At 44.3% G+C, this 61,150-nt stretch overlaps 5 protein-coding genes and 1 long non-coding RNA gene across 12 annotated transcripts; 4 read left to right on the forward strand and 2 right to left on the reverse strand.

The window, feature by feature from the left end:
• Positions 1-4,942: 4,942 nt before the first annotated feature.
• On the forward strand, positions 4,943-33,656 carry LOC308196569 (uncharacterized protein). The gene is made up of 5 exons (XM_080595706.1): positions 4,943-6,078; positions 9,285-9,627; positions 27,305-29,235; positions 32,524-32,593; positions 33,521-33,656. The coding sequence occupies exons 1-3, from the start codon at positions 5,114-5,116 to the stop codon at positions 28,322-28,324; spliced, it is 2,328 nt and encodes a 775-aa protein (XP_080451832.1). The 5' UTR covers positions 4,943-5,113; the 3' UTR covers positions 28,325-29,235; positions 32,524-32,593; positions 33,521-33,656.
• LOC308195999 (olfactory receptor 5J3-like) lies at positions 18,829-25,386 on the forward strand. 2 transcript variants are annotated; one of them, XR_013952009.1, is made up of 3 exons: positions 18,829-19,677; positions 20,568-20,749; positions 25,366-25,386. XR_013952009.1 is itself a non-coding variant. In XM_080594353.1 (2 exons), exon 2 carries the CDS (start codon positions 21,219-21,221, stop codon positions 22,170-22,172), a length of 954 nt encoding a protein of 317 aa, XP_080450479.1. In that variant the 5' UTR covers positions 18,829-19,677; positions 20,568-21,218; the 3' UTR covers positions 22,173-23,103. The 2 variants fall into 2 exon arrangements, 1 of the variants encoding a protein (XP_080450479.1); XM_080594353.1 differs by lacking the exon at positions 25,366-25,386 and having other exon boundaries at positions 20,568-23,103.
• On the forward strand, positions 29,578-47,408 carry DNAJC17 (DnaJ heat shock protein family (Hsp40) member C17). Its single transcript, XM_080594354.1, has 11 exons — positions 29,578-30,525; positions 32,524-32,593; positions 33,612-33,670; positions 35,230-35,317; positions 35,693-35,775; positions 36,222-36,318; positions 37,816-37,865; positions 38,379-38,456; positions 39,143-39,223; positions 39,975-40,103; positions 47,196-47,408. Exons 1-11 carry the CDS (start codon positions 30,448-30,450, stop codon positions 47,316-47,318), a joined length of 936 nt encoding a protein of 311 aa, XP_080450480.1. The 5' UTR covers positions 29,578-30,447; the 3' UTR covers positions 47,319-47,408.
• LOC308196001 (uncharacterized protein C15orf62, mitochondrial) lies at positions 33,679-47,189 on the reverse strand. 2 transcript variants are annotated; one of them, XM_080594356.1, is made up of 3 exons: positions 45,397-47,189; positions 44,311-44,967; positions 33,679-34,479 (listed from the first exon to the last, which is right to left on the reverse strand). In XM_080594356.1, the coding sequence occupies exon 2, from the start codon at positions 44,841-44,843 to the stop codon at positions 44,313-44,315; it is 531 nt and encodes a 176-aa protein (XP_080450482.1). In that variant the 5' UTR covers positions 44,844-44,967; positions 45,397-47,189; the 3' UTR covers positions 33,679-34,479; positions 44,311-44,312. The 2 variants fall into 2 exon arrangements, with proteins under 2 accessions (XP_080450482.1, XP_080450481.1); XM_080594355.1 differs by lacking the exon at positions 33,679-34,479 and having other exon boundaries at positions 43,584-44,967; positions 45,397-47,187.
• Positions 47,409-47,673: 265 nt separating the features above from the next.
• GCHFR (GTP cyclohydrolase I feedback regulator) lies at positions 47,674-56,311 on the reverse strand. Its single transcript, XM_080594357.1, has 3 exons — positions 56,176-56,311; positions 53,197-53,291; positions 47,674-48,579 (listed from the first exon to the last, which is right to left on the reverse strand). The coding sequence occupies exons 1-3, from the start codon at positions 56,209-56,211 to the stop codon at positions 48,456-48,458; spliced, it is 255 nt and encodes an 84-aa protein (XP_080450483.1). The 5' UTR covers positions 56,212-56,311; the 3' UTR covers positions 47,674-48,455.
• On the forward strand, positions 48,587-57,510 carry LOC308196003. 5 transcript variants are annotated; one of them, XR_013952012.1, is made up of 5 exons: positions 48,587-50,428; positions 50,778-50,884; positions 51,844-51,974; positions 52,094-52,156; positions 57,244-57,510. It is a non-coding gene; the product is annotated as an uncharacterized lncRNA (long non-coding RNA). The 5 variants fall into 5 exon arrangements; XR_013952010.1 differs by having other exon boundaries at positions 48,587-50,884; positions 51,844-51,998; XR_013952011.1 differs by having other exon boundaries at positions 48,587-50,884.
• Positions 57,511-61,150: the final 3,640 nt, after the last annotated feature.

A 61,150-nucleotide genomic window follows, 5' to 3' on the forward strand; every position in this document is an offset into this window, starting at 1 on the left:
TCTTAAAGTCACCTTTAAAACTTTAAACTCTTAAAAGTCACTCAGAGATTCTATTTCACTACAACCGTGCACAACGGGCAAACCCTAACCAACCATGCCCCTTGGCCTAAGTGAGTGGTGTGGGGACAAAAATGCCCTGCAGCATTTCTACCCCATCCAGTGGTTTGAGCTGAAACAACTGCTGGCAGCAAAAGCTCAGGCATCAACCTGCAACTCTGCAGTCCCTGAAACCCAAATTCCCCCAGAGGGACAGTGCAGCTGCTGCTTTAACCACTGGGCAAGGACATGGTGAAACCTGGGACTGAATTAAGGAGCAAGTTTCAGCCCACCACCAGTGCCGATGGGCTTGGGTGCACCTGGCATCCAGAGACCAAAGTCAGCAGCCAGCACCTTGTTTGTGCCGAAAAGTGGGGTTCAGTGGGGTACCTGCTTCTCCAGGCAAATTCTCCCTGAAAATAACTGAGAGAAAGCAAAGCAAAGGGAATAACATGGTTTGGGCTGAGGAGTACTGAGAGGTCAAGAGCTGAGGTCGGGATCTGAGAAGCACTTCCAGTCCTTGCCTGGTCCAGAGGTGCACAATGGGATCTGAGGGCACCCAGAGGAACACCCAGGGTTCTACTACAAACCACCCATGAAGGTTTCTGAGACACCTCCAAAGGCATGTGGAGAGGCCTGGGGCAGCACCAAGGGCTCCCCAAGGGACCTGTACAGCATGCGATGGTTCACAGATGAGCTCAGGGAGCAGAAGAAGGGACATGGAGCTGAGGAACAAAGAAGGCTCTGCAGAGGTTCCTGGGGACCTCTGAAAGGCTCATGGAGGACTCTGGGATGCTCACGGAGGACCCTGGGATGACCGTCTGCAGGTAGTTTTCCTTGTAGGTCAACTCCGGTGAGGGTAATTTCTGCAGCCCCAAAAGGGGTTGTTTTTAGTTTGTTGCTTTAATGTTTTTGGCCTTGTCAAATCCAGCTTCACAGTAAATCAATAAATACAGACTTGAAAAACTCATACTTGAAAGAACAGCCTAGAAAAAGCATGTGTTTTTGTTGATTATTGGACTTTCATTAGGAACAAGGGGGGGTTGTATGACATCTATCAATTATGGTTCACTTGACTTTTATGGGTTTTCGTGTCTTTCAGCTCCATCAATATCTTGTTCTCTTACTTCAGAAGAGATGGTATCACATCTCATCAGGTGTGTTTCATTTCTCTGTTTACAAAAGGGAAATGCTACATGTAGTATCCTCAGAAAGATTTCTCTTTCTCTTGCAGACCAGCACTCTGCCCTCTTTTCTTGAGATGGTAACCACACTTTTTTCATATTTTTTTCCCTTCCAATATCAGTATTTCACATGCACATGCTCTTCTAGCAGTTGCTTCTTTCCTAAATGTGTCCACATTAATGTTACCATTCCCCCTTTCTGTCTCACATTCAAGATCCGCTGTCAAATGTCTGTCTTCATTCTGTTCTCTTCCATCTGTAACAAGGACACGTTTTGGTCATTACGAGGCAGGGCTCAATTTGCCCAGCTTTAGGTTTTTCCATTAGTTGCAACAAGTGATTTCTGAGGATGGATTGCTCTCACTTGAATTCAGGGGGCTATGGTTTGGTATCCTGGCTGCCTTTTAAGTCAGTAAGCAGAAAAGAGTACCTTTCAAAATCAGAAACAAGCATCTTCGGAGAGCCTTCTCCCACATGGGCATAATAAATATCCCACTAATCATGCCCCATGGACTACAGAAAGAGTATAAACAGCTACATAAGACTTAGACGAGTAACTTGGACGCGGATGAATAGTATCTCTGGTTTAATAGTATCTCTGGTTAATTCTACCCGGGTGACAATTTCAGTTGTGTCATTAAAGTTATAACAAGACAAAACCCCTTCAAACCTAGGAATTCATGGGGGAAAACCTTCATATAGATCATCTGTGGCTCACAAATGAGAAGACAATTAAAATTCCTCCTAAATACAAACCCAAACCATTCAAAACTCAGTTTCAAGCAGCTGGACTTCCACATTATGACTGTCACCCTTTTCACCAAAATCAGGAACAGCTGTGCAGTAAATTGCACTGTACAGATGTCAGTTCAGTGCCCAAGAAAGGAGAAAATAGCAGCAGCTTAGCTGTCCTTTCTCCATGAGGTAATCCAGCTGAAGATGTAACAGGGACCATGTCCCTGGTGCCTCACTGGTGCTGTGATAAATCCTTACCATCGCCTACAAAACCAGCTTTTGTGTGAGGAGGTCCTCATACCATCCACAGGTAGGTCTGATTTGGGGCTGGTGTTAAACGGGGAAGAACAAATATCAGTGTTTGACTGGTTCATCACTTCAGCCTTCTGTGGCTGGTTCCTTCGGCTACTGGCAAAAATAGCAATTATTGCCAATTCTGAATACCATTAAGGTCCCTTTCCATGAAAAATCTTAGTATATTTTGCAGAGTGTAGGTGAAGTTTCCATTACATTTCTGTTCAAATGACTAACCAAGATGATGCTACAGGTGGTGGAAAAGGGGATGGAGAAGAGGACCACACACTTCTCCTGACTCGTGACCTCCCTTTTTCCTCTTCTTCCTCCAGCCAAAACTGGAACTGAGAGAGTATTTCCTTTGCTAAGAGCTGCTAATTATTATTTCTGATATGGTGCTGGTTGTTCTTATTATTGCTCCTAAAAAATCTCACCAAAGACTCAGGAAAGCGTGGGGTTAGAGACTTGTAGGTGTACACTCTTTGCTGAGTGTTTAACGTGATGGAAGTGACAATATTAACAGCCAGGAAACAGAGTGCTTTTCAATAGTATATCTCAAATCCCTGTACAGAGCTGGCGTATCACTCTCTGTATTTGAATGGTTGGACAAAAGAAGAATGAAATTTCCTGTGCTGAATGTGAAAGAAGCAGGCAACTGTCTGAGGTAGGCTGGATGAACTGGTGTCTAGGAATGCCTCTTTTCCCTGACTTTGGGTGATGAGGTGGACCCAGGGTTGTAGCATGGCCAGCGTGTTACTCACCAGTGGCAGATGCTGGGAAGAGAACCTCCTGCAGAAATGACTGGTACCACAGGCATGCTGGTAGAAGACTTCCAAAGAAAGTGACTATTTATTTCCTGTATATTTTAAAAGGTTTGTTTTGAGGTGAAGCAGTATGAAAAGATTCAACCCATCAAGGGCTGTGAATAAAAACCCCACGTTCTCACATATCCAGTGTAGCTGAATGAACCGTATTTCACGCACAGACAGCCTCAAGGGAGGTAAGATGTGAACGACACGTCTGTAAATTGTCACATTTGGAAAAAAAAAATGGGACTATTGCTGCGGTCCCCTCAACATCCTTGTTTTGTACCATCCATCCAGCAAGGCTGGCAACTAAGTCTGTTTCATTTTAAGGCGAAGGCTGCCTGGCTCGTGAAAGGGATTACACACTGTGGTTAGCCATAAGGCATGAGGATAGTGCTTATTTGTTCCTTGCTCTCTAGGTTTTTGCTTTGGGGAAATAATCTCTGCTTTCTTTCAGCATTTTTAACCTCTTCTAAAACTCCAGGGATGGCTGTGTGTCACCCCTCATCAGGACCAGAAATCAGAAGTGTAAATGACAACCTTAGACGCTCTAGATCCTTACAAAATGAAGGGAGACACAAGTGCAGAAGGTGATTCAGATGCTAGATAAGACGATTCAGAGGTAACTTTTAATTTGTCCTCTTTCCCCTGACAGTAGAAGAGTCTTGGAAGAGGAGATCCCACTGACATGCTCAGGGTGAGATTCAGCTTACTCTGGTTTGCTTATCAGAAAGCCTAGCAATGAATTTGTGCTGGTCACCCAGGCTTCCTTCCTTGGCAGTAAACCAAGGAAAAAAAAGTGATTATAAATGATCTCGTGATTACACACAGACTTGAGATGACTCAAACTGACATTTAGGCAGCTAAAGGGGTGTGCAAATTCTTCCATCTGCAGGATCTGGAAATGCAATTGGGAAGAGAATCTGCTTTTCTGTATGCCCCCATTAAGCCTAACTTATTGCCTAATTTATTTACTATATATAGTAAAAGATTTATTTTTGAAGTGCATTTGGTTGCTTATCCTGAAGGGTTCATAGATTTTTCTTGTTGTTGTTTTGGTTTTGGGGTTTTTGGAGGGATGTTGACATTTCTGTTTTCATTGTATTTTTTTTGTCTGCACAGCATTGAAATCTGCAGTTATTTCAGTGACTTATGCCAGTGTGTTTTTTATTACATCTCCTTTTGTAAGTAAAAATGTGAACAAAAAAAATCTATCCTTACTTAAGTTTACGTTGATAGAAGCAGAAATCAGTCTTTACGTTTGCATAGTAAAGTTAAACTTACCATTTCTATTCCAAAGGTGAAACTGGCACCCAAACCTGATTATTTGGAGAATGTATTTGGAGGAATGTGTTCTGAGGGATGCCTTTGACAGTATAATTTAAATTCAGTTTATAGCTTCAACAACAACATTAACAACAACATCAAAGTATGTGAGATTTTTTTTTAAAAGGTTCCATATTTAAAATATATATTTTTTTTTTCTGATGACTTAATGTAGTTCTAAATTTGACCTATGTCAAAGAAGAGGCTCCGTCCCCCAAACCCCTTATTTATGTTAAGCATTTAAGAAGAAAGAAAAGATGAGGAACAACATGTATCAGGAAAGCAAAAGTGACCATTACTAACCCTAAATTGTGCCTGAACCCTATGCTTCACTCACCTCAATATCTAATGCTTATTTCATGGGAAGTAATGTGTGTTTTTTTCAGCAATGCAACATATAAAACACTCATTGATATACTACTTTGGCTTTAAATATTTCAAAATATCTGTCTAAGAACCTATGTCATGCACATGTCATTAAATCTATCTGCTATATGAGGAAGAACTCATGGAATTAATGTTTCCTAATTTCTCTTTCAATGTCCTCCTCAGCTTTTACATCTGAGTATGCTTTACATCACCACTTTCTCCTTTGTGTGTAAAATAATTGTGTTACCTTTAAGTCTCTTGAGAAGACAGGGACGAACCCTGCTTGATTGCGGCTCAACCGTTAGGACCAACCAATGGTCCCTTGGACAACGCTTACCGAAAATGCAAATATGAAGAAAGGAAATGCCTGAAAAAAACCACACTGCAGTGACCGAGTTCATTCTCTTGGGTTTCACTGACCGTCCGGAGGTGGAGTTACCTTTGTTTGGGCTCTTCCTGCTCATCTATATCACCACGCTGGTGGGCAACGCTGGCATCATTGTGCTTGTCTGGCTCAACACCTGCCTTCATAGCCCCATGTACTATTTCCTAAGCAATTTATCTTTCTTAGACCTCAGCTATTCATCTGCCATTGCTCCCAAGATGCTGTTGAATCTGTTAGCACAACGGAAGACCATTTCTGTCTTTGGTTGTGCAACACAGATGTTTCTCTTCGCTGCCCTTGCTGATGCTGAGTGCCTCATTTTGGCTGTGATGGCCTACGACCGCTACGTGGCCATATGTCGTCCTCTTCTCTACGCTGTCACCATGTCCCACCGGGTCTGTGCCTTATTGGTAGCCGGGGCTTATCTCAGTGGGGTTCTGACCTCACTGGTCCACACGAGTTTCGTGTTCACCCTGTCGTTCTGTGGCTCCAACACCATCAACCACTTTTTCTGTGACATTCCCCCGCTGCTGGAGCTCTCCTGCTCCAAAACACAGGTCAACGAGGTCCTCCTCTTCACCTTGTGTGGCTTTATACAAACCAGCACCTTCCTGATCATCGTCGTCTCCTATGCCTGCATCCTTGGCACCATCCTTCAGTTTCATGCCGCAGAGAGCAGGCACAAGGCCTTCTCCACCTGCACCTCCCACCTGGTGGCTGTTGGCTTATTCTACGGCTCCCTCCTCTTCACCTATTTACGGCCTAGCTCTAGCTACTCACCAGACACAGACAAAATAATTGCTGTATTTTACACTGTGGTCTTTCCCATGCTGAACCCCATGATCTACAGCCTGAGGAACAAGGAGGTTATGGAAGCCCTAAGAAGATCAATAGAGAGGAAAGTGTTTTCTCAGACACTTAGCAGGAGAAAAGGCAATGAATAGGCTGTAGGGTAGGACTGGTGCAGTACAGCACAAAAACATTCAACCTGTCTTTCTAAATGCAGATATCCTTGTTTACTAACATCTCCATCAAAAACTAGTTTCCCCAGTTTCACTTTGTTGTTAATGAAGAAAAATGGGTTTTGGTGCTTGCATTTAGTGAGCTTACCCTCAAGAAGCAAATTTTATAGAAGAGACCACTTCATACACCTAAGAGAGATTTGCTGGTTTTTAAAAATTGAGTATTGTTATCCTGGAGAAATCTTTCATTCATGTAGTAAGCAGCTTTCCTGTACGTTTTGCAGGATTGTTTTCTGGCACTGGGTCAGAAGCATGAGTGACATGTCTCATCTCTTTTTCATTAGGCTGTGTTACTGATTATACACTGTAATAGATGTGTGCACAAGTTAGCCCTTCAACAAGTGCTGATGAGGGCCAACGGAACATGTCCTGTTAGGGACTAGCCCACAGGGAAGACCTTCTGGAATATGAATGATGTATATTTTTGACTGCGCATGTCTAACGTAAATAAAATTAATGTAAACTTGCAGGCTATGGTTTTCTTTCTCTGATTGAATGAGTGCCTTCTGTTTCTTTATTTGTTTGTTTCAGAGTCTGAAGAGTGAAGCCTGTTTTTTTTGTAGCTTGTGATGGAGCATGTGGTAAAACACCTGTGGGGGTCTCTCTTGTGCTAACACTAAATGAAAAGGCTTTGTTTTGAGATGATTGCTCCTTATCATTGCTTACAGCTTTCCAATACGAATCAGCACAAATGTTTGGGATTATATCAAGATTCAGTGATGATATTATTGTGTGGTTATTTGAGACAATGCATCTTGCACTGTTCTACAAATGGAAGTAGCATGGAACTCCAAAACAAGGAGGTGAAGTATATGCAAGGCAGGTGAAAGACACATACATTAAAGTCCATAATCATGACAGAAGCATTGCCTAACTTTATTTAGCAGTCTGTGATTTGTCTTGCTTAAACCTAGCAAAGTTTTCACTGACAAATGGGAAATCTAAACAGCAGACATCTACACGTGAAATGATTTTCTAAGGGTACCTTTAAAGACAGTGGAGAAAAATCTTTTTTTTTTTAGGGTTGCGACACATCTCTACCTGGTATGGGCACATAGTACCTACATATATTACCCTTTAAAGTGCTTATTTTTCTCCATCACCTCAAAAGATCGTGTAGGCAGATAGCAATATCATAGACCTATAATGAGACATTTAAAATTAGGTAATGACTCTGAAAGAGCCTCATAGTCTCTCTGTGTCAGTACAGATCTATAGGTGTCTGAGAAGCTTTCGCTGAATCATCTCTGAAAATGGTCTTCATCAATTAGGCAGTTGGAATAACGAATCTATGCCATTTGGGTAGTGATAGGCAAGGTGGGACCTTAGACTGCTATACACCAGTGAAGAATCCTAGTAGAAGAATCCTAGTAGAATTTAGGCAGTGAGATTTAGGTGCTAATTACACATTAAACCCTCTTAGAGTAAGAGGCTTTAAAAGAATACTTCTTGTTTCTTTTTCTCTCCAGATATATCTGCCTGTCCTGGCTTTATAGGGTAGAGATAAGTGGATGGTTAAAGCTATCCTTTATTTCAGTGGGACCAAGATTTTCCCTTTGAATCTCCATAAAAAGCCTTTATGCTTTTTATTGTTTTCATGCAAAGACCTCCTTAAATGTCTGAAAAGAACATGTTCTTTGATGGTGATGTGTCCCAGGCAAAGGACAGTGACCTCAGGCAGACTCATGCGGACTAAAGGAGAAAGGAGACATGATGCTTGCATACACTGCTTGTCTCAATTATTTAAAGGCACCAAGTTCTCCGTTCATAGTAGAAAAGTGGGACTAGTAGTTTAAAGTGTCCCTGACTTATGTGATTTGGGCATGGCAGTGGTACTACCTCTCCTTTATAAATAGAGAGCTGAGGGAGAATAAAGCTAACTTTGACCTCCATAGAATACTTATGTAAATTATTTCTACAGAGCTCTCAGAATCCTGTTGAAGTTACTGAATTTTGCAAGCAATAATCATTGCACTGAGCATAGTGTCCAGCACTCACCTATCTCAAACACAGACAACCAACTTTGATCTCACCTAACAAATTGTTGCATAGACCACTTCAAAATAGAAACCCAAGAGAGATTTGAGTTAATGGACCTCTGCCATTATGCTTTTCTCTTCAAAATATTGATGTTATCTAAACTAGCATCCGTTACTAAGACTAAAGAACAATATCACAGATGATCTTCATTTAATCAAATCTGCTTTCCGCAGGTAGCTATCATTTATGGCACCAACTCCATCAGCTAGATGTACAGAACAGGGAAAACCTTAAAACATCTGAGATATTGCTTATCTTCTCAAGATGATGTTGTGATGTGATTATCTCCTGTCCCTCAGGAGACATAAAGTATGGTATAATTGCCATGCTAGTGCGGTCTGCTTGTCAAAGATATAATTGCTTCAATTTTTTTCTGAGTGTATAAAAATACAGCTTCATATAAAAAGCCTGCCTCCTGGAAGTAAGAAGTAAAAATGAGGTAAAGTTGACGAGGCATAAAGAAGCTGGATAATGCTTGTCAGTTCTTGTAAAAATTAGTTCTTATTCTTGAATGTTCACTTTGAAAAGTAAGTGTATGCTGAAAGTTGCATGTTGACTGTTTGATTCTGCAAAGCTATCATATCTGTGCCTGAATTAAGTCTTAGTTACAAAGGTATGCCTCTGCACTAAGTGGGCAAAGACAGTGTAGAAGAGAATAAAGGGGATTTGTCTGATTTTATTTTTTACATATTTTTTGTCTGTAACTGTGGACCTTCTGCTTTGTATTTTTTTCATTTCCAGCTTGGATTTCTTGAATGCTTCTCGTGTGCAGCTATGAGGAATAAGCAAAGCACAGCTACTGAAAAGCATGTTTGCACTAAGATTTAGGATTTATCTCTCCTGTCTTAGGTTGGGGTTCATAGCCAACTATTTTAGGTTTAAGGCCTTTTGTTTATGCATACGACCGGTATGTGGCCATTTGTAAACCTCTGCTCTATACCATCATCATGTCCAAGACAGTCTGCTGGAATCTGGTGAAAGCTTCATACTTCTGGGGGTTCCTGAACTCTGTGATACACACCAGTGGCTTGCTAAGACTAAACTTTTGTTCTTCAAATGTGGTAAACCATTTTTTTTGTGATAACAGCCCGCTCTTCCAGATTTCTTCCTCCAATACTGCTGTCAATGAGCTGCTGGTTTTTGCTTTAGGAAGCTTGGTTGAGATAAGCAGCATCACCACCACCTTCATCTCATATATTTTAATTATTCAGGCAGTGCTGAGGAGCCGTTCCAAGGAAAGAAAGTACAAAGCCTACTCCACTTGTGCCTCTCACCTGATGACTGTCATCTTGTTCCATGGAACAATAATCTTCATGTATTTCCGACCAGCCACCAGCTACTCACTCAACACAGACAAAATCGCATCTTTGTTCTACACTGTGGCGATCCCTATGCTGAACCCCATCATTTACAGCTGGAGGAACAAGGAGGTAAAGGATGCCTTACGGAGAACTATAGCCACCAAAGTTTTGCATCACTGACCCTTTGGCTGTCCAGAGAGATCCCAAACTGAATTTTAAGGGATGACCCACAAATAAGTCCAAAAAAGAAAACACTTAAGCACATGTTTAGTCTTAAATTTCCATTGCTTTTGCATATTAAATATGTTTCCTGTGTATTTAAGCACGATTTTGAACAGAACCTGACATGAAATTTATTGCAGATGGAGCAGCATTCTTCTTGCTGAACCTGTGCCACATTATGAAGGCAATTTCAGCGTACATTGGAAGAGGGTCTGTGAAATGTTACCAATGTTTAAATGATGCCTAAAAGTTCTGAGAAGAATGCAGGAAAGTCATGCTGCAATCAGGGATAAGCATCAGAAAGACACAACTGATTATGTCAAAAGAAAATATAGGTTTTCTGTTCTTCATTTTTAGTAAGATGCCTGGTCATTTATTTCAAAGATGAAAATATGATGGGTTGATCAATTTTGTGTCATGCTGGTAGAAAAGTAAATGCAAAGAGCGAAGGAGCTGGGATTTCAGTTCTGTTGCTGTACTTGCTGTACTTCTAGCATTAGCAGAGATGCTTTTTTTTTTTTTCAATCTTTGCATTTTTTCCCATGTAGTAAATGCAGTAATTATAAATAAATGAATTAAGAAAACAACAACACAGTTTAGCTATTTATTTAATGTTGAGTTGGGAAACAGTGCTTGCCAGTTTGCCCAGGTAGATCTTAGACTTGCAATGACTTTTAATTCTGAAACCACATCCTCAGAACAAATAGCTATTGGAACAAAAGCTTTTGCAGCCTTTTACATATATTTCCAAAGATACGGACTAATAGGGATGGTGAAAGATACCTCAGATGCCAACTTTTACCAAATCAAGTGATTTAATTGGCAGGAATAAAAGCAGACAGTTGAAGAATGAACATCTGCCTGACTTAGGGGGAAAAAAACAATCATCTCAGGACCACATGAACAATCCTGCAAGCAGTCTCATTTGGGCTGATTCCATCACATGGGACTTCAGAGGCATTGCAAACACTTTCCTTTTGCAGAAGCATGAAATAATAGGAAAACAATAAAAGTCTGTTTTGAAAAGAAGAAGAAAGAATGTTCTAAGCCATGTATAAGCCAGGGATTTCCAGCCAGAATGACTAAATTATAAATGCTTTAGAGTTTTGAAATCTTAAGGTATTTCTTACCAGAGCTTTTCCACACCTCTGTGTTTGCTTTTGTCCATGCACTTACACTCAAACTAGATGAATATCACAGCCCTACATAAGATTGCCTTGAAGATCAGCCAGGAGCTTTATCTATCATGAAATGAATATTCCTCACCATCATACCATGCTTGCCTTCAGACACAACTTGAGGCATTCTTTTTATTTTAAAGGTTCAGGTTGACTGTTATCTTAAACAGGTAGAAGAGCATGTGCCCACCTCTCTGCTGGAGTACCAGGTAACAATTTTCTGCTACCAGTTCCCTACTTTGTCCAAAGTAAATAAGTGTTGGTGGAGATACTCTTATTGGTGAGTCCACTTTCCTGCTTAATGCAACACAAATAAAAACAGACTCTACCCTTTGTACATCCCTAGTGCGAAGACAATTAGGGGCAGTCGGGTCTGAAACAAATATCTCAGCACAGCATTGCAGAAGAGAGGTGAGTATATTCACAAAACCAAAACAAAAAATAGCTTGTCTGTAATTATAGATGAGAAGTGGAGATGTCATGCTTGAGATACAGAGCAAAGCAAGAAAAGAAGGGGAATAGACTTGCATAGATGTCATATTAATATATTTCTGCTAAAATGGTGTTGCACTTGCAATGCCAGGATATCAGACTAGATGCCTGTTCAGGATACAGTCATGCCTTTTGTTGTGACTCAGCTCACAGAATAAAGAGGGATTTAGAGAGGGATATATAGAGATATATAGGGATATATCATTTAGAGAGGGATATATAGGTGTCTATACGTAACCAGGATGTATAGGATCTCAGTGTACTCACTAGACACCTAGCCAGCATAATGATGGTAGCTCATATGTGAGTGGTATCAATCTCTGAGTGGCTTTGGCTGCATTGATTAGTTCCAGCCTGTAGAAAGAGACTCTTAAGTCACTTGATAATAATGGAAGCAGTTGTAAACATAATTTGCTTTTCTCATGGGACAATTCAACTGAGAGCAATTACTCTACACTGAAAGCTTGTTTTAAAATAGTAGTGTTCATTTGTACTGGCCAGTTGTTCCAGGTATCTGGATGGAAAAATATAAATGCAGGTATGAGTTCATTTCCATCTCAACAATTTTTTCATCTGAGGGATTCTCTACATGCACAATGGGGCTGGTTCCTTTCTCACAGGAGGAAGGTATTACAGCAGTAAGTATAAATTGCACATGACCATGGAATTAAGTAATTTGGAGTTTACTGATACTCCTTAGCCTGAACTGGAGTGAAGAGAAGCAAGAGGTGTTATCTTTGCAAAATCAAAATAAGCATCAAACTTCAACTCTATCAGTCATTTCTCTCTCCCTGTCTCTCAAAATTGTTTTCTTCCTATTCATGCTGAGTGTCTCCAGAGAAAAATTACACCAAACTCTTCTAATACGCGTAATTATTCCAAAGAACTTTTCTCTAACACAGATACAGAACCAGTCCTAGAATGAAATGAAACAGGTATAAGAAAATACAATTATTTTCTGTGTTGTTTCTTTTTTCTGCAACAATATGCCAATGTTGGTTTCTAACATGAAATACGTTTACCTTACAGGATATTTTGTTTTAAGAAAAGCATTTGAAAGATCAATCTTCTCTTGAACCTTTAGTGAGAGGAACAGAGGGGTAAGCCTTCCTTAGGAAATTATAAAATATTTTGTGGTCTTCTTTCTGTTTTCCATCAGGTAAGACTGGTAACATGGCAGATAATGACATAATGAATCAAAGGCAGGAAGTGAAAGGTTCTCAGGACTGAATTTGTCAATATCCAAATGATGAAAATGCACCACATGGTAAATGCATCTCAATGGTAAATCACACCATGATTCTTTCAACATAAACACTGGTACTTTTCAGATATGCAAATAAAATATTTAAGATCTACTCTTTATTAATAATGCTAATTACGGATGTCTAGATGGTGTCATAAACTCCCAATGTAAGATTATTTTTCCTACGCATGAATCTAGCTCAATGGATGGAAGAACATCTTAGTCTTCCAGGTGCATAAAGTGAGGTCTGTATCTCCTAACATTTAATGATCTAAGCTAATCTGGCTGGGCACTCTCCCTTTGCCTTGGTCTCCTCTACTCTGCTACAGTGGTACTCCATGAGAAGAAATGATCGTCTTCAAGTTTGTTTCATGTCACCTGTCCTAGGCAACTATCTTACAACAGAAGTAACCATCGTATCCTAATCCAGAAAAGAGCTGACACTAGAAGCTTTCCTTTGAGACAGCTGCAGTCAGGAGAGAGGCATCTCACCCACATGTAAGTATCTTCCCAAACTGGAATCTCTCAGAACAGCATTACCAATTTGGAAATGACTGCTTAAGGAGTAAAGCATAAACAACATGAATGAGGTTTCTTATCTGTTGCTTTGGAAATAAGAAAAAATATGACTCTATAGCTTTTAAGAACATTTTTAAAAGATATTATGACTTATTAAGATTTTTAAAAGATGTTTTGACTTAGATAATGATGTCTCAAAAGTACTGAGCAAACATGAAAGAGACTTAATGGATTTAAAGCTGTGGATTTTGCCCTGCAAAGTTTTGGATGTCCCATCCCTGGAGGTGTTCAAGACCAGGTTGGATGAGGCTGTGGGCAACCTGATCTAGTGGGTGGCATCCCTGCCCATGGCAGGGGATTGGAACTAAGTGGTCTTTAAGGCTCTTTCCAAACCAAGCCATTCTATGATTGTATAAAAGCTATGTTGCCAGCTTACAGCCTTATTTATTGATGAATGCTTGGTTTTGGCTCTTTATGAGGACAGTATTCTCCACCCTGAGCCTTATAAGAAGTACCTAGGAGTTTTCACTGTCTCTCAGAGTTTTTTCTGCTTTACTAGTGAAAATGGTTTAGGTCTTACTGCTTGTTTTAATCTTCTTTTCCCATACGTTTGCTCCTGGGTGTATGCTACTGCAGCTTATACAAATGAGATAGAGTCACATATGTTAAATGTTTGTGATGAAAACAGTGTGCTTGCAAGCCCCTAATTTGGGACCATTTCTTCAAAGTTATTCCAAGAAATGGGCAACAGTGAGTGGTTGATGCCTTCTAAAATTTAGTCCTCCAATAGACTGTTAGTTATTTCACAAACTGGTAAAATCACCTCAAAATATCAACCACTTTAGAAAATGTTAGTCATTATATTTTGAAATACTCATTCAAAAGTGCATTAGGGGAAAAGGCATGAAAGAAGCTGTGAATTCTCCATTGGTATGGGGCATCAAGGACTGCTTCAAATTCAGGAATACCACTGGCATAGTGGAACTCTGCCATGGAGTGTGGAGGTAGGCTAGATAATTTCTTGAGCTCCCTTCACTTCCTCCAAAATTCAGCTCCATGGATTCTGATGGGTCTGCTCTCTATGTCTTCTTGAATGGCAGGGATTGTTCCATCTTATATCAGAGAAAGGTAATTATGGAAAATAAAAGAGAAGAAAGGGGACCAATGGAACCTGGAAAGAAATTAAATAACTGGTTATCATTTTAGGTGTAAAAGCCAAAACTGGAGGGGGTGAGTGGCATAGGGACTGTGGTGAGGGACACTGACAATCCATCCCATGCTCTGATATGTGGCTTTCCTTCTCTACTCCAGCAGGCAACAATTAAATGAAAATGATGGTGCAAGAGAATCATACCACTGTGGCTAGCTTCATTTTCACAGGATTAACTGATAGACCAGACCTGCAGCTTCCACTGTTTGCTGTCTTTTCTTTGATTTATGGGATGACCTTGCTGGGTAATCTAGGAATGATACTGATCATTAGGTTTGACCCATACCTGCATACTCCTATGTACTTTTTCCTCAGCAACTTGTCCTTCTTAGATGTCTGTTATTCTTCCACTATTACTCCCAATATGCTGCTCAACTTTTTAACAGTGTCAAGGGGAGTGTCATATAGTGGATGCCTTATACAGTACGGCTTCTTTGCACTTTTTGCCACCACAGAAATGTTTCTCTTGGCTGCAATGGCATATGACCGCTATATGGCCATTTGTAACCCACTGCTCTACACTGTCATTGTAACCAAAAAGGTTTGTTTACTGTTAATAGCTGGATCCTATTTTGGGGGTATTGTAAATTCACTGATACACACCCATGGCTTGCTAAAATTGTCCTTTTGCGGCTCAAATGTCATTGATCACTTTTTCTGTGACCTCCTCCCTCTCCTAAAACTCTCCTGCAGTGACACCCATCTCAACAAGGTCCTTGTTACCGTATTTGGCTCCTTGTTTGAGGCAACCACTTTTACAATCACCATCATTTCTTACTTTTTCATCGTTGTCACAGTGCTGAAGATCCGTTCTGCCAAGGGCAGGCAAAAAACTTTCTCCACAGGTGCCTCCCACCTTACAGCTGTTTTCACATTTCATGGCACAATCCTGTTCATGTATTTCTTCCCCAGCTCCAGCCACTTGCTGAGCACTGATAAAACTGTTTCTGTGTTCTACACCGTAGTTATTCCTCTGCTCAACCCCTTAATATACAGCTTGAGAAATAATGATGTGAAATGTGCTGCAAGGAAACTGCTGAAGAGGAAAGTCTTTATGTGCTGAAAGCCTTTCACAGTGGCATCTGGGGTGAATCTGTACAAAACCCCATTGTTTTGGATGTGGATTATGAGGTCACAGTTGACTGGAGGCTAGCAAATGTGACACTCATCTGCAAGAAGGGCCAGAAGAAGGACCCAAGGAACTACAGGCCTGTCAGTCTGACTTTGGTGCCGGGGAAGGTTATGGAGCATAGTGTCATCTTCTTAAGTGCCACCATGCAACATATACAGGACATCTAGGTGATCAGGCCCACTTAGCATGGGTTTATGAAAGGTAGGTCCTGCCTGACTAACCTGATCACCTTCTATGTCAAGGTGATGCACTTAGTGTAATGAAGCAAAGGCTGTGGATGTTGTCTGCCTAGACTTTGGTAAAGCTTTTGACACTGTTTCCCACAGCCCTCTCCTGGAGAAACTGTCTGCTCATGGTTTGGACAGGTGTACGCTTTGCTGGGTAAAAAACTGGCTGAGTGGCCAGGCTCAAAGAGTTGTGGTGTTAAATCCAGATTTAACGGAGCTAAATCCAGTTGGAGGCCAGTCACATCAAGGTGCTGGAGTGTGTCCGAAGAAAGACAACAAGGCTGGTGAAGGGTCTAGAGAACAAGTCCTATGAGGAGCAGCTGAGGGGAGCGGGGTAATTTAACCCAGAGAAAAGGAGGCTCAGGGGAGACCTTATTGCTCTCTACAACTACCTCAGAGGAGATTGTAGTGAGGTGGGGGTTGGTCTCCTCTCCCAAACTATCTATCGCTTCTTGTGATAGAACAAGAGAAAATGGCCTCAAGTTGTGCCAAGGGAGGGTTAGGTTGGATGTTAGGAAAAATTTCTTTACTGAAAGTATTGTAAAGCACTGGAAAAAGCTGCCCAGGAAAGTGGTTGAGTCACCATCCCTGGAAGTATTTAAAAGAGGTGTAGATGTGGTGCTTAGGGACACGGTTTAGTGGACTTGGCAGTGCTAGGTTAATGGTTGGACTTGGTGATTTTAGAGGTCTTTTCCAATCTAAATGATTCTATGATTCTAAGATTCCTAACTGAAAGATGTGCAATATGGAAAGACAGATATAAATCCTCTTACTAAAGCCTTATTTCATCAAATTCCAAGTCAGTATAACACACAGGCTCTGCATTACAGAGGTTTTAAGTGCCGCCTTTTCACCTGCCAGTTTTTTGAAGTCTTTGGATACCAATGTTGTTTGTGCCTCTGTGAGAGCAGTTTTAAGAAAGGGAAAAAAACTGCTGTGCAACAGCAGCTGGGAGAGCAAGGAGTGAGAACCAGCCCTGCAGCCCCCAAGGCGAGTGCAGCAGGAGGGCAGGAGGGGCTCCAGTCATGCAGCAGCAGTTCCCCTGCGGCCTGTGGAGAGTCCCCTGGTGGAGCAGGCTGTCCCCCTGCAGCCCACGAGTCCCACGGCAGAGCACATCTCCGCGCTGCACCCCGTGGAGGAGCCCTCGGTGGAGCAGGTGGATGCTGGCCTGGAGGAGGCTGCAGGAGCAGGCCCTGGGCCAGACCTGTGGCCCATGGAGAGGAGCCCACACAGGAGCAGGAGGCCTGGGGGGAGCTGCCGCCCATAGGGGACCTGTGTTGGTGCAGTTTGCTCCTGACGCATGGACCCTGTGGTACGGAGCCATGTGGGAGCAGTTCCTGAAGAGCTGCTGTCTGTGGGCAGCCCCCACAGGCTCAGTTCGGGAAGGATGGCATCCCGTGGGAGGGACCCACGTGGAGCAGGGGCAGAGAGTGACCGTGAAGGAGCGGCGGAGATGAAGTGTTAGGATTGACCACAGTCCCCATTCCCCTGCTCTACTCAGGGGGAGGACGTAGAAGAGGGTGGATGGGGGGAAAGTGTTTTTAGTTTGTTTTTTATTTTTATTTTTATTGTTCTCATGGCTCTAGCTTGTTAGTAATAGGTAATAAATTTCATTAATCTCCCTATGCTGAGTCTGTTTTGCCCATGAATATAATTGTTGAGTGATCTCCCTGTCCTTACCTCAACACTTGATCCCTTTCCATCATATTTTCTCGCTCTTTCCCTTTGAGGAGGGGAAGTGAGAGAGAGCGGTTGTGGTGGAGTTCAGCTGCCCAGCTGGGTAAAACCACCAAAGTTGCCTGTTTTCTCTGTGGACTATGGAAAGATCTAACATGACCAGCCAAGGTCAAAATTTTGAATTTTCATCTGCCCAAATTTAGGTACCTAAATCTCACCTCAAGGCTTTAACTATTCCTTGTGATTACTGTTATTATCACCTGTTGCCCCTAGGATTAATGCAAAGGAAGACTTAATAGTGGCACTGTAAGACTCAAAATATTTGTGCATGTTCTGAAAAACATAGCAACTAGGCAATCTGAAAGGTGACTTCGAAGTTGTCTAGGAAGAAAATAAAGGAGAGGAAACTTGTCTTGTAAGCATGTGGCATTGGTAATAATATCAATAGAAATCCTCCAGGAAGTGGCTTGTACAATTGTGTGTCATTTTGCTCCAAGTGTGCATGCTTTGAGAACCACTGTTAGGATTTCTTTCTCAAATACACCTCAGATCTTCAGTGAAGAAAATAAACAGCCTTGGACTGGTGAAAGTCTCAAAGACTGAATCTTAACCAGCTCAGTTCACAGAAGCAGGACTAGAGCTGTTGCAGGAGTTGCTCTAGGTCAGATGGCATCTACATATAAGAGTGGTAAACTGAGAAATGTATCTGCCTTTTGCCTGCAGTGTCTTCCAACACAACAGGGTTTGTATAATAGTTTAATCCTTGGTGTACTTTCTAGGTACAGAATAAACCAAGCTTTCCAGCACATATCCATGACATCTCACAGACACCCGACAGTGAGAGCCCTCATCACTACCCTGCCACTGGAACCCTACAAATTAAAAGACATTTCCATAAGACATTCCCTCCTCCTCCTCAAACACTGCATGTAGCAATTTCATGCACAACCAAGCAGAACAAAATTTTTGTGATCATTCATAAGTGATTAAGAAAAAACAGAAAGATAATTACTGAAATATTTTGTAAATCCTTTTTCTTGGTCTTTCACACAATCCCTTTCTTTTCAACTAGATAAAGAGCCATCATTACAATATTCTTAGTCTCCTATTTGTTATTTTCCAAAAGAGGACACCTTGTTTGTTATGTGGTTAGCCAGGAAAACAGGGACTACTAAAATTTTACTGTTTTATTTTGTTTCATCAGCATATGTAAACGACCAAATATAATCTTCTACTTCAATTCGGATAGATTCTCCATCAGTTGAAGACTTTAATTTAGGATGGGTGGAGTTTCATGACTGGGTATTAAAAAGTCATGCATTCTCTTTCAGCCACCCAACCATGAAACAACTTCTGAAAAACAACTAACCAGAGCAATGAGCCCCTGCATTTCAGGGTATCTAACATGGGTTGCTGGTATCAGTGAACTCTGTGTCCACCCAATGGACATGTCAGCCAGAAAGACCAGGACTGTGTCCGCCCTGCCCATGCCCTACAAGATATACAACTGCATGAATGATGGGATGAGAGAGGAGACTGAATCAAAAATGACCGTAAGCGGTTTAATGTCTGTGTTCCTTTTAGACTGAAGTTCAACAATGATTTTTCCAGTGTCCTACAGACACGGAATATCCCCAAGTCTCCTTTCTCTTTTCCTTTGTCTTAATAAAGCAGACAGGATTTGCCATAAATGGGGCCATAAAGGACTGTAAGCATACTCATTTCATGCATGTTGCTGTGGGAGACCAGACCTCTGTTTGCCTATTTAAAGCCTCCCACGAGGACACTTTAATTATGTCCTTTGTGTTCAATCTGAAAAATATTAGCTGAAGACTCAGCTGTTTGTTCAGTTCCTAATAGTCAAAGTAGCAAATGTTTGCAGTAGCAGGTCCTGACATGACCTCTCAGGTCTGAGGGATGAGTGGCTTTTCTGTGCCACATGCAATTGTGGAACAATATTTTTTCTTTTCTGTGGAGGGACGAGGGTTATTTTTTCTCTTCCCAGATGTCTGCAGACACACCTCACTGTCATGTCAATGCAGTGAGCTGGTCACATACATTTCCTTTGGTTACATATCTTCTCTAAGGAGAAATTATATATTGTAGACATCACTTAGAGAAGATCATGACAGAGCTGAAAGCTAGACATGAAGATACCTTTATATTGACAAACCTACGTTGTGATGGCATCCTTGAGAGTGAAATCCAGACTTCTGCAGTGCTAGAGTGTTTGGAAGTTCAGGATTCGAGAAGTGTGTCTGAGCCTCAAAATCCAGGTAGGTCCTTGACAGTTTTAGCACTGACCTGCCAGATGGACCTTGACAGGTCCCATTCTCTGAGTATTTGACAAACACATGGCAAGAGACTCCTTTAAAAATTCAGCATCTGGATGCACAAGAAAGACTGGGAAAAGCAATATTGCTTTCTTATTTCACATCCAGAGAACTCAAAAAAACTTTTCTTGTTTATTTGCATTGTGTAAATTGTGAATTATGTCAGCAGGATGGTCAGGTAGTTTCAACTGTAAGACCAAATGTTGCACAAAAAAATGGGTACAGTCTCTGTGGGATAGATTTCACTGAGCTTTAGATTTCTCCACTAATCACTTACATCACTTACATTCAGAGTTAAACACCTCAGCTGCTTTTTTGATTAATGGAAAAAGACAGGACACCCCAGAGGGCAATTCACCCTGTTGATAGGCTTTCAGGCTGCTCACTCCCTTCAGAGAAGGAGGTGAAATAAGTAGGATGAGTAGTTGACTACACCATAGTTTGATCATACACTGATCACAGCGGCAGCCTAGTTGACTTAGAAGTCTAGATTAAATTTAGACATGTAAATGGTAATTGCATGATTGCCTGAAAAGTCTCCTCTGGATCTCAAGTCAAAATCTAACAAGAGATCCAGATACCTAAAAATTAGGCTACGATCCCCCCTTATGTATTTTATGCGGTTTGCTTGTGGATAAAATATGGGATCAGTCATGAGAGGAGGGACCAGGTCTTGTCTCCCACCCTATCATGGACTCTCTTCTACAAAGTAGGTTTGGATCTCATTAATTTAGTCATAAAATAGACCCAATGTGTAACTCTCTCTCTTCCTATGTTGGCGTTTTAAAAAGTTGACAACTGTTACATGTCATCTCGTCTTCCATTGACATAAGTAAGGAAGGAAGCTGCTGAGAGTGTCTACTGAAGAAAGTCTCATGCTGCCCAAGGCACAACGCTGAGCAAGTCATGCAGGCTCCCTCTACTAGTGACTGAGGAGAAACAGGCACATTCATAGAGCAAAGAGAGAACTAAGGATTTAGGTGAGATGCCTTCTCTCTGGACAATACAAACTCTGGTGAGTTTCAGTCTTTCCTGGTGAGTAAATAATGTGAAATACCTAGCTGAAAAGATGAAGAAAGTTGCAGAATTCGTTCAGTGTTTATCATACATGTTTCAAAAGCCGTGAGTGATACCTGCATGTCAAACTTTACATCACCTAAAAATATGAATCAGTAGCTGTGTTGTTGCAGATGTGCACTGCTGTCCACAAGCAAGACCACTAGGCAGCTCGCTACTATTAGCTTGTGCACGATGGGCACAGAGGATCCCCCTGTGAGTCTGGTCTGATTGATGAAAATCGGCACTTTTGAGCATGCTCAAAAATTGCTGCTGCACAAAAGGGAATCAAGATCCAGGTATTTAATCTCAGCCCTTGTTCTTCTTTACAGTAGGTTACTCCTACTCATAAACAACCTTTCTTTCTCTTTTAACTGTATAGTCAACACATATCTTATCTCAGCAGGTAAACTGTTACAGAGGTAAGGATGGCAGCAAGCAATCACACCACAGTAACTTACTTCATCCTCTTGGGACTGACAGATCGCCCAGAACTACAGTCCCTGCTCTTTGTGATGATCCTACTAATCTATGTTGTCACCCTTGCGAGTAATCTTGGTATGATTGGCTTGATCACAACTGATTTCCAGCTGCAAACACCCATGTATTTCTTCCTCATTAACTTGTCAATTGTGGATCTCTGTTATTCTTCAGTTTTTGTTCCAAGGATGTTGGTAAACTTCTTAGTGGAGAATAAGACTATTTCTTACTCAGCGTGTGTCACCCAGCACTTCTTATTTGTTGTGTTTGTGACCACAGAGGGATTTCTGCTGGCTGTAATGGCTTATGACCGCTACATAGCTATTTGCAGCCCACTACTTTATACCACTCTTATGCCCAGGAAAGTCTGTATTTGCCTGGTGGTTGGATCATATTTAGGGGGACTCTTTAACTCATTGGTACATACTTGTGGCTTACTGAAATTGTCATTCTGTGGCCCTAATACCATCAACCATTATTTCTGTGACACAAACCCACTGCTACAACTCACTTGCTCTGACAACCGTGTAAACGAACTAGTGCTTGTAACCCTCTCAGGGATCATCGCTATGTCAACACTCCTTATTGTCATCGTCTCCTACATCTACATCCTCTTCTCCGTTCTGAGCATGGGCTCTGCAACCAGGTACAAAGCCTTTTCCACCTGCGCCTCCCATCTGACAGCCGTAACCTTATTCTACGGGCCTGTGAGTTTGAGCCACGTGCAGCCCAGTTCAAGATACTCGCTGGATCGTGAGAAAATCTCTGCAGTATTTTATACGCTGGCAGTTCCTATGCTGAATCCCCTGATTTACAGCCTCAGGAACAAGGAGGTGAAAAATGCTCTAAGAAGGGTGATGGAAAGGAAAAAATGCTGCTCATCAACTTGCTTGTCAGAATAATAGCCAATTCCCTAGGAAAGCTGAAAAGAGAATGAGGTATCAGTTTGGTAGCAATGTTTGTATTTATACCAATTATAAACATGTATGAATCAAACGTAACTGAAAAGTTAGAGAAACTTTGGCAGAAACTTTTTAGTACCTCAGAGAACCAATGAGATCTAGAGTGATCTTTTTTTTTCTAGTCTGTCTGCTATAATTTAAACATTGAACTTAGATTTGGATGTTAGAGCTAAATGTACAGTAGGAGAAACAAACAAACATTTTTTTCTTTTTCTTTTTTTCTTTTTTTTTTTCCTGCAATTGTATTCCTTCATCTTCGTAACACATTACTAACTTCCTGGAGGAGAAGGTAAAAATTGCCTCCTTCTACTGTTTGGTTCTCATAACATATATCATGTTTTTGGTGTGAGCTTCTAGGAAAATGTTTTAACTCTTTACCTCAAAAGACAGAGACTCACAAATGCATGCTCACAGTGTTAGTTTCCAGAGTTGAATCCTGCTATTAGTTTCCAGAGTTGAATCCTGCCTAACTTGTTTTTATTGCTTCTGTGGTATTTTGTTTTTGTGTGTGTTTGTTTGTTTCTGTTTTGTTTCATTGATTGTTTGTTTTTGTTCATTTTCAATGGCATAGCTGTATCTGATGAGGCCCAGCCCACAGAAAGGAGCCCAGGATGACTTTGGGCTAGAATTATCTATATTAAAAGTCCTGTAAGGTCTCAGCTGTATAAATCACTATTTCTTCGTAAAATAAGAAAAAAGTTAATTTCCAAAATCCCCAATCCAGTTTGGGAAACAACTCACTTTTCCACCACTCCACATCATTCCATTGCCACCATGAATTGTCAGCTGAGCAGGCTGTCTGTCCTCTTCACTTCTATGGAGTTTTGTAAATCAAGTGTTTTCCAGAGAAGAGGTACCCAAAATTACTGGACCTGTATATAAATTATAAGGAGATGCTCTTCAGTAGCAACTATCATGATGAGAAATGTGCAAGAGAGGTTATCCAGTGTCCTATGGTTTCACCTGGGTAAAGCTAGAGTGCAAAACCTGATATTCAGCAATGTCAAGTTACATTCAGACCCACCTGGATTTGGTGGGTATGAAATTGGGGTTTTGTGAGTACTTTCACACATTACTTGTCCCAGTCAAACTTGTAAAAGGAAAGAAACACAGAACTGAAAAATGCTACTTTTAAGTCCTTCCATCCACTGCGTATGAGAAACAGATTCATAAGTGTTTGCTTGGCTGATTTTTGCATGAAAACACTTGACCAAGAGCTAATAAAAATACCCAGCTTTCATGCAGTGCATTAACTGTGCTTTTAGATGGTGCTAGTATCAAAGTCTTAGGTAAAGAAGGATCAACTCTCAATCTCACTTGTTCATGTGCAAATTAGGCAGATGGACATTGTTAGTTTAGATTTCACAGTACGTTAGCTTGGTAATCAATTCTATCTGCTCCTGTCCCCTCTTCTGCAACAACAGGAGAGAGAAGAAGCTGCCACCAGCCCTCCACTTGCTCTGGAGCTCAGAACTGTGTTAATTACCCTCTAAAGAAGTTGCCTGGAAAAAATGTGTACAGTGCCTGCTAAAGCACTTTCACATCACTTCATTTTCTTGCTTCATTTTCACTGCTTGGTCACAGTCATCTAACTGGTTTTAGACACCCACTCACGTTAGCAGGGGATGAACAAGCTCCAAAAATGCATTTTTGTTTGTTTGCTTTGTTTGATTTTTCTCTTAACTGAATATGAAGTCCAAGATAAGAACTTGTGTAGATATCTCTATTGGACAAAGAAGTTTAAGTTTTGGAAGACAAGGTTACATTTTCATGTTTGTGGTAGCCACTGTAGATGTCTATATCTGAAAAGGTGAGCTCCCCTCACTGTTTCTAAGCATAATGAAATACTCTGTTTATATTTAATACTTCTACACATGAAAAAGATAAAACTAAAAAATCAGCAAAATATCCCAGAAAAGAGACAAATAAACAACACCAGAAAGGTTTGCCAGCAGCTTGTTGGTTATAAATGTTGATAACACCTGGTCTAAATAGAAATAGTGCTTTCCAAATCCTCCAATTAATAAAGAAGCATGACACAAAACTTACTAGAATGCTGATCATGCTTTGTGCATCTGCACCTAGACTTTAAATTGGGAAAATTTGGAGCCTGGGATACTGAAGAAGAAGAGGAGGAAAGACCCTGGAAGTGAGAGAAGATCACGGAGAGCAAAAAGTGGCATGGAAATGATTGATGGGGATGTTGGTCAGTAACGTCCCAACCAGCAGGATTTTCTGCCTGGCCTTCACAGACCAGCAGCCACCTCCCTGCTGGGAAGACAAGCTGAGATATTGTAAATACAATGCTGGAGGGCGGAGGGGACGAATGAGTCAGTGTATGAAATAGTCAAGTAAGGTAAAAGCTCAGATCCTGGGGTTTCTTTAAACTCCAGTATCCAGATCCAACACCAGTTGTCATTTTTTCTCTCGTGTGACAGTGGCATAAGTAGGATTTATTTCTCTTTAAAACAACAGTACAAGAACGTTCATGTCAAAGCAAGGAACTTTATCTTTTAGAGCAGTTAATGGAAGATGTCTATAGAAAAAAATAAGATCACATCTTACACACGGTTATGTCCCCAGAATACTTGCCCGTTTTGCAGAGATGAGGTCAGTCAGAACATTTGTGGCTCCAACCCTATGCCGCTAACAGGCAGATTCAGTTCACCTCACTTGAACAGTCGTCGTGGTTGTTTAAGCTCCCATTACAGCCAAAGGACAGCTGGGTAATGAACCGATGGCATTAGAATAACTAATGTTTTGTATCAGTGGTGGGTTATAGGCACCACAAGAACAATCATCCTATCCAAAAATACTTCATTAAGAAGTATGATTCCATAAAGGTTTACTTCTCTCCATAGGCTAAGAAAGAGTTTGGTGTTGTTTCTTCTCAGATTAATACTTTCAAGACTTAAGCAATGAATCTGACTTAATTAGTCTCTGGATCTTGATATGTCTGAGTTCTGGTTTCCTATCCGTAATGTCACACATTAGCCACATTAAAGGCAGCAGCTGGCAGAATATTTGATAGAGTGAGGCAGCCAGAGACTATATCTATAGACACACTGTTTTGAGCATATTTGTGAAGTACGGCAATCACAAAATATTGTTTTTCTCTACTATTTGCTCACAGAGCCCTCGGATACCATTCTTTCTGTTTCCTCATTTTACCCATCAGGAAGTGAACAGTCTTGTCTAGAGTTCCCTCCAATGTGTTGCTTCAAACAAAGACCAAGGGTGAGGGGTCTGGAGGACTGCCATTGCTATCCTGGCAGTCGAAGTAAGTAGAAAAGTTTTTATATATAACATCTGAATGATTTAAGTCAGGGTTAGCATTCTCCAAAGAATTCTGTTCTATATTTAAACTGTTTATAAGAACTTCCAATTGTTGGTTTACATTTCATTTATCAGTCAGGCTGAAATAGAACCACTGATATGGAAGTTAACTCCTTGTGCTTTTCTTCTGCTCAAGTTTCAGGCCATTAGACTCAGGAGAGCATTCTGTAAACACTGAAAGAACAGCATCAAGGGAAATCACTGGGCCCTTTGAGCCTGATGTAAAACACGTAAGGTAAAAGCTCCAGCTCCCAGAGCACACAGCGGGTCTCTCCTTTAAAAGGAAAACTCTTCGTAGAACACTGACTTTACTTAATTCCTAAAAGCAATGGAAGAATCACATGTTCTGAAGAGGTTTTAAGGCTGAGCAACCATTACTCACCTGAAGCAATTATACCCCACGTTTCTGGTACATCGACAGCTAGACTTTTGAATTGCAAAACCTGACACAGATTTCAATGCCCAACAACTTGCTATGCTTTCTTAGAGTAACAAGCCTAGAAAAATACACCAGATCACTCTAGCTTGTCATTAAGAAGAAAAGCAGGAAGAAAAAGAAAATACTTCCAGACAACAGGCTCAAATTATTTGAGGTCTAACCTCGGACTAAAAGATATGCTTCAGGTCTATGGCTACCTAATTCTACCAGTCTGAATTTGGGCTGTATAGAAGTCAATCCAAGGTAAGAAAATGCAATGTGCATTAAAACAGCACATTGTTCAATAAAACAGCACATTGCTGTGTGCATTGGCTGCAAAGTTCTTGATGCACTGGTAAGAAGATGATTCCCTCCTAAATTGCTACACTGTGCAAAGCTCTCTCTACTTTTCCCTTTCTTTCTCTCTACTTCTTTGCTTCATTGTGGCTCCCTCTTCACTACACAGATACTTCCTATTTCCTTCAGTTTCCTGGGTTATGTCAGCCCTGAGCTGTGGTTCTCCCTTAGTGTGTATGATGCTCTTTGGTCACAAAGAAGTATAAAGGTAACTAGACACAAGCATAGGCAGACAGAATTATTTTTTCTGATTTTAAGAATATGAGAAATCACCTTTGGATATATAGCTAATCCTTCAGTAGTTAAATAATGATAGGAAATGACTGTTAACTTCTCATCGTTTTCTGTGAAAATAGTGTTCTCAAACCCTGTTTCTCCAAATCTTCCCCTAAGCTATACCTGTGCAGGCTTCCGTTTGGATTGTATGTCAGGATTCAAACATCTGGCATCTGATATTGAGGAGTTTCATCAACTGTATTGATAATGATGAGGAAGAAGTAACTAGCTAAAATTAGTAATCCTAGCTGTGACAGAAACAGTTGTAGAGCTGAAAAAGATCCCTGTAAGAGTTTTCTGATGTTTTAGTGTATCGTCTCCTCTCCTCTCCCCTCCCCTCCTCTCCCCTCCCCTCCTCTCCCCTTCAGAAGAAATCTAGATGATCGACATACGGACAACATAACACTTTAGCAAGTGAGGCAAAGGGACAAGAATCACAGATTAAAGTCATCTAGGTGGAAAAGAAGCCATGCACTCGCTTTTAGAGTTCACTCCATTATGCATAAGCTTGTAGAGATTCAAGTTCAGGAATATGTTGCTTGCTGCTGTATTTTGTTAGATACACACACACCACCTGGCCTGGAATTAAACAAAATTTTAAGGACAAATGTTTCTGTACCTCATCTTGATTCAGCATTGAAGGCATAACCAGACTACAATTTCAGAATAAACCTCAAATTGCCAGTTTGTGTTACTCCGTGTAATGAATACCGCTTCCTTCATCCTGACCATTCTTTGTAATTCAGCAGGTCTCCTGTTGTATCCCTTAAGTCAAATGGACGGGAAGAATGACAGTACGATAACCCATTTCATCCTCCTAGGATTGACAGATCATCTGGAGTTGCAGCTCCCTCTCTTCTTCATATTCTTAGGGATCTACATCATCACTGTGTTGGGGAACCTTGGGATGATCGTTTTGATTTGGACTCGTCTCCAACTTCACACTCCTATGTATTTCTTCCTCAGTAACTTGTCTCTAATCGACCTCTGCTATTCTACTGTCTTTGCTCCAAGGTTGCTGGTGATCTTCTTAGTGCAGAGCAAAACCATTTCCTATTCCGCATGCCTTTCCCAGATTTTCTTTTTTGCTGTTTTCCTCACTACAGAGGGGTTCTTGCTGGCTGCCATGGCATATGACCGTTATGTAGCCATCTGTAGACCACTGCTCTATACAACTGTGATGACCAAGAGAGTCTGTAGGCAATTAGTGGTGGGATCATACATGGGGGGACTCCTGAATTCATTGACACACACTTGTGGCTTGCTGGGGCTGCCATTCTGCGGACCCAACCTCATCAATCATTACTGTTGTGACATACCTGCCTTGCTGCAACTTGCATGTGCAGATACCCATCGTAACGAGACTTTGCTAATAGCTTTTTCTGTAGTTATTGCCCTGTTCACCCTCTTTGTCATCACAGTTTCCTATGTGCTCATTCTCTCTGCCATCCTGAGGATCCAGTCAGATGATGGCAGGAAGAAAACCTTCCACACCTGTGCCTCTCACCTGACAGCTGTCACCATTTTCTACGGATCTGTTACTTTTAGCTATATCCAACCCAGCTCCAGCTACTCGATGGAGCAGGAGAAAGTCTCGGCAGTCTTCTATACCCTGGTGGTCCCCATGCTGAACCCCCTGATCTACAGCCTGAGAAACAAGGAGGTGAGGAACAGCATCAGAAAGTGCATCATGGCTTTCCCATAAGCTATCAAGTTGGAAACCATCTCTAATGGACACAGCTCACCGTATGATGCATTCTGACATCTCAGCCACAGAACAGAATGGGTTTGGGGAAGGAAGGGGTATCAGCATCGAGGATGGACCTTGCTAGATAAGCAAACACTTGAGACACAGGAAAAACCAAATTTCTGAGTCGCTTGTATTTTGTTTTGGTTAAAGAAAAGAAATGTGTCACTGCCAGTCATTTGTTTCCTTTCCATTTTAATATCATATAATCATAGAATCATTCAGGTTGGAAAAGACCTCTAAGATCATCTAGTCCAACCTTTAAGGTTTGGTGTGCCCAAATATGCACTGGGGCAGCTCAGAAACATTTACTTCAGACATTTCTGCCTAGTTCTAGCTCAGTCCCTGAAACTTGGGAAATCTACTGTCTGCTCATTCTTGGTTCCTTGGTCTTTCCTCCTGCTGTTTGTTCTGCACAAAGCGAGGAACACAAGGATCCCCTGTGGTGATCATGTGCTTTCATGATTCATGTCTCTTGTTTCTGGATTCACACATCAGATTAAGAGGGGTTGTAAGAGGTGCCCAAAGCAACACAATAAAGGCCTCTGTCAGGGCCCTCAAAGCACTAAGTCTTAATTGCCCTGATCAATTTCACCTGGACCCTCCATCCCTATACACATTGGCCCAGGAGCTCTATTTAAGCTCAGCCCTGGGCTGCTCTTCTTCTTTTGATGTGTCAGATGAGTATTGGTCCCTACCTGGTAATGGAGCTTCTTGATCTAGACCTCAGCCTGTGCGCTAACTTCATCACTTAGCCTCAGCCCTGCCTTGTCATTCTGAACATGTCTGGCACTCACCTGACCTGTGAATTGGCTTTTTGGTTTGGACTTCGACCTGACTTATCACCATGACACTGCCAGTGTCTGAGGGTAGGTTGCATGGTTGTGTGTCTATATTGTTGAAGAGAATGCCTTTAACATGTTCATGGAGCTATGTTGTCTGGAAGGTAAGCAGCTATCCGTGCTTGTTCAATGTCTTCAGTGGTATTCACCAAGCTGTCTGCCCTATGATAAAGGCTACAGACACAATCTCCTTGTGGCAGACAGTACAGCAATGTCTAGTGATACGCAATCCCCACTGTAAAGGGAAGCAGTCCAGACAGTTTTACTGCATGGGGTTCTGCCTGAAAGGAAAGCAGTAGCTAAAGAGGAGAATATCAATTTCTTTCTCCCTGCCCCCCCTCAAAAAATATAAAAAGGGAAGCTGAGGAATAAAGGAGCTAGTTTGCCAAAGGCACGAAGATTGGCTTAGACCTGAGGTTAGACTGTAGAAGACCTTCCAAAAATCATGGTCTCTATCTACCTATAAGGCCATCCACAGTTTCTTCCTGCTGTATGGTCCCTTTTGAGAAAGAGAACAGCAGTATGTACTGGATAACTGTGCAAGGAGAACCTTGAAAAAAGGCAGTCTCCTAACACAACAGCTATTAGATGTGCTAGCACTCACACCAAGGCTGAAAATGCAAGGGGCATACCTACAAAGTGGCTCCAATAACGCTTCTAATTAAGTATTTTAATCTACTGGAGACAGGCCCGTTTGCTAGCTATCACAGGTCCATTTATTTCACATCATATGCACTACAGAAAGTGTGAACCTTTCCCTAATAAGGCCATATTTAGCATGTTTTGGGGGATGGCCTGTAGCGTGGCTCATGCTTTTTAAACTGCTTTCCCAAATACAGGCCCCCGCAGCTTGGCTGCGAGGCCGGAACATAATTATATTTTGTTCTGGTGCTTTTTTCATGTAACGCTGACACAATTCTCCACAAGAAGGAGTTTAGGACGGCGGGGAACGAAAAGCGTCCGTCCCCTGCAAGGCCCGACGGGAGCTGTAGTCCCTCGGCCGCTCCGCTATGCCGGCCACGGCTACAAGCAAACTACATCACCCGGCAAGCCTCGCGTCCTGCTGTGCCCGCTGGGAGCGGTAGGGTAGTCCGTAGGCGCGGGGCATCCTGGTACATGTAGGCAGGATCCTGGGAGCCTCCCAGCGCTGAGAGCGGGGAGGCGGCGAGGGGAAGACTACATTTCCCGGCAGGCTGCGCGGGTCCGGCGGCGGCGCGGAGAGAAGCCGGTCGCTAGAAGATGGCGGTCGATAAGGACCTGCTGCAGCTGGACCTGTACGGCCTGCTGGGGGTCGGCGAGAAGGCGTCGGAGAAGGAGGTCAGGGCCGTGGGGAGGCTCGGGGCGAGGCCGCCCCCTTTTCTCAGCCGTCCTGGGCGCCCCCGGCCCTGCTCTGCCGCTCCCCGGCTGGCCCTCGGCGGCCAGGAGGGGGCTCGGGGCTGGGTCAGGGGCTGCTCTCCTCCTCTCCTCCCCTCACGGTTGCCTTAGCGGTTGCTCCAGGTGCCGGCGTGGTACCAGGCTGCTCCTGCCCTGCTGCTGCCTTGTCCGGCAGCTGCTGTCGGCCTTGGCCGTAAATAACTCAGAAAGGCCACTTCCTCTCTTGTTGCCCCCGCCCAACTTACCCTTCCCTTCTCACATCTTAGGTCGTGTTTCTGAGGGTGAGATCTTCCTGAAGCGTGCTGCAGAACGAGCCCCAGACAGTTAGTTCCTTTTGCCTTGTTTGTGCACCCTCACGAGCAAAGTTCCTCCGGTGTTTGCCAGAAATCCAGTTGCTAGAGGGCGTTCTAGATCCTGTAGGTTTCTAAAAGTAATCTTTTTAATTTTGCGGGTTTGGAATTACATGGTTATATTGTTTTGTTAATTTAATAGTTAAGTCAGTGCTAAACATCCAAAAGACTTACACGACTAAACTGGGAAGGTGACCTATTCCAGGGAAGTAACTCTCTGGGTAAAACTATTAACTGAACAAAGTTAAAAGGAAAACTCTTTTCTTACCTTAAGTTTTCTCTTTTTTTTTTTATGGTGATAAAGAGTAGTAAAATTACAATAAGGTAAAACTCAGAAGCTAAAGGATGCCTAACCAGATAATGTGCCAGAGGTTAACTGGAAATTCTGTTGTAAACCCAAAACAGATGAACAAGCCAAATACAATTAATTCATAGGGTTGAATGAAATTAAGGGCTTCAGGTGGTATCAACTTCACTGCTGAGCTAGTTACTGGGGCTGAAAAAAGGAGGAGGAGATTACAAATGGGAAGTTATGATGTGACTTAAATTGACAAATGTAATTTAGAGTGCTGATCCTTGATATAAAATATTTGAAGAAACCAACACAAAGACCATTTGTATTCAGAGAAACTTTGCTGAAAGACGTGAACAAAAGGGAGCAAAACTGTTAAATAACTTCATTGCTTAGAGACGCCTTATCTGAACTTGCTATGTAAATAGTTTCTGGTGTAGTTGTGACTGCATGGTGAGGAGACCTAACTTGCTGTTTACTAGAATCTTGCTTATGGAAGAGACAGGATTAGGCCCGTAAGGCTTCAGCCGCACATTTTCTTTCCATCAGCTTTGTCCACCAGGTGGTGCCGGGCCACCACTTATTCCACACAATCTAACAAAAAACTGTCAGTTGAGCAGAGCAGTTTTTGTTCCTTTCCTTTCTTGCATGCAGATGTTTCCTTGAGAAAGGGAACTCAGATTATTAAAAACTTTACTAGTGACTTAGCCCATAAAGTTTTCAATTTTTCTGTGAAGCGTAGAAGAGATTAAGCAGTCTTCAGTCAAAATTTCTTCACCTTGCCAAGCTCAATTGTTGCTCAGTAAATGTCCCAAAGAGCTATAGCTGCAAGGAACACTATATTCCTCTGGCTAGAAAACTGCCTCTGTGAACCAGACTTGGCCTTGATGATCAGGAGGATTGACTGCTGCAATACAGTGTACCTAGAGGTAAAACTTCCAGCTTTGAAAAGCTCAAACTCATTCAAAATGTGGCTGCCAGCCTACCAAATACCCTGGGCTCAAATGCTTATCTTTGCAGAACAGTGTGATCTAAAAGGGCAGGTCGCTGCACTGAAGTAGAAAACTGAGCTTTTCAGGAGTCTCGCCTTATTATAGTAGACTGGTGAAAACAGGGAAAGGTATTTCAATCTGATGGACTAATGGTGTGGTCAACATCAGAACTGGACTTTATTTTTCTGTCAGGCCTGAGGGGCCCAGCCTGAGTTGTTGTTTTGATTCTGTAATGTGTTTTTTTTAAGTTTGCATCTCAACATGGACTAAATGATATAACTGGCAGATCTCTGTTCCTTTCTTGCAGGTTAAGAAAGCGTACCGTCAGAAGGCCCTGACATGTCACCCAGATAAGAACCCAGACAATCCCAGAGCAGGTAAGATGAAACAATATGGCTGCAAACCACTCGTGTTTATTTTCATGTGTGGAGACTCCTGGAAGTGTTTAACTGTTTAACTTCAGGTCTGTCTTTGTATGTAATTAAGGGTATGCCTGGCTTTGTGTCATGTAATGTGTACATATGCAGGATTAAGAGTTATTTTCAGCACTGTCAGGTAGCTCAGGATTTTAAAGTTGAATGCATACATGCTGGCTTTAAGAATACAAGTGTTAAGTCAATGCTGAAGTTTTATTTGTACCACTCAAAATCTTCCCATATGATACTTGAATCATGGATCTTTGGCTGTCTTAAATGTTTACTGGCTGGTCACTATTTTAATTTATGCCTCTTGCAATCAGAACTTCAATAACAAGCTTTTAAATCAGTATTTTACATTTATATCAGTAACTGGAAGGACACTGTTCATCAAGACACCTCAAAAGAAACATTGTTCTGTATCTTGTGTTTTCCAAATTGATAGACTATACTCTTACAGACTGAAGATTTAAAGCTGTAGTGTGGGGATCGCCACCAGGAAAAAATATTTTTAGTGGTGATAAGAGTAGAGCTGGGGGTTTTGATACATGCAGAAGTTTGGGAGGTTGTTTAAGTGTATGGGGAGACCACCAGCTTATGTGTATGTTCCTCCAGGAAGAGGGTCAGCAACGTCGCTGTGAGATGGAGAGTTTGGATCTCAGGCTGAAAAGCTACTTTTGAGACAGAATTTGTTTGTAATGTTCAGTCTGGCTGCAAATTGGCGAATTGTGTCTATAGATGGGTTCTATTGAATTCATGTTTGCAAGGTTTCGCTTAAAAAGAAGTGGTTGCAGTTTTTTTCTTCCACAGGTTTGATAACCAGATTCTAGTTATAGGTTGGCTTACAAAATGCTTTGGAAAGATTTTTTTCTTTCTGATGTTCTGCAGGTCTCTTCCATAAGGGATTGTCTTTTTTGGTTCATCTCCAAGCCACTGCCGTGGTTTTCTGCATCTTACCCTTTTTTCTTCTAATTCCCAGCGGAAGTCTTCCACCAACTGTCTCAGGCCTTAGCTGTGCTAACAGATGCAGCAGCAAGGGTAAGGATGCCTATCGCTCCGTAATGTTGGGATTGTGTGGTGTTACTCTGTGCGTACATGCTGGAGTAGTGAAAAATCTCATCCTGTCTGCCTTGCTCTGTGCTCTCTTCTCCAACTGAGCTTTCATGAATGCAAGTCTTGTCTGTTCCCTGTTGTTGTCCAGGTTATCTAATAGTAGGCACCAGATAAGGACTTCAACAAATGTTCTTTTCCTGATCTGATGTGCTGAGAGTAGCTTTGTTTTGTGGCACGTGTGAGGTACTGTTTTAATAATGTGCTCAACTGGGATATATCTATCTTAAAAAAATAACCACCACTTTCAGTGGTGCTTTAAATTTGTGTGACAACAGTGTATTTGCAGTTCGCTTGAAATCAAGGTCTGACATAAATAGTATCTAGACGTGATCGCTAGGACTCAAAGCACTTCTTTCAATGGGGCATGAGAGACTTGTAAACTGAAAAGCTCATAGTCGTGATCTCTCTCCTTTTGCTACATAAGCTTTGCAGGCTGCCAGATGTAGCTTGGACTCTCTGTTCTTGCTGCGAGGAAGTGTTTGAGTGCCTACTGCTCAAGGCCTGAAAGTAATCCGAACATGTGAAAGGAAAGAATAAAAACAAAATGAAAGCAGGCCAGCATGAGCAAGTAACCCTATCCAGATCAACTTGAGAGAATTCATATAAAATTTTTAGCTCATAAGACTTAAAAGCATGAAATAGCTCTTCTCTTTTCAAATACTGTCAAAGATTGTAATGTTTGATCCAAGGGGCAATGATGCTTTTGGTATCCAAGAAGTCTTTGGCTTGTATACCTAAAAAGGAAAAAAGTGTTTAGGAAACGGTTTGCTTGCATGAAGGGAAAATACCAATTTTTCTTATTTATAAAGCAAGAGCAGAGCTCTCATGAACAATTATTCAAACAAGGAAAATGCTCAAGTGATGTTTGAGCTTCTGTGTAGGGCCATGCTTTACCTACTACAGAAAGATTCTGAAGGTTGATTAACAAATTATTCACTGGATTGCGCAGATGTCAGTAAAGCTGCAAGTTTACCCTGTTTCTTAAGTCTGTCTACGTGAATGTTAATGTGCTGTTGCACTGAAGGATTCTGATGTTCTTTGCTCTTGATACATTCATGTCAGTCAAGCATCTGTCCTGTGAGTAAATTCTTCATATAAAATAAAACCTTTTTAATGATAAAACTATGTCCTAAGCCAAATCTGAATTGTTTTCAGTGCCCCTAAAACTACTTCTGGCCTGTTCCTGAAAAATACATATTTTTCCCACCTCTGAAGATGGGTGAGATTTTTTTCTACAGTCCACTTTGCATTTACTCCTAGACTTCCTCATCCTTTCAGGCTGTGTCTGGAAATCCTGGGGCCTCTTACCTTTCAGGATACTTGTGTTAATGTCCAACATTTTTAGAAGTGCTAGCAAGAAGCAGAAAATGCTTCACATCTTGTTAAGCAGTGTTTCGGTATCTGACTTCTCCTTCATTCACAGCTTTCATTTTTTTCCCTATTGCTTTATATGTACTTACACTGTTCTGTTGGTTCTTTGACAGGCAGCGTATGACAAAGTGAGAAAAGCCAAAAAGCAAGCAGCAGAAAGGACACAAAAACTTGATGAGAAGAGAAAGAAAGTAAAGCTTGGTAATAAAACTTAATTTTCTCTGGGCTTGGAGTCTTCATTAGCTGGGTCCTTGAATTTCTGCTGCTGGAATTCACCACTAATTGTTAAACTGATCTTCATCTGTGATGGCTGTTTTTTTAAGCCCAGTATAATATAGTAGCCATCTGAAATATCTAATAGTCATAGCTAGGGATGGCAAGTGTGGCTTTTGATGACCATTAGGACTGCTGATATGTGGCTGTGCCTGGGCTGAGGAGAGATAGCAGAGCATCGGGTCTCTACTTTGAATCTGTTGTAGACAAAGCAAAGTTTGGGATTGTTCCATCCACCTCTGGACAGCAGTGTCATCAGTGAAAATTCTCTCTGCATTGTTCTAATTTTTTTTTTCTATGCAGATCTTGAAGCTAGGGAACGAGAAGCTCAGGCCCGTGACAGTGAAGAGGAGGAGATCCGGATAACAAGGACATTAGAACAAGAGGTAATGATCATTTTAAAGTTCTTAAACTGTGCTTGAGAAGAATCACTGGAAGACTTTACATTCATAATGCAAACCACATGAAGAGGTATAACAACTCTGTGTAGCAGTCATTCAGCCTTTTGGATTAATGGGCTCTATGAAAGAGAGGCATGTGGAGCAGTCTGGCAGATGTCTCTGTCCCAGGGTTTGGGGTTTTTGTCTACTCTTTTGTGTAGCAGAAAGTAACAGCTAACTGGGTATATGCTGGCTGATAGGGACTGTGTCAGTAGGATCACAAGGGATGCAATTATTATATGAGCACTGGAGATGGCATGGGGGAACGAGGGGGAGGTTTGCCCCCAGGAGATGGGGGAAAGGCAAAAGTGGTCCTTGGCAGTCTTCAGCTGGCATGAGCCAAGTGTGGAACTGTGCACTGAGATATCCATGCTGTCCTAACTCTGCTCCAGATAATACGACTGCGTGAAGAAGGCTCTCGTCAGCTTGAAGAGCAGCAGAGACTCATTCGAGAACAGATCCGGCTTGAAAGAGAGCAGCGCATCCAAGGTGAGAATAGGTGAGACTGGAGTCCTTAGCCAAACTAAGTTGCCCCTAGGACTCTTACTTCTCTGCAGATTGAGCAGGGCTTGCATGCAAATGCAGCCTTCTGACTTGGTCACATTGCTGTGTATAGGATCGGATCCTACTTAGCACCTTTTTCAGGGGTAAGTCAAAAGAGGAGCATTTCTGTGAGGCTTTTTTCTTATGTGGCATATTTCTGCTCCTCTACAGTAAATATTCTAAAGCATTGGGTGGCCTGATGTGGATCCCCACAGGTGTGCTGGAAGGAAACCTAAAGTCCAACTCATCTGTCACAATTAAAGCAGTCAGTGTTGCGCACACAGAATAAGAACTGATTCAAGGTTGCCAAAAAATAAACCCACCACATGTCGTTGGGGCTACTACCTCTGTATCCCCGTGAAAATTCTTAGTACCCAAAAGAGACGCAGTGAGGAAAAGGAAGTTTTGCATAGTCTGTGGTTGCTGAGGTTTTACTTCCTGGAATTTAATTTTCTCCCTCTAATTCTTATGGGCTGCTTAGTAGCCGTGGTTAGTTTCCCTTGTAAAAGGAGGGGATGAGGTGTTTCTAGAATCCCAGTTCGGCTCTGGGATTCTTGAAACTCATTCCCATCCCCACATCTCTCTAGTGATTTGCCTTCTTTTAAATATTCTGTATTTCTGTGGGCTTAAAATGCAGTTTTATATTTCAGGAAGTTCTGTTCTGCTTTTCAAAATATGTTAGAGTGCTGTTTAGGGCTTCAGCTCAATAGAAGAACTTATTGTCTTTTGCTTCCTACCCCTTTCGTGTTCTGGCTATTGCCATAGTATAAGATTTTTTTGCTTTCTCACAGGAAAAATGTTGATCAAAGGAATTAAAAAAAAAAAAACACCAGAGGTCCAGATGCAGAAACTGTTTTGGGGTTGCCATGGGTTTCCTGTATGACAGTCTGTAAGCTGTTCAGCCCACCCTAACCTCTCTTACTTCATTTCACATATTGGAAATTGGGAAGGATGTTGAGCATTTACTTACCATAAATCACTCTTTGATCCTCGGAGCAGGAGCAGATCACTATGAAGTATTTTGCTATTAAATATTTAGTTGCAGGGCCAGATTAAATTCTTAAGCTATGTCTTAGCATTGTTTTTTTGTCCTCCCTTATTTTTCCTCATTTGTTCCTATCAGCACAGCCCCTTTGCAGGGAGAAGTGTCACAGAATATAGCATGTCTCACACTTGTGTTTTTAACTTAGCTGTTTTCTGACCTTGATCATGGGCAGCCTGGGCATCATGGAAGGAAAAAATGCAGACATCCAGTATTGAGTTTACACTACAGCTCGTACTGATACTGTTGTGTAAGACTTTTGGGGTGCTGAACTGATCTAGTGCAAAAGAAATCCAGAAGTGTGCTTGCTATATTCTCAGGGCAAATTTTGTGCTAATGCTGTTTAGCTGATGAATTTTTAACCATGTCCTTTTCATCTTTATTTTCTTTCTCCTCTTTAGGCAGGCAAGAAGGAAATGGAGCAGAAGGCAGAATAACACCTAAACTCAAAGTAAGACATCCCTAGAAAGATGGGTTTTGGTAAAATCTGGTAGAACTTCTGCAGTTTTGGAAAACAGAAGGGACTCCTGCTGAACCGGCGTGCCCCTTTGTACAGAGGTGGTGAATCTCCTCTACTTAATGCACATCATGCATGCCAACAGCTCCTCCATGCATGTGTTGCTGTGTTTAAAGCACCCTTCCTTCCCTATCCTTTTCCTCCCCTACTTTCTGATCTGAACATTTCAGCCATCTCTGCTTTAGGCACTGAGAAACGTCTGTTTTTTACCCTGATATAGCCATTAATATGCCTTCAAGTTTAATTTTAATTCTAGTTAGGCTTTTCTCACTGTTCCACAAATAATTTGTTCCTTTTTTGTGCTGATGTTGAAGTCATTGTCTTGGCAATTCTGGGACTGTAGCTGTAAATAGCAAACTTGATTATTGTGCAGGTGGTATGAGCTGTATTCAGCATGGCAACGTGTGTTCAGCTGGACAAAATTAACTTGTTGCATTTGTTTCCTAGCTAAAATGGAAATGCAGGAAAGAAGATGAGACAGGAGGGGGATACTCGAAAGATGTTCTGTTGCGGATTCTCCAAAAGGTCCTATCTGATGTTTCTCTATTCTGTGATCTTTCCCTGTTCTCAATGCTGTAAGAATGGATAGTGAATTTTGGGAAGCTCCGTATAAACCAGAGTAGCTCATTTTCTTCTCCGCTGAGCCCTCTTGATCATGCCATTTCCAGAGGTCATCGGCACAATCCATTAGCTGTAACTGCTCCTGAGGTGCACCTCTGTCTTGTTCCCAGCAGGGACTCCTAGTGAAACAGAGCAAACGCAAACTCTTCCCCTTCAGTGGATCGGTTCATGCCCTTTATAAGGTTTAGACAGGCTGTGTGGTTATGGTGCACTTTTACCTTCACTTTAAGCACTATGCATTAACTTCTCTGGGGAGTTGGGAGGCAGGAATAGACAAACCTTTGATCTGATTAACCCCAGCATGTGGTCTGTATTTTCCCTTCATATGAGTATCTCCCGTAGCTCTGACTAAGCTGAACAATCCTCTTGCATTAGGGCTCACTGGAAGCAAAGTGTGTAGCTACATGTCTCCCCAGCACTGTTTCCTGGAGGGACAGAAATCATGGCAGGTTGGGATGAATGGGAGACTGTGCAAGACAGAAAGGGTGACAGCTCAAGCTGCCTGTCTGTGAAAATACCTCTTCTCTTTGCAGGTACTCCATATGTAAACTTTTCTTTTTATTAACTTTTCTTTCTCTCTCTCCTAACAGTATGGTGATGTTCTAAATTTGTTGATCTCCAGCAGGAAGACTGGGAGTGCAGTTGTGGAATTTGCTACGGTTAAGGCTGCTGTAAGTCTGGTGGAGACTGCAGATGTGGGCAAGAAGGTGCTTCAGAAAGGAAGGGTTTGCTGTCTGACAGCCTGGAAACGCTGCCTTGTCATTAAGGCAGTGGAGAAGGGTAATGAGAGTCTAAAGGTATAGATGCATGAAGGGAGTGGCAAAGCTTGAGGCGTAAACCCAGAGCAGATCATGCACATAAACAAGCAGGCTGTGCATGTAAGCAGCTGAGGGAAGAGACACTGCTTTAAAGAGCAGACATTAAACTATTTAACCAGCTCTCACTGAGGGTGAATTACCAATTGTGGAGATGGGCTTAATGAGTCTTAGAGGTTATATCAGGCATTTGCAGTTTAAAAGAAATCTAAATGTCTTGACTCACAATGAGTTATAATAATTCATGTTACTGTGGAAGCAGAATGCATCAGTTACCCATGTTTTAGTAGTTCCATCAACTTAAATTTACACTACAAGAGTCTCTTTATTCCTTGTCACTGTTCTTTCACTCGATATATTCAAACAGTCAAAAAAAACAACAAGAAAAACTGTCTGTGCCCTGTTTATCAGAAGTACTGGCAGTGATATGTTCTATCTGTGCTGGATGTGGGTATGGGACTTGAAGGGTTCTTCTCATGTAGGGCAGCTGTGAAATCTTTGTTGGCATCGGTAACAGGCTGAGATAGAAAATCTCGTAAGACTGTTAGTGAAATGTGAGGGAGTGTGACCCAAAATTCAGATGGTGATAGAATATTTTCATTGATAGGAGATGGCTGTGAAGAACGAAGTTGGCCTGACAAATAATCCTCTAAAGATTTCGTGGCTGGAAGGCCAGCCCCAGAACAATCCCAGCACTGTCCTTTCTGACAGCAGTAGTCAGCCTAGGACTTCACAGGTAAGGAGAACATAGGCTGCTGTTACCTAAGTCTGTTTCTATAGCAACCCAAATTTAAAAGGATGCTTTGCATTTATGGTAAGATGCATTGATTCCTAGCAGAGCTGGAAAAGAAGCTCTTAGTGAAAGGTTTGGCTTTCTGATGATCCTTTTTATGCTAAAGCGGTGGCTTTTTTAAAGGACCTTTTGCCTGAGTAGCAGCACACTGAGGCACAGGCTACTTGAGTGACTGGATCTTTGCACAATGTGTCTGTCTCTCTCTGAAAAGTGAAAAACAAGGATGCTTCTTGCTCAACACGAAGCTTCTAATGCCATTCTTCTGTGAATTTAGTAGACTTTGTGGGAAACCTCTGGCTGATAGCTCATTAAAACAGAAGACAGCTCTCCTAGAAGGCAGCTTTAGGGAGCTCTGGTTACTGCATTCAGAAGAGGGTGGAATTTCAGTGCTGAAACCAAACCTATGTTCTTAGGGTTTGCAGGAGGGAAAGAAAGTAATATCAAATTGAATATCCTTGTAAAGAGGCCTTATTGTCTGATTTGGGTTGTCTTCACCAGTGTTGTTAAAGCTTGGTAGGCGCTTCAAGTACAAGGTATTTCGTAACTTAGCTGCTTCCTGTTTGTTCCACCAGATGATCAATCTGAAGTTGTTGCTTCAGTCACAAAATGCGTAAAAGGCAACAACAACTAGTGGTTTAAACATAGAAGCTAAATCACTCCTTGCGCAGGCAATGCTGCAACAAATTGTTGGCTGTCAGTTACCCCCTGCTCCTGTTGCCTCATTGGAGTAGGAACTATATCCACTTCTTTTACAGCATGTTAAATTCTGTGCTGTAGAGCTAAGTGTAGTCTAAGTGTAGTATATCTCATGTTCTGCCTGTTTTCTGGTCTAGTTAGTAATTCCTTCCCTGAGACAAAGTGCAAAGGGGCCTGAGATCCTCTGGTTATTTGAGTTCCAGTTCAAACTTCATGTGACACTTCCTTCCCTCTCCTTTTCCCCTGCCTTATGTGCTACAGGTGTCCTTAGTCCACATGTCTGTGTCTCAGTCAGCCTTGTATGTGTTCATGGCCTAAATATTGTAGTGGCTTGTGAGACTGTTCAATGCATTCTCTCCTGACTTTTCAGGTATTTTATTTACAGAATTTACATATCAAAATGCCTTGCTGCTATCCTAGTTTTGTTTAGGGTTGTATGTTCTGTCTGAACAGCCTGGGCTGAGCCAGCATCATTTCCCAGAGATCTCAGGCAAAGGCAGTTAGAGCATCTTAATTCAGTAGCCAAGCAGATCTTCGTATGTGATGTAGAACCAGTGAGCCCTGCAGACACAGCAGATTCACAGAGTTGGGTCAGAGTGTTAGAAGACAATTTGGGAAAAAGCAGAATCAAGTCTGACTATCCCTCACTAGTGGAGAACAAGAACTGTCTCTGAAGAGTTCATTCATACCTGACGGGATCACTAGTGCAAAAATTGTTAATGGATTCTTGTCTCTGTGGGTTCAACTGTGAAAGACTTAGCATTTGACTAACTTTGTCTTGGCTTCTTTCCATGACCAAAGCTTTGTTAGTTTGAAACTGCAGCGTCTGCCTGCTGCAAAGGATTAGCCTGGTGGAGCCAGCAGCAAGGCAGGGCAGGCTGAAGCAGCTGGTGGTGTTCGCGCTGTGTGGAAGTGGTGACTCACTTCTGTCCAGCACACCTTCATCAGTCCTGTGCTAGCTCTCAAAATAGTGAGGAGTTATGGCCAGTGGCTTGTATCCTTTCCCAGGAGTTGCACTTGTGATGCTTTTCCTTTCTACTGCTTTTGTGTAAGCAGCTGCAACTCTGCTTGCAGTGTAGTCTTGCTGTCTAGGCTAAGATCTCTGAGCTGCTCTGGTTCCTTTTCCTACTCCCTACACCATGCTTCCCCAAGGCCTGCTGCTGCTTCCACTAAGATGTTTCCAAAACGTGTAACTTGGTCATCACTTCTCTTGGCTGTATTGCTTCTAGGTGTCTTATCCTCTTTGTTCTCAGCTCTTAAATTCTAGACTATCCAAAATGAGGTCTTTTGGGTATCAGTTGCCACTGCCCTGATCTGCTCCCTACCTTATCCCTTCATACCCGGTCTGGCTTTCCATCCATCACAGACTACATTCTCATTTTCAAGCTGCACTAATTTCATTCTGATTGAAGCTGCCCTCATTTCCTCTTTGCTCTCTCTGGGTAGCTCCTATTTTTGTCTGATTCCACCCCCTGTTTGCTCCCACTCTGTGCAAATGAAGCTCCTTCCCTGCTCTGCTTCAGAAAACAGCTGAAGAGCTGCACTGTTCTCATGGCAACACACTCACTACTCATCCACTTGTGCTCTGTGCGTGGGGTACTCAGCCAGGAGCTGTGCACCAAAGTCATCAAATAGTGGAGAGCCGCAGACAGGCTTGACCAGGGCAGCTTTGGAAGCAGTTCCTAGGTGAAAGCAAGACTGCCTGCTGAAAGGTCATGTTGTGAGGAGGCAGCAAGTTGCAAGTTATTTGCTTCCACAGTTTTTACTGTTTTTTTTTTTACTGGCTTGTTTCGTCCCACAGCAGGGGATGAGTGTTGTCCAGCAGTTTCTGGAGAACTGCTGGAGCTGAATAGGAGTGTTAAGCTTGAATTACAAAAGCTGTGGTTTAACTGCTATTACTCTAGGCAATTTGAGAGCAATGATTGTTTGATTGCTGCAGCTCTGAGTGGCTCAAAGCATACAAGGACTATATAGTGCTGTGAGGAGCACCTTTTGCCTCTACAACAGCATGAAGCACTTGCTCATGGGAAGGTCAGCTTTGCATCTGTGCTAGTGGTATCTCCCTACCAGTGCACCACATTTGTTTTGGGCCATCCATTCAGCCACAGTAATGTGCTGACAAAAGCCTTCTGTCTGGCATTCTCTTGCATCTTTTCTAAGCTCCTTTGAGGCTTCAGCAAATTCACGTTATCTGACTTTACTAGATTCCTATCAGGCTGTAGGTTGAGCTGTCTGCCTTCTCTGGAATCTGAGCACTTTGCTGTAGCCTGCTTCCAAAGCTTATGGTTGTTAAGGTCTGTTGTGGTGTTTGTCTTTTTTAAAAGGGACCTGCTATCTAATCCTAGCTATGAAAAAAGTTAAGACATTGGTGACCCAGCAGCTTCTGCAGTGTCTTTTTAATAGTTCACCCCTGATCCTGCCTAAAAAGTATTCAGCCAGGCAGAGCACTTCCAGCCTACAGGGTGAAGAACTGTGTTCATTTTAACGCTAGATCTTGGTCCTGATCTCTGTGCACTTTCCCTCCCCCCTCCCAGGGGAAGACAGAATACCAGCAGCTCTAGCCGTTTCCCAGCCCAGAAAAGCAGAGCGATGCTGCTTTCCCCACTCTCATAAAAACCTGAAGTGCCAGAGAGGATAAATCTTGGTCCTGCAGATAAGGGACCTGTGCTCTTGATGCCTGGCCTTTGTTGGTCTGGCTTGCTACCAATGAAATGAGGCAACAAGACATTTCCAGTCACAGATGCATTTATTCTTCCATGTCTGTACAGCTGATAGATCAATGCATGCTTCAAGCAGCAGTATCTAGAGAAATTTCTTGTGTTAGTAGACTAAATGAACTGCTCTTGCTGTGTTATGAGCCTATATAGATGCTTACCTGTTTCCAGGCTGGGAGTGCCAACTGCACTCGAGTTAGGGGAAAAGAAACTGACATTTAAAAAAAAGAGGAACAGCTTTGATTTTTCACATCCAAACTTGGTGGGAGAAGAAACATCAGTTTCTGTCTCTTGACCGTTGCCATAGCTATGGCTTTGAGATAGCAATGCTCCTGTCTCCTTACAAGCTGCCTGCTTATCCACAAGTGATGTATGTCATACCCCTTTCTGTCCATGCTCCGCAGCGTCACAGCCACATCCCCCAAATACCAAGTCTTTTGCCAAACAATGCCATTCTTCTGTGAGTTGGAGATACACAGTCAAGAGTGGGAAATTCCCAGTGTGGAGAATGGAAACTTGCCCACAAGGTTCCAGCAGACAGTGCTCTCATCTAGGCACGGAACCTGTCAGCTCCCTTCCGAAGGACTTCTTGGCAAGGACAAGAGCAGTCTGTCATGGGTAAGGCAAGAACAACAAAACAGACCACACACAACAGGGGTGATGCAGTATCCTTCCTCCTGTTAGGACTAGAGAAACTGGCACCAGCAGTAGGTAAATGTGATACATTAAATCATAAATACCTTCAAATGGCGTAATCTCTTGGATTCTGTTTCCTGAGGGTCTGCAGAACATCCTCAAGAAGCGATAGCCCCAAATCCACTTTGAAGGACAGGAAAGGATCAGACAGATCAGAAAGAGTGGTGCCATTCTGGGAACCAGTCTCTGAGGTCCCGCAGTCTGTAGCCTGCTCCTTGTGGAACTGAGTTTGAGTGGCTTTGTGGTATTGATGAGCAGCACCAGAAAAGGAGACGTCAGAGTGAGAATCTGTATGATCAATGATGTTCGGGCAGCTAGAACTGTCCAGGTACAGCCGGGGAGGCTTAGGAGGTGCTTGTGCCTTGGCTAGGTTTTGCTCACTCTGACATGACAGGTAATCAGACTTGTCCTTCAGTTCCCTCAAGCATTCCCTCTTCTGGCACTGTCCATCACTGTCCAGTGTGTGGCTGTTCTGATTCAAGATAATGACTTGGTTGCCCAGCTTTTTGTGTCTCCTGAGTGAGAAACGTCTGAAGAACGTTGTGGACTTAATGGATCCTCTCCGCCAAGTATCCATGCTGATGAAAGGCAAAGAGAAGAAGGAAACTGCTGACTCTTCACAGTCAGGTGTTGAACTTCAGTCACAGGCTCAGCAGCAAGCCACACAACAGGAACAACTTCTTCCTTCCCTGTTCCTGTAGCTGGAAGGAAAACAGAGAAGCTCGTATTGCAGGAAATGCAAACTTCACACTACATCCCTGTGTGCAGGAGCAGTTGCCCCATCTTACATATTAGGGAGCCTTCTTCGGTGGAGAAGGAATGGTGATGTCTGAGCTTATTAAATCTGTGCTGCAGAAACAAGCTGATGAAGAATAGCAAAGGCACACAGTCACCATGAGAACAGATTTAATCTAGCATCTAGAACAGAAGGGCACTCTGGTACCATGGTAACCAGCCACCTTCATGGTGAAGGGCATGGTATAAAAATCTCAGTGGGTGGTTAGGAAGGGATCTGGTGACTCAGTCACACTGAAGGAAACCAAAGAAATAGTGGAATGGAAATTTAAAAAGCAGCAAAATGAAGATGTAAAAGATAAGCGTTAGGAAAATTGAATGCAAAATAGACTTACGCTGTGTCGGAGAAGCACCTGAGTCCAACAGGCAGAGGAGAGAGACTGATGAAGTTCTCGGAGAACAGTGACCACCACGCTCACCAGTATGCTGGGATGCTGGAAGAAGAAGCAAATCCAGGGATGATTCAGCCAGGTTGGACCCAGAGCGGTAGAAATCCACGCCACCTTCTCTTCATGTGCCTCTTGTCACTGCTTCCCCGGCTGCAGTTCCCTGTGCGTATGTATTTGTTTTGAGCCAAGCCCTTGCTGAGTCAGCCACGTCAGAAACTGGGTTTTACACTATTGGTAATTGTCAGGATTGCAGGAAGTAGGTGTGTAAAGTGGCAAAGCATCAGCCCACACTCTGCCTGGGGAGAAAGCAAGCTCCCTCAGAGGCACCCAGATTGCTTGAGAACCGTCAGTGTGAACGTCAACTTGTAGCCCATCTTGAATCAGACTGCTTCTTCTCTTTGTGCTCTCCCTACTGTCACTTCTGATGGCTTGTTGTATCAGCAGGGCTCCCAAATGAGGCCGGAAATAATCTCTTCTCTGTTTTAAATTTAAATCCAGAGTGTGAGGTAGTGATTCAGGTTTGTATAGGTGACTCATTTACATGAGTCTCATGTAGGCTATTTCATTCAGCCAAGCAGATGTCAGTGAATATCTGTGGTTAGTGGACAGAAGCTTTGAAGAAACCTCGTTCTGCCACTGAGGTCTGATACAATCTGTTGCTTTCTCAAACACCATGAAAATCTGTGCTGCGCAGTACCGAAAGGTTATTTCATTCATGCCGTTCCAAAGACACCAATTACAGCATACCAGTCTCTTAATTCCCCCATTTTTCATCTATTGCAGGCTTCTATTTTGTCCTCACAGCTAGGCACTCTGCAGCTGGAGTAACCACTTTGCTGGCACATAGTAGCAAATTTACCCTTGCACCGTTTTCCCGCAGAAGCTTTTGCTATTCGATTGTCTTTTCAGCCCTTCTATTTTCTGTTCAAGATGTCCTTAAATCACCACTAAATCTAGTTCCTAGAAAAATCAGCGTGAGATTTTTTTGTTCACCTTTTGTCAAGATGCTTTTATTTCTGCCTGAACTGTCAAGCAAATGAGATGAATGTTTCCAAGCATTGCGGCACGTTGAATACATCTGAAATCAGTAAGGCCACCTACTAATGCTAAAAGGCTTTTGAAAGCAGAGTGCCAAAACCGCCACTTTGCTCTGAGATAGCAGCTGTCATTTGCTGCCTACATTTATTAGGTAGTCTGCAGTCACCACTTAGCTGACGTGACAGTTGCTACCACACACAGCAGAAAGGCTCCAAGAGCTTTTGAGAACAGAAACTCCTGTGCCAAGTTTGGGAACGTACCTGGTTTTCTTCTGTGCAGCTACTTTCATGCCTAAACCACAAGGGTTTGATTTTATGGCATTAGCCTTTGTAACGGATGAAGTGTGTGCTGGACTTGCAGAGCAAGCTTGTCATCCAAAATAACCAGCCGTATTTCCCCATCCAACCTCTGTGAGCTGGTGAGAGTAGTTCCAGGATCAAGAGGGTATTTCAGCCACCCTGCCTGTCCTATTCTTTGTCTTTCCATTGACACTATCAAGGGTCAGTAGCACTGTTTGCTGTGAAGCCAACCAATTTCTGTATGCCAGGCAGCTTTCACACCTTACCTGATTTTCCTGGTGTCATACTGCTACAAATGGTCTGCCTGACTCAAATGCAGGTGTTCTGAGTGGCTTTTGGAGGGGGGACCTGTGGGAGCTTTGCAATATGTGCTGTCCTTTATAGGTTGCATTTATTTTCTGCTTCCAGGCGTCTGTGGTCTCAGAGCGGGATTACGAGAGCCTGGTGATGATGCGGATGCGCCAAGCTGCAGAGAGGCAGCAGCTGATTGAACAGCTCAAGCGCGAAGATGAGGAAGAGTCTCACACCTAGCAGGAGAGAGTATGGATTCTCCCCACCCCATCATTCCATTTCCAAAGCTGTTTCTTAAATTAAGCCAATAAACATCCTTTTTTAAAACTGTTGTAGGGATACAGACTGCATGTGACTGCAGTGCTTTCCAGAGAACAGGGAAAGATGGCTGCATAAGCTTCAGAGTAAGCGTTACCCTGTCAGTCTGTGTACTCAGAGTAGCTGCTCAGTCAGAGGACGGGATTTTGAGAGGTGCTATCTGAACAAACACCAAACCTTTCAAAGCCTGGAGCTCTGTAATTCCTGAAAGCTTGCTTGGGAGCTGTGAATCCAGCAGGCTTTGGGCACTTCAGAACAACCCACACAAAGACGTAGGTCTCTTCAGATAAATATTTTATTGGGGTTACCTTTACAGCAGAATTGATGTACAGTCCCAGACAATCCAGCATTGCAACTGTTGCTGCTATGTTTACAGAGCCGATACCTGAAATGTTCACAAAACCTTTCTGTACTGATCTAAGGTATTTCAGGAACCACCGTGTTATGCTTGAATGGCACTCTTGGGACCGAAAGTCTGATGCTGCTAGCCGTGATTCAGTATAGGAGGGAAATCGGCCTTGCTGCTGAGTGGAGGGATTCTCAAAGAGCACTGTGTGAGATTAGCAGTTCCTGCTTTCATTTTGGGGATGAGACTGTATGCCATCTGTGCTTGACCTCCCATCCCTGCCCCCCTAGGTCTGGGAGGAGGCATGTTCTGAACTCCCATATAGCATGTACCCCCAGGACAGCCCTGAGGAACAGACAGGCAAGTCTGTTATTTGAGCTCCTTCCAATGCATGCTAAATAGATTATTAAAATGTAAAAAGATGGTATTTGCCAGACTGCCATTTGGATGAATGTGGAGTTAAAGCCATCTGTTGTGTGTGCCTGATATAGTCTGGGCTGGGATAGCTTCCTCCCCCCAGGCCTTATGAAATGGCAGGGATGGTGAGTTTCCATTAGGTGAAGTCTTGCCCCCACAACACTCCTCCCCCCACACCTGAGCATCTGGAATCTGGAACAGAAACAAATTACTCAAGGAAAAAAGCTTGCTTTAAGTCCTGTGTGAGGTGATTGCCAGCAGAGTCCTTCCCCAGATGGAGTGCAGAAGTTTCCTCGCTATTCCTTGTGGAGGCACCACACCAATGTCTGGCCCACGCCTGTCATGCTGACCACGCGGTAACCACAGCACTCCAGCTTGTTCAGGACTATCCGTGGTGCATCGTCCACGTAGTACTCCCAGCTGCAAGCAGGAAAAAGAAGAAAGATGAGGTGGAGAAGGAAGAGACAAGAATTTCCTTGTGGAACTGAGTCTGCATTGCTAATAAACTGGTATAAAACACTGCAGTGACCGCAACTGGCATACTGCCTGTGTGTTGCAACATCTTGGTTAACCAGATGGGGAAGGACAAAACCCACAGCTTCTAAACCAAAGAAAAAGCATGCCCAGAATGGAATTCAGCTTTAAATTGAAGTGTGGTTTGGGGATCAGTTGTCCAAAGCCATGTGTTTCATAGTTAACTGGGCTGAAACTGCAGCGGCGGGAGTTTGCAAGTATGCATAGCTCAGAATTCATGGAAAAATAGGGTAGTCTCTGCAAAGCAGGAAAAAATGTAGGACATCAGCTTCAAACAGTGTCATAACAGCACACAACAGCTAGTGCTTTTTCTTTGCTATGAGAACATAGCTGTTCCCATGTTCCTGCAAGTAGCAGACCTAACTAACAACTTGCTGGGCTTAATACATCCCTGTTACTGGGCCCTGTTTGCTGTTGCTGGCACCCAGGCCTCTGTTTATGTGGCTGGGCTGTTCTGGAAGCTTTTTACAGACTGATTCAGGTGTTTCAAAGGAATGGGAAGCCAATATTTTATGTATGTCAAAGCATGTCTGTGAGTCAGGGGCTTTTGTGAGCCTGTGCTTGAAATCTGGGGGTTGGGAGACAAAAATGCTGCCTTCAGCAAGCATTAGGCATTTGGAAAAATGGAAATCCTCTGTCCTCAACACAGCTGCCAAATAAGGTGGAGCACAGGATCCTCTACCCTGGCACTTCACAGCGGTTGTATGCCTGTGGATGTCTGAGAACCGATACTTGGGATCTTTGTCTAGCTTTTGCTCCTTTACAGTTTCTGCCAGCTCTGTGCGCTTGGAGCAGGAACTACCCTTGCCTCCACCTGGTCCTTCAGGCTCAGCAGAAGACCTGAGGGCTGTGAGAATGCTCCCACCATAAAGGAAGTAGGTGGTGGTCGTGGAGTAGAAGAACAGCACAATAAGGACACAAAACGTGCTGAATGAGCTTGGGAAGCAGCAGAGTCAAAATGGCAAGTGTAACCTTCAGTGCTGGCTTTGGCAGCCTTTCCGTTCCTCTAACACAGCCATTTTGGCTGCAGTATTTATTCAAGCAGATGGGATGAGCTTCATAATTGTTCATTTCTTAGATGACTCACTGTGCCAGATAAGCTGATAATGATGGGCTATGAGATCTTCGGTGATCTTGTTTGGGCATCTTAACAAAGCCTGTCCTGACTTTCATACCAGTAACAATAAAAAAGACCGAAAAGCATTTGCAAAGTTTCTAAGGTTGCAAAACATTAATAGTGGTGAATACTTTTTAAAGCCTGAAATAACACCAAGATGTGAAAGTTTTTTTCAGTTTCTCAAGACAGACTATACTTTGCTATAATTATAGATGGGGTGTAAAGATAATATGTATTATTATAAGTGTCTTTGAACTTGATGCTTTCTCTAAGAGGCTTGCTACATACCCTTCGGATTCACATGTTCAAGTTGGTAAATATTATTGCCATTATGCAGAAGGAGCTGAGGCAGGGATTGTTTGCTATTTGTAGGAGCCTAAAAAACTGACTGGCTGAGCTAAAAGCAGAAGACAAGCTGAGTTGCCTAGGGCCTTAAACACAACTCTGCGTTGAATGAAACAAAAGATCACACACAACGTGTATCGAGCACACCGCCCTCTCCGTCTCAACCAGGATGGAGTGGCTGGGAACATTTGTAAAGCCTTTCCTCCCAGCCAAGAGCCAGCAGGGAACAGAGAAGTCACCCCAGATGGGAGAGGACTTCTGCACATGCACATTGTAAGTACACGACCCTAGCTGCCTTACCTCCCAGATGTGCCAGAACTAGACGAGTGAGTGGTGCGTGGGGATGGGATTGAGCTGGAGTAGGAGTATCCTCCAAACGTGGGGATTTCTAGCCTGTTTTGGAATGATTTTCTATTTAAAAGTAGTGATGGAGCAATCTCCTGGTGATATGCACAGCAGTCCTTTTAGCTTCCTTGGGGATGGGTTTTGACTGTGCCCCTGGGAAACAGGTACGTTAGGGCGCTAGTGGCTGCCTTGGACCTCAGCTCCCACAATCTGACAAGCAGGCGTCAGCTTTCATTTCAGAGCCAGCAGTACTGATTAAGAACCCTTATAATTACAGGAGGCGCTTATAATTACAGGAGGACATCGCCGAGTGATCATCCACACATGCACGTCCACCTGGGCATGCAGGTTGCCCAAGAAGCCCCTGTTCTGCAGCAGCCAAAGGTCAGCTTTTGGATTCTTGACCCCACGCGGGCTGGGGCAGAGCCTGGCTCTTCCCTGACCCAGATTCCTGTGGGGTTTTGCCCCTGCACGTCAGATAAGGGACCGACAATGCATGCTGGCAGCCTATGCAGCTTAACGATGTGCCATTTGCAGGAGCTAGTGCAGAACTGCATAACAGGATCTGTGCTCCCCTTTATTAGAGGCAATTAAGCACTACTTCTGTGTATTATAGTGCTCCAGCTGGTCCGTGCTGCTTAGACCTTTTCTTTCAGGCTCCCTCTGAGCTCCTTAGGTCATGTTTAAGGTTTTGGGGCTCACAGTGCTGCGGAAAGGGCAGAATTTGTGGCATCCTACTGCCAAGCTTACTGCTAGTGCAGCCCTGCAGCCAGGCAGAGGGAGAATCCTGCTTGGCTGCAGTGCTTTCCTTCCTTCCTGGATGTTTTTTTTTTTTTTTTTTGGCAGAAGGGCGGATGGGGCTCACCCTGCTGGCATGTCGCTGCACCTCTCGGGGTGTCAGCAGCCACATTCCTGCAGGGTTGTTTTCTCCACCCCCTGTTGCTCAAGCGCACCCGGGGAAGATGTGCTGCAGGGAAGCAGTGGGGTGACCCTGGGTATGACACAAGCTGCGACAAGAAGCAGGTGGGGCAAGACAGAGCCCAAAGTGCCTACCAGGCCACGGACACAGGCTGCAGCAGGAGATGCAATAAAAAATTCCCCAAAAGAAACAAAGTCTGGCACTCCTGTTCCTTCCAACTCTGCATCTCCTCCCTGGCCTCTGGGGCAGGCAGCGCGGGGGCATTTTGCCTTTCTCTGCTGTTCCTTTACTCAAATCTTAGAGTCGCCTCCATCTCAGGAGCCAGGAGCACTTTGTCCTCCTTGAAGCCTCTACTGTTTTTCCCCTCGGGTCTCCTTTCTCCTATTGCATAACTCCCTGCCTGCTTCTGGGCTCGGCTTCACAGGCAACAGCATGAAGCTGACACTGCTGCCAATCTCCTCGCCACCCACGGGGTTGGGAATAGCAGCACGGAGACGGCTCAGCCCTGCAAACCCACCCCAGAGCTGTAAGCGATGGAAAGGAGAGATTGAAGAGGTCAGGATGAGCTCTCCTGCAGAGGCAGGTGGCCCGAGCTTGTATTTGGGAGGGTTTTTCTTCACCAGACAAACTTTTGATTTTAATTTTTTTTTCCTTCTCTTTCGTTAATTTTTTAGGTTTTTGGTGCTGCGACAGTGGAGGAGCTGGACCTCGATGCTTGCCAGCCTGGTGCTGAGGAGGTGGGTCTTCCCAGCCCCGCCGGCGGCAGTCTGAGAACATTCTGGGACCAAGAAGCCCCTTCTGCTTCACGCCTGGTTTTCCTCCTACTCCTCCTCTGTGCTGCGGCGCGAGTGGGCAAGCTTGAGCAGAAATCTGACTGTTCCCCTGTTTTAATTTGCATTTGGGGCGGGGGGTTGTTTTGCTTTGTCTTGGAGAAAAACAAGAAGTTGAGATACCAAATGGGGGGGGGGGGGGGAAGTGGGCCAAGATGTAACGAACAGGATGGCAGCATTTCCAAGTTGCACCCTGCTGAAAGCTGTTGTCAAACTTGGTGTGGGCAGAGAGAGACACAGGGATGCAGGGAAGTGTCAGATATGTATGGCTTAGGAACGCGCAGGCTGGGGACATGGAGCAGCTCTAACCCTGGGGCTCAGCTGCCCAAGGAAAGGCTTCAGGAGCTGTCAAGAGGGGCTGGCTCAGGTGTGCGTTACCGGGGAGAAAACTCAAGCTAGGACGGGGAGTGGGCAGGACAGGCTGTGGATGAGCATCTGGGGTCATTTGGCACCAAAACAGGCCAGAGCAAGGCTGTACAGGGGGAGGGATGGACTCAATTTGCTTTTGAGCATCTCGGGGCTGGAAATGGTAACAAGACAGAGGAGGTTTGTCTTTGAGAGCTAGGGATGGGATAAAGGCAGATAGTTATGCAGAAAGATTAAAGCGCTCACTGTGCCTGTTTTATTTCAGCCAGGGCATGCGTCAGGTAGCAACCAGAAGCATCCCAAGCAATTAAGGATGTGGAGAAGGTTGGTCAGGAGCTAAAATGGGGTCACAGTGAGGAAAAAAAAAAAAAGGCATCACCTCCTGATGTATCAGGAAGCGTTTCCTTGGGTGAGCACTAACAGGCAGGGACATGGACACGTGTGTGCCCCTCCAGCATCGAATTAGTGCTGGGATTAAAAGTGGGTGTGCAGCCGGAAGGTGCTGCGGTGAATACGAGGAGTGACGCTCTTGGTTAAATCTGGAGAGGGGAGAGCCTGAAACATCACGGAAATGCACTTACAAGTGGTTCCCCAGCATGTTCCTCTTGGTGGCCCCCAGGTAGCGCATCAGGCTGGGATCCGAATGCTCGTCTCCCACCATGGTGGGGCCAACCTCCTGCAGGGAAAGGCAGCAGAGCAGGTGAGCGATGTGCAGCCGCGTGGTCAACCCTCCCCACTCCCTGGGACGGTGAGTTGTACCAGGAAAGGAATTGTGCCTTCGAGAAAACAAGGTTTCCAGTGCCACCCTTAAGAGCACTGACGTGGGTTCCTCTGCCTGTAGGAGCAGAGGCGACGTGTCCCAACTCAGGACAGAGCCACCCGTGCATCCCAGGAGGAGACCTTGGTGGCTTTGCTCCTGGAGAGCCACCTGCTGGCTGAGCTCACAGTGCCTCTGGTCCCTGGGATCCAGCTCTGGGAAGTCTGTAGGGCAGCAGCAGGGTGGTACTCGTGGCCTCATCACACGAAACCAGCAAATCTGTTTTGAAATGAGTCCACAGGCCAGTTAGAGGCGATCTGCCTGTCCTGGCAGAGGATGGCTTTGGAACAGCTCCGCTAGCAAGGAAGGGTGAGAAGATGGGGACAAGGAGGTGCTGTGGGGTGGTTCGGGCAGAGGAGCACCCATGGGGTGAGGAAGAGCAGTCACGCTCTGTTGGAGCAGCAGCCTGCAGCCGGGAGTCATGGCGCCACCAAAGCCACCAGGTGGCCTTCCCACACGTCATATGAAGGGGACAGGGACATTTTCACTCAGCGCTCCAGAAGCGTTATTTTATGAGATATTCCTGGTCTGGACAATTTCCAGAACCAAGTAACAGGCCGTAGCGGAGAAGTATAGCTCCAGAGTGACCTCCGTAATAACTGCCTGCCTCCGGACCGTCCCTGCACTGATGGGGAGCACCCAGCCCCACCAAAACACCAAAGCCAGAAAAAACAAAGACCAGGGCCTTAAACAACAACAAAACAAACAAACAAACAAAAAAACCCTTAGGGTTTTTAATTAATTCTAATAGGAGGAGCTATTACTCCCTTTTAACTCTCTCTTTTAACACTACACGCATAAGTTTGCAAGCAAAAACTTTCTGAAGAATGTCCCCACCTGCTGGCACTGCCACCATCAACCTACATTAATTATCAATAATTTATAACATGCAGAGGGCTGCTCAACCCTGAGTAGCACCCAAAATAAGTTAAGCATCACCCAGATCCTTTCTGACCCCTCTCCATCACCCCTTGGAGGAAGCTCAGCCCTGGCACAGGACAGGGTCTGTGAGACCCCAATAGATGGTGCCTGTAGGGGCTCTTGGGCCGCATGCTCCGCTGTTACACCATGGTGTAAATGGGAAGCCATGCACCTTGGCTCCGAGTTTGGCAATGAAACAGCCAGGCACTCGGACAGCAAAGGCAGCGGGGAATTGGTATTTGGTGTGGAAAGCTCAGGTGGATGTGGTCTGGGAAGGCTGAAGAGCAGAGAGGGTAAAACCCTGGCAGCATCCGTCTACAAACCAGCAAACTGCGCGTTAACCGCGAGCCTCTGTCGGACCCCAATTAGAAAGCGCTCGCACAGCGCTGCTAACCAAACATCCCCGTGTGCTGTGCAAACACACAGGCACGCTCGGCTGCACAGAGATGGAGGAGACACAAACCAAGGAGGAGGAAGAGCCGCTGGTCCCTGTGCATCCGATCCTGGCTGCCTGCATCCTATGGGAGATGTGCCATGGGGGAGCGAGCGACCTGTCCCCGTCCCCGTCCCCACCCCAGCTGCTGCCAGCAAAAGGCAGTAATGTCTGTGTCCCCCACCCTGCTCTGCCAGCACAGACCCTTTCCAGCCGTGGCTGGATGCCAGGTTTCAGGCTGTGAATGTTTGCTTTGCGCTGCTAAAGAGCAGAGTTTCCAAAGTCTGCAGGGCAAAGTGCGTTAACCTGTAGGTATTTCAGTCCACCCTGCTGCGTGCGTTTCCCCGAAGTGCTACAAAACGCGTCCGTGCCATGCTTTGTGCCCATCAGTCCATAATCATTCAATCAACTGGTGTGACACCAAATATCGCTGCAAACAGAGATGTTTTGGTGCAACGGCATCCTCCTCGGACAGACCGCATCTCTCACCAGACTCCTGCCAGCTCGTTGGTTTGCTCTTTTCCCCATCGCACCCTTCCCGTTGCAAAACCACGACATCGCACTTTGGCCTTCAGACAGTATTTGATATAGTTCCCCTTGGGAAAACAAAAACCAAGCCCTCTAGACGTCTGCCTGCTCCTGCGGGCCCGGCAGGACGTGCTGGCTGCCAGTGGGACAGCAATCGCTAGGAAGCAAGGTTTCCTCTGCGCCTTTTTAGGGGAACAATGGGTCTCAGCCGCAGTCCCTGCCACGGGTTTGGGTGCTGCGCAGCCACCCTGGTGCCAGTAACGCCCTGCCCTTTGGCTGTGGCGGTGTTTTCCACCGTGACACAGCCAGCAGGGCTTTTCGGGAAAGAGAAAAAACCTACGGTGAGCACACATGGATTACTTTCTTTGACTTTCATGGGCTCCTGCAACAAGTTTCCCAAGCAAACTTGCTCGCTGTTTGAGGGGAGCGGAGCAGCACTAGGGGCACCTGGGTGCTCTCCTGCTCCCCACCTCACCCAGGCGAAGGGTTGGGACGAAGGGAAGAGAGCGAGGGTGGCTGCCCACATCCCTGCTCCCCCAGCGGCTCCCCCAGCCCCTTGGGGCAGCCCCCCCCCAAGCCCCTCAGCAGCAGGTGCAGGGTGATGCTGCGGGCAGCAGCGCGGTGCCCAGGAGGAGCCCCCCATCTCCATCTCCCCCCCATCTCCATCACCCCCATTTCCATCACCCCCATTTCCATCGCCCCCATCTCCATCTCCCCCATCTCCATCACCCCCATCTTCATCGCCCCCATCTCCATCACCCCCCATCTCCGTCTCCCCCCTCCCCGTCTCCCCTCTCCCCACGCGCTCCCCCCGAGCCCCGCAGCCCCCGGGGGAGCTGGGCGGCGGCGAGGCGGACTCACCATGCGGATCTGCGTGCTGACCAGCAGGTACGGCATGCTCCCGACCCCGCCGCCGCCACCCCCGGGGCTGTGGCCGGGGGCGGCCCCTCCCGGCCCGCCCCGCCGCCGCCCCCGCTCCGCCCGCGGGGAAGGATGCGGCCGCCGCGCTGATCCCTCCCCGAAGAGGAGCCCCCGGGGGGGCTCCCGAGGTGGCCCGGGTGGTTCAAGAAACCGCCGACGGCTCGGGGGCTCCGCAAGGGTCCCGGGTCTGCTCTCCGTCCCCCAAAAAAAGGACGAGGAGATAGAAGGAGATGGGTGGTGGAGAGGAAGGTGATGGGCAGGGAGAAAAAGGACAGGGAGGTGGCGGATGGGGAGGTGGTGGATGGGGAGATGAAGGAGAGGAGGTGATGGCTCTGGGGGTGATGGAGCAGGAGACGATGGACGGGGAGATGAAGGACAGGGAGATGAATGATGAGAGATGATAGCCCAGGAGGCAGAGGACCAGGAGACATGGGACACTGAGAGAATGAACTGGGAGATGATGGACAGGGAGATGGTGGATAAGAAGGTGATGGACAGGGAGTTGAAGGACAGGAGATGAAGGACAGGAGGTGATAGAGCAGGAGACAATGGACAGGGAGACAAAGGACAGGGAGACGAAGGACGGGGAGATGTAGGATGGGAGATGATAGCCCTGGAGGCAGTGGACCAGGAGACAATGGACAGGGAGATAATGGACAGGGAGACAAAGGATGGGGATATGGTGGACAGGGAGGTGAAGGACTGGGAGACAATGGACCAGGAACCAGGCAGGGGTGAGCCTGGGACCCTGCAGCTTTTATCTGGAAATGTGGTGGTTTAAATCCCTTCAAAATTTGAGGGGCAGCTCATATCTCAAGTCCAGAGCATCGGTGCTTCCGATGTGGGAGCTGATGGAGTGATTCCTTCCTCAACACCTGCTCTAGGTATAAATAAAACAAATAACATTTCCACAAATAACAAATAATATTTCTATAACCTCAAAACTTGCACAGAAATCTTTCCATGCAGCTCGTCACCAGCTGTAATGAATTCCTACTTTTCTTACAGATCTTCAGAAATAAGGCTTCAGGAGAAAGCAGAAGGATGTTCCCATGTGGCCGAGCCCGGGCTGTGGCACGTCGTGTCCTTCCTGCCTGACCTGCGGCCAGTTTATCTGCACTGCCACGGGTTACCGATTAACTCCAGCAGGGATCGAGAGAGAAAAATACACATTTCTGCTCACTAGTCTAAAGGGAATACTCTGACAGCCAATTTTTGCTGTTCCTATCATATCTGTTGTTTTGGGCCTCACAAAAAACAAACAAACAAACAAACTATCAGACGCTGATGTTGTCATATTCCTAAAGTGTGCCCCAAATATCCTGATGTATGCATTTTGAGCTGTATGTGGATACCTCACCCCATGGGTTAAACCCCTGCTCCTTCAGATCACCTGCATGCCCAGGACGGTCTTCCCAAATTCCCTGGTGTCAGAACAGGCCAAATGTTTATTCCTAACACTTATTTTCTGGTATAAACATGCGCTTCGCTTCTAACATGAGAAACTGAGGCATAATTTTGCCTCCATTACCCAGTGAATGAAAAGGAAGTGCTTTCTGCTGCTAAATTCACCTCGGTTGTGATTGCTTCCTACAGAAGCACCCAAATCCACCACCCCGGTGACCCGGACCAGGCGGACTCTGCTGTGAGCGCATTCCCATCCCACCAGCCATGGGAAGGAGCCCAGAGATGAAATCCAGACCCTTGGATCTCTCTGCAAATTAAAGAGAAAAAAAAAGAAAAAAAAAAAAACATCCAGGGCTCTTGCAGTGTGGCGGGCTGCCAGGCGCTTGCTCTCGCTGCCTGCTTTGGCTCTCACAAGGCTCTTTCTTGGGGGGGCAGGGAATAAAAGAGAGGAAAAAGAAAAACAGAGCCTGCACACAATATTTTGGTATTGAATTTCCTGTTAAGATACTGAAATCTGGGAGGCAGCCCAAGCGCTCTGTGTGGTGGTGGCGTGAGAGCAAGCCATAAAATGTGATGCAGTACATCCCAGCGGTACCATTCATCATCGGAAAGCAATTATCGCCCCTTGGTGCTGGCTCCGACCTGTCTACTTAAAGTCGTGGTCGGACATGGGCAGCAATAATTTGTGGAAAAGAAAGCAAAAGGTCACGTGGCTCTGCCATAGATCATCGCACCGTTACAAGAGTGGCACACGAAGAGCTCTGTTTTTCCCCATCTGACATCAGTGGCTTTTTCTCATAACACTCCCTTCTTTCTGCAGCTCCCAAGACTAAAAGAGGGGAGCTTTAGCTAAGACATTAGGAAGAAATTCTTCACTCAGAGGGTGGTGAGGCACTGGCACAGGCTGCCCAGAGGAGCTGTGGCTGCCCCATCCCTGGAGGTGTTCAAGGCCAGGTCGGATGGGGCTTTGGGCAACCTGGTTTGGTGGAGGTGTCCCTGCCCGTGGCAGGGGGTTGGAACCAGCTGGCCTTGAAGGTACTTTCCAGCCCAAACTACTCTATAGTTCTATGAAACGTAACCAGCCCACAGGTTCACTGCATTTACTGTGGGATGGAGAAATTAAAACGCAAAAGCCTGGAGCTCATGATTTTGCCATTAATTTTATCATTAATATCTTCCTTGCCTTAGACAGAGTCCATCTCCAACTATAATACTGCGATCTCAACCAAAAGCCAGTGGTTCTTTACACCCCCTGTATCACGGCAAGTCCTATGAATGGTTTGCTCTCTAAAATAACCATTTCAGACTGTGCTACTTGGTGGCTTTCCTCAATTACTTTTTTTTTTTTTTTTATTTCTACGCTTGTCCCTTACTCCTGGAAGCTGCCCAGCCTTCAGCCGGCGAAGAGTGAGGTTTTAAGAGATTTCACACTACAGAGTGCTCCCAGAGCCCTGCACCACCCTTCAGGGCACAATTCCAGACCCAGAGCTGATGGCCCAAGTCATCTGCAAGCCCCTCTGCTCAGGGGATGGGGAGAACTCGTTGCATCAAAAGATTTGACATTCCAGGAACGTTGTGCTTAATGAAAACTTGAGGCGTATGAAAGAAATTGCATTGCCTTTTAACAATGAAGAATTGCTTCCTAATTACCAAACAAGTTGTTCATCCACAGCATTGGGTCCTTGCAACCTGTTGGCTTTGATCCTGCTCCAAGTGATGAAGGTGTGAGTGTGTTTTTATGAGGAGGTAGTGATTTTCACTCCACATTTTGATGTCACGTGGGAGAAATAGACTTCCCCCCCACAGAGCTAAGGATAAAATGCCTCTGAAAGTTACCTGTGCTTCTTGCTAAGCTCTGGTTTGTGTGTCAGATGTGAGGCCATTTGTCACTGGTCACAGCGTCAGCATCCTGTCTGGCACGTCTGCTGGAAATCTGTTAGCAAACAGACCCAAAGTGTCTCTGCAAAACCAAATTGCAAGGTTATTTTAGGAAAAGTAAAGCATTTAGAAAAGAAAAAGATCTTAAATCAGTCTCCATGCACGTTCATTTTACCCAGGGCCCCACTGTGTTCCAGTAACCTCCCTCTGGCCCCAGCAAAGGGATTCATGGGGAAATGAGAAAGGACATTATTACCGCTTTACCTTCAGCAGCAATCTCTTCGTTTCAGAAGGTTTTCATGACAATAACAAAAACACCTGTGCAATCTGGGGGGTTGTTTGCAGGGCTGGCACGTTTCAGGGCAAAAAGGTAATAACTGGGAAGGCAGACTCTAGGATATTATGTGAGCAGCTGACGCTGTTATGGTGATAAACCCAAAGGAGCTTATGAAAACCAAAAGAAAAAGAAAGAAAATGAAATCCAGTGGGAATTTCAGGTCTTTACAACATTCCACCTGACCATCCCAGTTTTTTTCTGCTGAATCATGAAGGGTTAAAGGGAAAGAGTAACGGGGCTCAAGCAGGAGCTATTATTTCCGGAAATTATTTCTTTCAAAAAAAACTTGTTTTTATTACTTTCATTAAAGTGCGACGTGAGATGAACAGGAACAGCAGGCTGCAGCATGGTGTTACTCTGATAACATCTTTAATATCCGCGGGACCATGAATTTGTGCTGCCCTGGGTTATACATAATAACCACACGAAGAAATTCAGCCTTCCATCTCCGTGCCTGCTGGAAGGTGCTCCTGTAGTTGTCACCTGAAATATCTGCATCAGTAAGAAAGGGATGGGGCAGGTCCTCGGCACAAGGGTTTTGTTGGGTGCGGGTGACACTGCGGTCGTTGCCGAGGCTGTGCTGTGGCTGTAGGGATTGTGGTGGTGTTGCTGTGATTGTGGTGTTGTAGGGGTTGTGGTGTTGTAGTTGTAGGAACCGGGGCAGTGTGGTGCAGGTGTAGGTGCAGGTGTAGCTGTAGGTTTAGGTGTAGGTGAAGGTGCAGATACACGTGCAGGTTTAGGTATAGGTACAAGTGTACATACAGGTGTATGGGGTAGGTGTAGGTATCAGCACAGGCACAGATACGAGTGTTGGTGTAGGTACAAGTACAGGTGTCTCTGTAGGTGCAAGTACAGGTGCAGGTACAAGTGTGGGTGTAGGTACAAGTGTATGTACATGTACTGGTACATGTATACATACACACACGTACAGGTGCAGGTACAAATACAAGTGTAGGTATGTGTACAGTTACTGGTACAATCACATGCACTTGTACAGGTGCAGGTATAAGTACAAGTGTAGGTACCCATACAGGTACTGTAACACACATGTACAAGTGTAGGTACACGTACAGGTACTGGGGCACGCACACACACACCTACAGGTACAAGTGTAGGTACATGTACACACACAGGTACATGTACACACACCCCTACAGGTACAGGTACACATACAGGTGTAGGTACACGTCCATGCACAGCTACAGGTGTAGGTACATGCACATGGACATGCACACGCACATGTGTAGGTCCATGTTCATGTACACGTACATGTACAGGTATAGGTGTAGGTAC

This window comes from Anser brachyrhynchus (genome assembly GCF_964034855.1).
Source record: "Anser brachyrhynchus genome assembly, chromosome: 5".
NCBI classification, from domain to species: domain Eukaryota; kingdom Metazoa; phylum Chordata; class Aves; order Anseriformes; family Anatidae; genus Anser; species Anser brachyrhynchus.

What these genes read in the sequence shown, in the direction of transcription:
- GCHFR (XM_080594357.1), bottom strand. Translation starts at nt 56,211, where the DNA reads ATGCCGTACCTGCTGGTCAGCACGCAGATCCGCATG. An exon ending in TCAGCACGCAGATCCGCATG is followed by an intron (nt 53,292 to 56,175) that starts GTGAGTCCGCCT and finishes CTTTCCCTGCAG; the next exon opens with GAGGTTGGCCCCACCATGGT. An exon ending in AACATGCTGGGGAACCACTT is followed by an intron (nt 48,580 to 53,196) that starts GTAAGTGCATTT and finishes TCCTGCTTGCAG; the next exon opens with CTGGGAGTACTACGTGGACG.
- LOC308196001 (XM_080594356.1), bottom strand. Translation starts at nt 44,843, where the DNA reads ATGGATACTTGGCGGAGAGGATCCATTAAGTCCACAACGTTCTTCAGA.
- DNAJC17 (XM_080594354.1), top strand. Translation starts at nt 30,448, where the DNA reads ATGGCGGTCGATAAGGACCTGCTGCAGCTGGACCTGTACGGCCTGCTG. An exon ending in TAACAGATGCAGCAGCAAGG is followed by an intron (nt 33,671 to 35,229) that starts GTAAGGATGCCT and finishes GTTCTTTGACAG; the next exon opens with GCAGCGTATGACAAAGTGAG. An exon ending in GAGAAAGAAAGTAAAGCTTG is followed by an intron (nt 35,318 to 35,692) that starts GTAATAAAACTT and finishes TTTTCTATGCAG; the next exon opens with ATCTTGAAGCTAGGGAACGA.
- LOC308196569 (XM_080595706.1), top strand. Translation starts at nt 5,114, where the DNA reads ATGCCTGAAAAAAACCACACTGCAGTGACCGAGTTCATTCTCTTGGGT. An exon ending in AGGAGAAAAGGCAATGAATA is followed by an intron (nt 6,079 to 9,284) that starts GGCTGTAGGGTA and finishes TTGTGATAACAG; the next exon opens with CCCGCTCTTCCAGATTTCTT. An exon ending in ACAGCTGGAGGAACAAGGAG is followed by an intron (nt 9,628 to 27,304) that starts GTAAAGGATGCC and finishes TCAAATTGCCAG; the next exon opens with TTTGTGTTACTCCGTGTAAT.
- LOC308195999 (XM_080594353.1), top strand. Translation starts at nt 21,219, where the DNA reads ATGGCAGCAAGCAATCACACCACAGTAACTTACTTCATCCTCTTGGGA.